Source organism: Myotis myotis, unplaced genomic scaffold (genome assembly GCF_014108235.1).
Source record: "Myotis myotis isolate mMyoMyo1 unplaced genomic scaffold, mMyoMyo1.p scaffold_m19_p_12, whole genome shotgun sequence".
Classification (NCBI taxonomy): domain Eukaryota; kingdom Metazoa; phylum Chordata; class Mammalia; order Chiroptera; family Vespertilionidae; genus Myotis; species Myotis myotis.
Window position 1 is genome coordinate 21,304,494 of NW_023416316.1, and position 72,089 is coordinate 21,376,582.

Sequence of the window (72,089 nt, forward strand, 5' to 3'; positions counted from 1 at the left end):
TGCATTCCCATCAACAGTGCACAGGGTTCCCTTTTCTCCACATCCTCACCAACACCCGTTTGCTGATTTATTGATGGTAGTCATTTTGACAGATGTGAGGTGATGTCTCATTACCATTTTAATTTGCATTTCTTTGATGATTAGTGACACAGAACACACACACACACACACACACACCCACCTACCCACCCTGGGAATAAATTTAACCAGGGAGGTAAAAGACCTGTACTCAAAAAATTATAAGATACTGAAGAAACTGAAGATTCAAATAAATGGAAGGATATGCCATCCTCATTGATAGGAAGAATTAATAACACTAAAATGTCCATATTACCCAAAGCAATCTGTAAATTGAACACAATTTGTATCAAAGTACCACTGGTGTATTTCACAGAACTAGAACAAATAATTCAAAAAAATTTATGGAGCCACAAATAACCTGAATAGCTTCTGCAATTTTGAGAAGGAACAAAGTAGGTTTCACACTACCTGATATCCAACTATACAAGGCCGTAGTAATCAAAACAGCATAGTACTGGCATAAAAAGACGAACATATAGATCAATGGAACAGAATAGAGAGCCCCGATGAAACCCACATCTGTCAATTAACCTTAGACGAAATAAGAGCATACAAGGGAGTAAAATTTTGTCTTTGATTAAGGTTGAAAGATGTGAAAAAAAAACAACACAAAACAATAAATTTACTCAGTATTGATGTAACTGAAAAAAAAAAAAATAAAGTTGAAAGATGTGAAATCAAAACCTGAACTTCGGAGCACAAGTTTAGACAATTTACATAATTTTCATGCCTATAAAAACAAAATAGGAAGTACTGGATAGAATGTATATAATAGGACATCGATTGCTTTAATTCTTTGGAGGAAAAATCTCCAGCATGAGGTCTCTGCTTTTAAATTTTTACCGAGACTTTTACTACCGCGGGTATAAGACAAAATCCTAATAGTGACTTTTCAGGTCAAACATTCTCTTCTAGTCAGTTTGCTAATCCAGTGTGGTACATGAACTAAATACAAATACCATGGTCTGTTCCACGTTTAATTTTTATGATCCTGCTCATTTATTAAGCAAATAATCTTTGAGATGAAGGGATTAATAGGCTATGGTATGGGCTCTAAAAAGACACACTCAGCTATTTATTAGAACTAAGACACATGTTCAGTTACTACTATTATGGAATACTTGGTGCCTTATGCAAGGGGTGGTCACAGAAGGACCCGAAGAGGTGGTGACTTTTGAGTAGATCCTTAAAGGATGGGCACACTGTTGCTAGGAATGGAATAGAGTGACTTTCGCATTGACTGTAGAGACAAAGCTGTGTTCAGAGTGGCCACTGTTGCAGCCTGAGTGGAATATAGGTTCCATAAAGGCAGTTAGTTTAAGATAGAATGGGACTCGACAAAGTGGGAGATTGGAGGGCTTAGAATGCCATTCTGTTCGAACAGGCAGTAATGTGCATTAGGTCCAATGCACAGAATGGAGCAAGAATGAGCTTCAAGTTCGAGAGAACTTTAGAAAATGCTTAGTGGCCATCAAGTAACAAAGCTCATCTTATAAACCACATGCAAAAGATTGTCTTGTAAGGATATGTAAAGCCTCAATTCGTTGAAGACAACACTGGTCCTTAACTGGAGGCAAGAAAAGGACAGCTTCTTACCATTCTGAAGTTTAAGGATTAGTTGCCATACTATCTCACTAGATTGGCATAAAATGATCCACTAGCATGAGCCTTAGAACTAAACTGCAACCTTTTTCTCTACAATGTATTTAAATCTCTCTCTCCTTGCTCCCACCCATGCATGATCAGGGTCTAAGCAAGGCATAATGGGAATGCTATCTTGGCTCCAGGCACAAACCCAAGAGTGTACCTAACTCGGAGCTTGCTATAATGGCTAAGAGTACGGGCTCTTCAGCCAGTCTGAGTTTAAATCCTGCCCAAGTGCCCACTGCCCCAGCCACTTCCTAGTTTCCCATCCAGAGTTGAGAATGTATAGTATTAGATAATTTAATATTCTTTCTTGATACTAAGAACAAAATGAGACAATAGCTTGTTAAAAGTTAGTTGCAATGTGGAATCTGAACCATACCAATGAAGTTCTCATACTCTAACATTAAAACCCATTGGTCTTCACTATACTTAGAATGGCTGTTTCACCCAGGCAGGATTTTCTAACATTGCACATCGGAGGGTGGAAAATACCATTCACCAGGCGATGCAGATCTTCAAAATGTTAACACATTTCATAATACAATATTTAAAAACCCCGTTACTATTACTACCAGTTATGAGAAAAGTTTTTTTTAAAAAAACTGTTTTTATTAGAGAGAATGAGAAAGGGAGAGATAGAAACATGGAGAGAGAAACATCAACAGCGATCGGCTGCCTCCTGCACACCCCCTGCTGGGGATCGAGCACACAACCTGGGCATGTGCCCTGACCGAAAGTCAAACCTGCAACCTCCTGGTGCATGGGCTGATGCTCAACCACTGAGCCACACCGCCAGGGCAAGAAAAGTCTTTTAAGTATTGAGAAGATGTCAAGTTCACAATGATGAATACAAGCTTGCCAAAATTCTAATTTTCACTTGAAAGCTACAATTTTCTTACTTGCAACAGATATGTCAGGTTCTTATGGCAGACTGACTTTGTTCAGTTTTGAGAAATGTCTACCAAATACCATAGACTTAATAACCATATTTGTCTTAGTCTTATGTTCAAGTAAAAATGGTATTCCGTGGGGAAAAATAAAGAAGTGGATACTTCAGACCCCAAGTGACATAATTGCATTTTTGCAAAATACACATCATGATTTGGTATGCAGAAGTGCTTATACATAATTCCCATTTTGTCATTCCAATTATTAAAGCCATGTACTCAGCAGGTGATATAAAAAATAATTTGTACAGTTCCATCAGACACTTTGAAGTGAAACTGCCATTCAAAATATTCGGATACACGACCATGAAAACGGCACAGTTCTACCAGTAGTTTGTGCTGTGATGCCTTTACACGTGTGTGAAGGGTCAGTGTTTGTTTCTGTGTAAATATCTGTCAGTACCATCTGTTGAAAACAACTTGAAAATGGCTTATCTTTTATAGATGATGTTAGATTGAATTTGCTAATATTTTCAGAATTTTTGTTTGCGGACTACAGCCCTATAATTTTGTTTGTAATGTCTTTGTCAAGTTTTTGTATTAGAGTAACACTGGTCTCACAAAACAAGTTGGAGGTATTCCCTCTCCATCTGTTTTCCATAAGACTTTGTGTAACACTGATGTTATTTCTTCCTTGAATGGTAAAATTTACAAGTAAAACCATATAATATTGGAGTTCTCTTTGTGGGAAGATAATTTTCAACTGCATTAACAGATGTGAGGCTATTCAGGTTTTCTATATCCTTGTGCCAGTTTTGGTGAGTTTTATTTTTCTAATAGTTTTTCAATCTTGTCCAAATTATTGAAGTTATTGGCATAAAAATGGTCATGATTTTGTATCCTGTAGGTTAGGATCCAGAGAGGCACCTCTGATTTCATTCCTGATACTAGTGGTTTCTAATCTCTCTGGTTTCCTTGGTCAAATTAGAAATATTCCAATTTTGTTGCTCTTTTGAGAACTAGATGTTGGTTTCATTGATTTTTTTTCTCTCCACTGTTTTTGTTTTACATGTTGCTGATTTCTACCCTTTATTTTATTTCCATTTAATTTGGGTTTACTTTGTTCTTATCTTAAAGATATAGCTTAAAGTAGAACCTTAGACCACTGAATTTGTACCTCATTGTTTTCTAAGAGAAGCATTTAAATCTATCATTTTCTTTCTAGTTTTTTAAAAATTAAAACGATATACCCTGACCATAACAAAATTAAACTAACAATCAGTTAAGAAAAAACTACCTGGAAAACCCCCATTGTAATTGAAAGTTAAATACACTCCAAAGAATTAAAAACATTTCCCAATTCATTACACTGGAACCAAACAAAGGCCGTAAGAAAAAAAAAAAGCCTACAGACCAATGCCACTCATGAAAACATAAGTGTCATGACCAAATTATTAGCAAATTGAATCCAGCAATACATAGAAAGAACTAGACAACAGGAGCAAGTGGGGGTTATTCCTAGGACACAAGGCTGGTTTAATAGTAAAGAAATTAAGCAAGCAAATTCGTAATAGTAACGGGCTATAAAGAAGTTACATGATAAAAAAGAAATAAAGCTGCCCCGACTGAAGCTGACATGACTGTGGGAACCCCACCACGTTGGAAGAGGGATTCTCAAGTTTGTTCTTTTGCATTTGTTGTTAGTGTACTTGAAATGCTAAAACTAAAAAACTGTCTTCAAACGTTTGATATTCTTCCTCTAGATAATTCACATGTTGTACATCCTGCTCATGTAGGTACCCTTTAAATGTGTTACGTAAATACAAATGTTCAGGCTGTCAGGCAGTAGTACCTCATAGATTCTGGAGACCAACTGCCAGCATTGGTATCTTGGCTGTGCCACTGAACTCTGTTATCACTGTGGGCAAGTTTAACTTCTCTGCTCAATTCAGTTTCCTCCATTACATAATCCTGACAACAGTACTGAGTCCACTGGGTCATTAATGGATTAAAAATGAAAATATGTGCATGTGAGAAAAGTGTCTAATGTATAGATAGAGCTCAATAAATATTACTCATATTATTGCGGATATATGAAATAATGTCCCCATCCCACTTAATGTCCTCCCTCTAATCAAAGAATGACAACATTACTTACAAAAATTTAATGTTTGAGGATTTTCATCAAAGAGCAAATGACAAAAATTAGGAAAGCAAACAAATAGATAATTTGTAGCAAAGGAAAGAAAATTAGTACACATGGCAACAATACTCACCCCACGGGTTATTTACACAATACTAGTTAAATAACAATGAAGTGCCATTTTATAACTAGTAAGTTATAAGTATTAAAATTAACAGCCTTGCTGACTAGGCTGTGGCCAACAGGTATACTATATTGTGACAGTGTAAACTGTTTTGGCAAATAATTTGCAATGCATTTGAGAGAAAATAAAAATTTTCTCATGTCTGTTCTATGTGATATTGGGCTTCCTGTAACTCAGCATTTACTAGTACTCCCCTAGCCTCCCACAGTAGTCAGGACTAATTCCAGATTCAATCCTTTTCAAGGTATCCCATAATATCAGTTACCTGAGTGCTATCTGACATCCTCACATATGTATAAAAATGAAGAATGAAAAATATTAAACCCATGACCAAGAAGTATCAGCATATATTAGGGAAAGGAAAAACAAAGGAATTAGAACTGAAATATGAAGGGATGTGGGATCAAAATAATATACCCAAGATCAGATGAGATCATGTCAGAGATTTCAAGATTCAGAGTTTGGAGACACTGGTGATAATATACCTATAGACACTAACAACTATTCTTAGGTTGTTTGTCAGCACAATCTTTTGAACTGGAGAGTAGAAGACACTAAGAAACAATCAAATTTTGAGTTCTTTTGGTTAAACAGATGGATCTAATTTACTTACAAATATCTTAGACTGAAGAAAAAGGTAAATTTTATTTGGTATGTTGGCTTCTACATTCACACCCAACAACAGATTGTTATTGATTAGATTGACAGAAGTATTGGGAGACTTCAGATAAACTTGCACCAGAGAGCAGCAAGCAACATACCTTTCTCCTAAACTCCTACAGAAATATTTATAAATTTTTTAAAAATGTACGCATGTACAGATCAATTACTGAGCATCTAGAAACATGATATTCAAACATCACAAAATGGGAAATAGGTCTTGATTTCTGTCATTTGAGTCTGAATCAGGGATCTAGCATTGTGTTCTCAAGAAACTAACCACAAATAACTCAGAATGTGCCTAACACCTTGCTCTGTGTTCCCGTTGTTGGTCCAGCTCCTTGCTTTTTTATTCTTCCTTACCTAATGACTTTATTAGCAATAGAAAATACATTAATATTATCTTAGGAATTAAACTAAAAGCTGATTATCAGCTATATTTATCCCATAATCTAATTTTACCTGTTTCTTTGTATTTTTGCTTTTACAAACGGAATTTCCCACCAAACAGGTATCTCAGGCTCCCTACTCTACAAGACTTGTGTAAGAAAAATAATTGATGACATGCATAAAATCACAATCACAGTAATTGGGCCATAGTTAAACTAAGAAAAGAGAAATCATATTCATTTATAAGTGATTATATAAGGGAAGAGAAAATATGGATCAAGTAATAAAAAACATTAAATCTTTATATAAACAAATGAGATAAATCCCAGGTTCTTTAAAAGTCTGTTTAAAAAGCAGGTCAAGGTGAAGAAGTAAATTCATACTTTAAACTTCCACATGTGATCACTTGGGTCCTTTTGCCTTGGCCTTGGTTTCCTTTGGGACCTTTCCATTCTGACACTGAGTAAATCTGGCTACTGTAGAAACACCATCCACAAACTTGGTTTTGAAAAGGACGTTTGCATTGTTGAACATACCTTCCTTTAGGGACACCACAATGAACTTAAGGGAAATAAAAAAAAGCATAAAAGATACTTTTTATTATATTCTTAAAGAAGTTTACTTTTTAAAACTAATGAGGTTAAATAATTATTTGGAGATATTTTGATTCTTGAAACTCACACCCTCTAATGTAGGTAGCAACTAGTTATAATATTAGACATCTAAGCTTATTCTAGCTTTTCATATTTGTTTTAAGAATCTCTTAATTTTACCTTGATGGCTTCATTATCCAGGTTTACATTTCCTGCTGCTTGACAGCTTGTTGGTCTTCTGTAGCTGACAACTACTTGTTGTTAGCTCTAAATGCCCTAGTGAAATATTTTAATACTACCAAGGTCTGAAGTTCCTACAGCATTCCCACGAGCTCAAATGGAACATTTATATTTGTATAATTAATAGGTACCAATTCACTGTTGTCTGCAAATAACTGCCATAATGAATAGTCTATGGTAACTATGGTAAGTGAAGACCCGAGTTGTATAATGCATGATCTATAAACCATATTTGGCAGCCCCAGTTCAACACAAACAAACGGTTCTTAACTTAAAGGGGCTGCCTCTACTGTCTAGCCAGGAGAAATAAAGAGTACCCTACCAAGTGCCACATGATGTTCTGATACCTAGGTATATATCTCTGAAACATGTTTGTTCTGACTGCACCTCTGGCAGCTATCTAGAAAAATAATTACATTTAAACCTAAATTAATTCCTAACTAGGAAAATATTAGATTCTCCTTCATGCTACAACAATTGTAATGTCTGACTTTTTCTTTAATAGGAGACCAAACTCAACTCTTTCATTCTAAACCCATCTGAATATTAATAAATATTTAAAGAAATATACAATGCTTTAGTATTCCTCAATTTTAAATATCTTATTAATGGTGACCACTACTAAAGAATAGTTTCAGAAAAACAAATACTAATACTCAGACTTTCTTTATCCTTTTTAAAAATGAAGACATTCTGTCTGGTTCTTACCTGAGAATGTGTGAAATGAGTACGCAGCATCTGCCCAATGTTCTGGGTGTGAGAAAGATCCAGGGCTGCATCGACCTCATCCAGGATGTAAATTGGAGCAGGTTTGAAGAGGAGCATGGACAATATTAATGACAAAGCCACCAATGACCTAAGAAAAGTGTACAGAAAGCTGTCAAAACTTGATTTTTACCACTTTTTACCAAAGAACTGAAGCAAATCTGCTATGCTCTTATTATGATGCCAGAAGCCAGTTCCAGCATGTCATAATTGCAAGAGTTTCATCGAAAGGTTGATGAAACTTGGGGACTCAGCAAGGGCTGAGTCACATATTTTGTCACCTGTTGGAAATGGCTAAAGGCATTTCCCTAAATCCTGAAAAGCAGCAGTTCTCAACCTGTGGGCTACAACCCCTTTGGGGGTCGAACGACCCTTTCACAGGGGTTGCCTAAGACCATCGGAAAACACATATAATACATAGTTTTTGTGATTAATCACTATGCTTTAATTATGTTCAATTTGTAACAATGAGATTGGGGGTCACCACAGTATGAGGAACTGTATTAAAGGGTCACGGCATTAGGAAGGTTGATAACCACTGCAAAAGGGATGACTGCTTGCTGCCAGACAGCTCAGGGTATCTTAATTTACATGTTATTGCCTCCTATTGGCCAAACACCTGAATAGCCGTAGGCAAATTCTTCCAATCTGACAATGGGCTCTGTAAATGAAACCTGACCCTTTGATGTGTATAGCTCTGCCTAGCCTCAGGACAATTTGTGTTAATAAAAAGCATGGGGTCCTGAGAGGAGGAGATCTTAGTTTCTTTAGCTAGGCTCCTCTGACCCCCAAATGCCTTTTAAAATTATGTTTCTTATTAAGGTATACACAGCCCTTCTCCAGATTGCTGAACCCTTCTAGATGCTGGAACAAGAACCCTGGCATTATGAAAAGTACAGATTTTAGCTAAGAGATAGCCACAGAAAAAAAGAACCTTAAGTTTCAAACTTCAACACTTGTATCAAAATGTCTTTCATTTTAAGCCTTTCATTTTTTCCTTTCCCCAGTGAGTTTTATTTTTAGAACAGGTTTACTGGTATATTCTTCTTTCCAAATAATTAGGATATCATATTCGGCACCTATCTTTAAGAAAACATACTAAGTGTTAATAGTTTATTTCCTTCCACAATTGCATTAGATGCCTAGGTAGCAGATGAGTGAGGGCTATGTACACTTGTTAAGTAACAGCTACTGTCTTGGTAACAGTGTAACTCGCTTAGGTGCCCTCTTTCAAACTTGTACTATGTATGCATACATGTGCACACACAAAGTCTATCCATTTTTTATTGGCACATTTGAGTACGTTGAACAGATTATGGCCCATTACTCTAAGTACTTCACAGTGCCAGAGGTTTAAGCAATCCTTATGGGATGGTTAATTCTGTCAACTTTATTGAATCACAGGATGCCCAGATGTCTGGCTAAACATCATTTCTGGATGAAATTAGCATTTGAATGGGAACTCAGTAAAGCAGTCTGCCCACCACAATGTGGGTGGACAGTAGTCAGTCCGCTGAGGGCCTGAATAGTAAAAAGGTAGAGGAAAGAATTCTTCCCTCCCTGCTGATTACTTGAGTTGGGACATGAATATTTCTGCCCTGGCTGCTCCTGGTTCTCAGGTCTTCACACTCAGACTGAAATACCACTGGCTTTCTTGGGTCTCTAGTTTGCAAACAGCAAACGGTGGGACTTCTCAGCCTCTACAATAAAATGAGCCAATTCCTTATAATAAATCTCTCTCTCTCTCTCTCTCTCTCTATATATATATATATATACACTCCTATTTAAAATTTGTTGTGACACCCACTCTTAGATTCTGCAGCTCTTTTAAAGTTCTCTTCTAGCTAACCATTCCCTTTAACTGGTAGCTATTTTCATTCTAATCTGGTATAAAGAACTGTAATAATTTGTATTTTAATACAAAATGTAATTATTCAACATTAGAAAATTACAAGAGAATGTGTAACACACTTTTTCTATAATATCAAATATCTCCTATATGCAGCACTAGAATGAACTGTCACTTTAATGCTTACTGTATTCCAATAGATATTTATTAAGAAACATGTGGGGAAAATGTGCACAAGCAGAGGGGGTCTAGGAGGTGAAATCAAAATGTCTAGCAAAGAAAATGAATGAATGGTACAATAAAAAACAAGTAACAGAGTGAAATGTGCCTCTATGGCAGGTAGCTGAGGTCATTCTAACAACCTAAAATTATTTTCCATTTGCTTCCTCTGTGCCAAATGTTTAAGGCATTGCGTTTTAGAAAAATAAAAAACCCACACCAGGGGTTAAACTACTTTGCTGAATATTGGTACTGTTACAAATAATTTTATCCTCATCTTAATTATGGAAATAATTTTTAGATCCTAATAAAATAAACATGCATTTTATATTATCCTCAAAATATTTTCTAGGACTTTGGCAAAAACAGATGACTAGGATCTAAACTGTGGAATTCAATTTTGGTTGACAGGCAATAGAAAAAAATTATGAATTTTATTAATGAAAAATAGGGCTTGCTATTTTAATAAAAACGACAAAGGATTTCATAAGGAAATTAACAGGTCTTTCTTAGTATTTTCTATGTACATAAGAGTAACATGGCATTCTGGGGCATGTGAGAATAATTCAAGGACTATGGACTATACCTCTTGCGGGAGAAATATTAATAACCAACCATCTTCAATTATGTAAACATTCAATCACAATTTTGTCTTAGGAAGTTTTAATTACTTGGTTCTCTGCAGGTAAGGAGTCAGGCCATATGACCGTATCAATTTCTCCTGGTACTGACTGACTGAATCACCAAGAAAGGCTGGGAGAAACTTCCCTGAACCCCATTCTTTTATGGAGGTCTCACTTTCTCTCAGGTACCGTTTTCCTTTCACCTCAGAACATCCTTAACCTGTACAGTTCTACCGGGATCAAATCCTTACGTTTCCATTTCTCTCATCACATTCTTTTTTTGTAATTTTTGGAAATGGCTAATGTAACTACTTACCTTTCTAATCTGCTAGCTTTATCACCTATCATTTCTAGGTCTGTTTCCACTGATTTTTTCTCTAGGGTATGAATCACATTTTTTCTTAATATCTGTCTAGTAATTTTTATTAGATGCTGCACACTTATTGTGTTGTTCAGAGTCTCAGTTTTGTTGTCTTTCTTTAAAGAGTGTTGGACCTTGTTCTGAGAACCAATTAAGTTACATGCAGCTCAGCTTTATTCTTCAAGGCCTGCAATGACCTTTGCTAAGGTGCATCTATCGTGGCCTTCACTTCAGGGATAATACAGACTTAATGCTAATCCTTGTTTCCTGAATTTAGTGAGACTACTGGGCTTTGTGTGGATTTCTCTCACTGCACCTGCATTCCAGAAATTGCTCCCAGGAAGAAAGCTGGGGTACATATTCTGGACTACTCATTTTCTACTATCTGAAAATAATTGTTTTTCATCTACTTTATCTAGGTTTCGAGTTCATTATTCTTACATTTTTGCCTACCATTTTAACTAAATGTTTTAACTAAAACGTTTTAGTCCAAGCATGTCAAACTCGCAGCTGGCAGGTAGTCTTACATAATAGGCTTCTTAAATTCTATACGCAAAGAGAGTTAAACACTACAAACTGAAATAAGTGGTAGACAATGAGATGATGGGCAATAATAAAATAAGAGTAATTAGTAATTATAATGAACCTAAGGGATTACTCACCTCTGACCACCACTAAGTTCAGTTAGGTTTTCTTTCCAAGTATTTCCTAAGGCAACCTTGAACTCCAGACCATCCAACACGGTTTGCCCCTCTGGTGGTGCAAGCATAGCATTAGCACCAGGCAAAAGAGTAGAAAAAATAGACCCAAAGTCCTTGTTCACCTGGGAAAAAAAGAAGATATTAAAATACGATAGTTTCCTAAAATATCAAATATTGACAGGTGTATATGTAACCCAACAATGCATTTTGCTGTTACTCTAACTAGGGTTGACAAATTATGGCCCATATGACAAATCTAGCAATACCCATTCAATTATGTATTTTCTATGGCTGCAAGCACTAAAACAATGTAGTCTAGTAGTTGCAACAGAGACTATTTGGCGCTCACACACATAAAAAATATTATATGTCCCTTTACAGAAAGTTTATTACCTGTTCTAACTTCCAGAGGGACCTAGAGGCTATACCTCAACTCTACTCTGAAGTTTTGGTAGTTTTGTGAGCTATCATACAGGAATCCTCAGACACATGACTGTACATAATAGGAGATTCAACTTGTGGTTAGAGAAGGAAACATAAAAGAAAATCTCTTTTTGCCATAAAATGTTCTCTTATAAAGCTTGTTTTCTGTTGAATGGTATGGTAAGATGGCCCTGTGGTTATCAGCTAACCTTAAAAGCCTAGGATGAGCAGGGTGGCTCTAGGAGAAAGAGGCCTGAAATCAAACCACCAGACCTGCTCCAAGTGTTGGATGGTTCTCTCTATGCTGCTTCTCATAGCCAACGAAGTTGGGGTGACAAAGGGTGGGCATAGCAGTCAAATTCAAGAGAAAGAGGCTAAAGAAGCTGTTTGGCTTATCTTCATCAAGGCACAGTAGGAGATTACAGAGATTTAGGGCCAATAGGGTAGCTTATAATTGGGTAATTTTTGTGCATACACACTTAATGATTTGAGAATTCGGCCATCTGTTCTCAAAGACATGACTAATAACCTTAGAGAGTTCAGACAAATTTGAGGGTGTATACACTCACACACACGGTCTTGACACCCAGGTTCTCTAGGGAAATCTCCAAATTCAAATAAAGGCAAATATATTTCTCATGAGTATTTTTAGTAATAAGGAAATCTTAGACACAGCAGTGCTCCTGAATGTAGATTTACTAAGATTGCATATTTTAAGAGCAACTATACACATGCTAAATAATAATCTACAGGGAAGTGGAAAAAATGAGAATCCTTGAAATCTTCCAAAGTTGTCATAAAACAAAAATGATAATTGGGATTTTTAAAGTAAAGAGTCCAGTAAAAGAGAATATCAAACTTCCTTGTTTACTGCCCAGTTGTTAAAGAATAAGGGTGATAGTAGTTAGGCATAAAAGGCAGTTTTAACTTGGGTACTAATTTAGAAAAAAAACCACCCCGTTTTTCTACCTTTTGGCTATATGATCTTTGTAGGCTATTGCATTTTTGTAAGCTCTGGTTTCTTCATGTATTAAGTAGGGATAATAACTGCCAAAGTTATGGAATTGTTTTAAGATAATTCATTTAAAATTAACAGTTAATTTTTAATACGTGTTAATAATACTTATTAATTTGTAAGTGGTAAGGAATGTGCAAATCTTACTATGGAAACATTCTTAGAGCTAACATTTGACCTCTGAGTTTGGGCAAGAAGAACAAGGGAGGGTAGAATTGAAGGAGCCCAGGGAGAGCTTTCCAACAATCAGATTCCCGATGAGAAAATAATACTGCTCCAATCTCGAGCAGAGGGTGCGCGGGCAGTATCTGAGGTTTCTTCCAAATATAAGAGCCTGTGATCTCATGGGAAGGAAATAGGACAAATAGTGTCCCCTTTAACAGGGTAATAAAGAATTAGGAAATATTATAATCTAGGAACCAGAGAAGTAGACTAAGAGAGAATGATGGGATGACACACACTTACCTTTGCAAATTGGTAGTCAAGTCCTTTAGGACAAAATGCCTGAGGTCTATGAGGTTTTAATTTAGTATGCGCAATACCTCCTCCAAACACAAACCAGCCATTTCCAATTCAACTTAGAGTATAACCTATTGCCAGTATTCTTCATCTTTGCCTCACATAGAATAAATGATACTAGTTTTGGTTCAAATACCTTTTGCCAAGCAATGTTCAGGGCTTGGTTTTTCTTCTGGTCAAGGTCTTCTATAGTTGCAAGTATTTTGGATTTGTCATTTTCTACAATTCTCTTCTTCTTCATCAAGTCATTATACTAATAAGATAAAAAAAACACATACTTTTTGGAAAAACAAAATTTTCTATTTCTATTCTAGAATTCAGTCAGGAATAAAGAGCTTTCATTATTTTGTATACATTATATTATGTACGCTCTTATTTACCAAAAAGATATAGTGTATTAATAGTTATATTTACTTTCCAATAGTTACATTTACTTTCCTTATAATTGGTATAAATTATATCACCTATATGTAAAATTTAGTTATTATAGATGAGAATTTGTAGGACAAGCACCTAAAATATTTTGACTCCACTAATATTCCCTTTCTAATATTCTAGAAGCCAAGACATAAAGAAAAATATGTCATATGTAAACTCAAAAGTAGCCCTGCATGCTTTCTCTTTAAGGTTAATCTCAGCAGTGACACAAAATTTCACTTCTTCACCATGATATACAAATGCTACATCATCTGGCCTTTATTTATCTCTTTTTGATCTCACACTTTTCCCCAGGCAGGCTGTAGCCATATGGTCTTTCTTCAGGTCCTTGAACATACACCAGGTGTACTGGTTAATAATGGGGATTTTGTAATCACAGAAAACACAAAAATTTTAAGAGAAACATCAAAAGTGCTTTACTCAAAGTAATGTCCATTGCTAGCTCCATATTTCCCCCATCTTTCAGGTAATTTGTGGATACTGTCCCAATAGAACTTTTCTTGTTTCGAGGCAAACCATTCAGAGACCTAATTTTCCACTTCTTCGTATATTTTGAAGTGCTGCTCAGAAAGTGCGTGTGCCATCGATGGGAACAAGTGGTAATCTAAGGAGCAAGGTCTGGTAAATACCTTGTGGGTTAATACTTCCCAGGCAAGGTCTTTTAAGGTGTCTTTAACTGGTTTTGAAGTGTGTGATGGGGGTGTGTCATCATGAAGCAAAATTCTTTGTCGTGTCTTCTGGCACATTCTGGTCATTTTACAATCAAAGCGTGGTTCAAATTGATTATTTGTTGTTGGTAGCCATCAGTATTAACAGTTTCACATCATAATACACCACACCTTCCTGATCCCACCAACCACAGAGCATTGTCTTCTTTCCGAAGCGATTTGGCCTTGCAGTCGATGTTGATGGTTGACCTGGATCAACCCATGATTTTGTGCTTTGGGGATTCTCTAAATAAATCCACTTTTCATCTCCAGTCACAATTCGATGCAAAAAGACTTTCTTTTGTGCCGTTGAAGCACCGTTTTACTGATGACTTTTCGGTTTTCCATTTGTCTTTCATTCAGTTGATGTGGCACCCATTTTCCTTCCTTTAAAATCTTTCCCATTGCTTGTAAACGATCGGAAATTGTTTGCTGAGCAACGTTTAATCTTTCTGCAAGTTGTTTTTGAGTTTGGCACCCATCTTCATCCAATAATGCTTGTAATTGTTGGTCTTCAAACTTTTTCGGTTGACCTGGACATTCTTTGTCTTTCACATCGAAATGATCCCTTTTAAAGCATTTAAACCAGCGTTCACAAGTATCTTGAGATGGAGCATGTTCACCATAAGCTTCCTGAAGTATTCAATAACTTTCAGCAGCACTTTTCTTCAAAATAATGAATTAAAACTTCCCGCAAATGCTTTTTTTGGGCACGAAATTTGACATTTTTAAATGTAAAAATATCTGATGTTAACACCTTCAGAAAATGTGACATAGCAGTTTTAAAGCTTGCTGCCAATACGACAAAATAGCATACATATCAAATCACATATACACTGAGTGGCCAGATTATTATGACCACCCCATCAGTACAATGAAGTGAATTAGTTATGCAAATAATAAAAATAATAAAACCTTGGGAGTATTTGCTTAGGAAGTTTTCAATATTCAGTATTTTTGGAAGTGTTAATGAAGTACTGATGGGGTGGTCATAATAATCTGGCCACTCAGTGTATATCAACATATGTGTAACTCCATCTAGTGAAAAAAGTCTGCATTATTAACCGGTATACCTGGTAAACTCACTGTAACCTGATCTCTCTTCCTGAACATTTTTCCTCTACATCTGACCTAATTGGTGCCTCAAATTTCAGCTCAACATCACATCTTCACTGGCCTTTCCTGGTTAATGGATAAATTTTCTGGAAAAAAATTTGAGGTAGGCTGGCTGCAAAGGGATAATTATACCATGAGTAACAGAACTTCCTAAAAAGCCTCACATTTCAAGGCCCTTAAAAGCTCCAGCCAGTCCTGCTAGCACCTGGATGCTCCTCTTCTTTATGGCCAAACTCCTCAAACCTCTTTCCATGTTTTTATCTTATTCCTTGCATAATTCCATGTAGTAGTTTCTTATGTAGACAGACACATTACACCAACAAAAGGCCATCTGTTGACCAATAATAGAGCTTTCCTCTCTGGAAAGGAGATGGAAGTTGATGAATTCTTTTAAAAAATATTAGACCCAGTAATCATTATCTAATAAAAGCGAACATGTTTCATGATGTTCCGCAGCACAAGTTCAGGCTGACAGTTTACTTCCCCAGTACATTGCAAAGCTTTAATGGAGAAATGAAAACCAGCAGGAACATTTTATAGAAATCACAACATGCACATTATTAGCCTGTTTGTATGTCAACAGTTTTGTGGTGTTGTTATTAAACTCATTAGAGCAAAATTTCTTAAAAGTAATTGAGCTCATCCTAAGTATTATCAGTTTTACAGAGCTCTCATTAACTCCATCATACAAATTCAAATGAAATTTTGTAGAATTAAAGAAGGTATAGGGCATAATATAAAATTACTCTGACTGCTAGTCAAGAATAGGGCTTGCTTTCCCCTCTGGATTTTCCTAGGGACATGGCTGACTATAAATGTTTTGTCAGAGTAGGGGAGATGGATAACATTATAGAGCAACTGAAAGCATTACATAGCAAATGCTGCTGGAATTACAGATTAGGAAAACATTGGTTACATATATAACAGTTTTAATCTCTATTTATATAATGTTTCCAGTATACACTGGAGATTGGTAAGGAGGCAGTATACCTTATTTTTCTTAGCCTCTCAAGGTAAGTGAAACAAATGGTAATAGCAATGTGAAGCATTAACATGATCTGAAAGTATTTTTATTTATACCAAGAATAAGAGTAGAACATATTTATGACAAAAGGGCAAAGCCAGCAGAAAAGTCATTCAAGGTACAACAGAACGTATGAACAAAAGGTATTGCAAAAAGAATGAAATAAGAAAACAAAGAACTGAAAAGGGAGAAAAAGGAAACCAGGGAAAAAGCAAGTACCAAAGACATGAAGCAAAAGTTTGACCCTAATAACCACCTCAGAGGTTATACAAAGCCATTGAGGCTACAATGCTATTCATGTTCTAACATTGCCAGCCATAAGAAAATGACTTACCCGCTCTTCCGCTTCTGTTAGTACATTCATAGCTCTCATGTTGACATTTCTTCCTAGTTTTTCCTTCATTTCTTGCAACTTCTGAAGTCTCTGACCAGCTTCTTTTGGGTTATTAGTTTTGAAATCATAGGCACTATTGGGTAGTCCAAAGAGGTGTTTCTCTGCATTAATCCAGTCATAATCTTTCAACATTTTGGATACCTAGTCACATGATGAGAAGGATCTATCATTGTGTATAAAGCTACATTTAAATATTTACTAATTTTAAATCAAACACTTTGGAGGACAACACCACAATGACTCACTTGAAAAAATGAGGTTTACTGTTGACAGTGAACCAACCTATAATAAGTATGAGTATTTTTACCTGGAAGCCAGGCCCAAGAAATTAGGAAGTTTTTTTTAAAAAATATAATCTATTACTTAAGCATGATAATAAAGCCAACTCACAGAAATTTTTATAATGTATATGTATGTAAAACATTTCCATTGGAATGAAATGTAAATCAGATGAGGCTTCTTAGATTTTACCAAATTCAATCATTGCTTCAAAAAAAAAAAAGACAACAACCACCTGTAGCCCAACTGGTGTGGAATCAGTGGTTGAGTGTCAACACATGAACCAGGAGGTCACAATTCAATTCCCAGTCAGGGGGCATGCAGGAGGCAGCCAATCAATGATTCTCTCTCCCTTTCTCTTTCTATCTGAAATCAATAAAAACATATGGAAAAATGTAGTGTTTAAGGTTAGTTTTGACTAACAGAATAATATTTATCAATTTGTTTCTTTCTTAATTCCCTGGGTATGGTCTCATCTTCATCTCTAGGCTGTCTTCCCTACTGATACATAAACTCTATGAAGGCATTCTGTGTACATGTTGCTCATCCTTTTATCTAGCATCTGATACTAGCTGGTAATAAATATTTGATAAACCATGTATTTCAAAGGATCATTGACTTTTCAGCAGTTCCACTTTCAGGTACCTTTCTTAACCACCTTAACTGTAAATAAAATTCCCTACCAGTCACCAATACTAGCGTTTTTAATGACCAAAAAGGCTAATGGGAAGTCAATACTAATAAAATATTAGGATATTATGATGTGGCTATAAAAAAACTTTTTTAGACAGAACCTAGACACAGAACCTAGAGACAGAAGAACTTCGCTGGAGAGAACATGGCAAAAGATACTGGACAGAAACTGGAGACAGAACCTAGAGACAGAACCTGGATAGAACATGGCAAGAGAACCTGACTAGAACCTGGTGACTGAACCTGGCTGGAGAACCTACAGAACCTGGCAATAGAACCAGGCAAGAGAACCCAACCATGCTGATCCACTGAAAAAAAAAAAAAAAAAAAAAAAGGAAAACATGACTCAAGTATATGTTGTCTACAAGAGACCTACCTCAGAACTAAAGATTCATATATACATATACTGAAAGTATAGAGATGGAAAAATATTTTCCATGCAAATGGGAATAATGGGGCGGGGGCGTGGCAAGACTCATGTAATACTTTAAAGAATAAAGAATTTAAATAAAAAAAAAAAACTTTTTTAAAACCAAGTAATTAACCTAAATATGGCTCTTTCAGGGGGTGGAGAGACTGTTTTGTATACTGTGATCTTTTTGAAGTTAAATCTGTTGTACATTTATGATGCTAAAAAAAATTTAAAGGCACCAAACTGTTACATACTCGTAAGAAAACTCAATAAGTAAATTATTTAGAATAATGGATGCAGCCCATTAACCAAGCAATGAATTTCTCCAAAAGCGTGTATTTTCCTTAGGATACCTAAAACTAAGTGACCAAAAACAAAACAAAAAAACCTGAGATAGCCCAGCCGGTGTGGCTCAGTGGTTGAGTGTTGACCTATGAACCAGGATGTCAGGGTTTGATTCCTGGTCAGGGCACATGCATGGGCTGTTGGTTTGATCCACAGTAGGGGGTATGCAGGGTACAGCCAACCAATGATTCTCTTACTGATGTTCCTATCTCTCTATCCGATATCAATTAAAATACATTAAAAACCAAACAAACCTAAACCCGAGATAATATAAAAAAGACAACTGTTTGGTAAAACGTCAGATTTCAGATGAGGATGCAAAAATTGATTATATTGATCCTTAGAAAGACATCCAGAAGCCAATTAAGTTCAGAAGTTGCCTGTATGTACATTTCTGTGAGTCTTTAAATCCAATGTGAAATAAGGTAAAGAATATGTATTATTACTACCAACACATTAGTAATAGTTCTATGAATACTGGGGAGGAAAAACCAGTCATTTGTATGGGAGACCATTAAATATGTGGTAAAAACACCTTGTAGATTGGTATGAATACCTGGAATTAAATATAAAAACATTTGTGCCATTGGTAAAAATGCACATCGCTGAGCAGTTAACGTAGTTTTAAAGCTTCAAAATTATGTTACACAGTAGTTCTGCCATTTATACTTAGTTCTTCATCCAGAAGTTTATTGGAATATCTCAATAACCCAGAAGCAAAAATATGACTAAGGGTAATAATGAATACAAACATACCTTTGCAGCAGCATCTTCAGCTTCCCGTTTATGTTTGCTGATGTTGTGGTCCAGTTCCTTAATTTTAAGCTGAGACTCATTGTTTTGTTCCTTATGCTTTGCCACTTCTGCATATTTAGCTTTAATTACATTGTCCTGGGCTGTTATCACTTCTTTTTGCTTGGTCATCTCTTCTTGAGCTTTATTTAATGATTCCTGAAACCAATAATTAGACGATATATAGCAAGGATATAGGAGATATTTTTAGTTCACTAAAAGATCATCTAACAGCCTTCTGGGTAAGATAGCAATGTGACTACAGGCAGTAGTCACATACCCTCTATATATTATATCCCATTAAAATGACTAATAAAACTTATACATAGAAAACTGCGATTTCCACTAGGAAAAAAAAGAGATGAGATGCAGTGATTATGCTGGAGGCAACAAAGTTTTTGCTGAATATAATGTAGTTAGCATTAATTGGGGCCAGGAGAGACTATTGGAATCTGACCAGTGAGATTTCTCGAAAAAGTAGCAATTCTGGGTAGTTAATAAGGTAATCTGATAAACTCCCAAATGACACTTATCAGGAGGAGCAAAAAACAAGGGTAGAAATAAGGTAGGCTGGGATCTGTTCATTTTCCCTTCTGTAGATGTAAGCCACATTACCTTTATCAGTAACAACGGAAGGTCACTGTTTGGTTCTAGAACAGGGGTCAAAACAGGGAAATGGAAGAAAAAGGAACTTTTTTGAAGAACTAGATCTGTGGCACAAAGGAAAACTTCCTGGTCTGACTTCTATCCCCCAACCTCAAAGTGGTCATTACACCTGGAATTTAGTCTACCACCAATGCTTCTCCGTAGATCTTAACTCACACAAATACCTACAGACAAAAAAACCTAGGTCAACTTGTATTTGGGTGATGGAAAACAAATAGGACAACCTGCTCTCTAAAAGACTCAGGAAGAACAACCTGATTAAAAGTGAATGTAATAATTTTTTTAAGCATGCTCATAAGGAAACAATGTAATTTTGAACAATAAAGAATACTTGACATTATGATTAGGTTACTGAATATGCCCAAAATGCTTTTGCAGAAGGAAGATAAATCATGGCATTTATCTAAACCAGCGTGCCCATAGTATTTTTTTTTTAAAATATATTTTATTGATTTTTTACAGAGAAGAAGGAAGAGGGATAGAGAGCTAGAAACATCGATGAGAGAGATCGATCAGCTGCCTCCTGCACGCCCCCTACTGGGGATGTGCCCGCAACCAAGGTACATGCCCTTGACGGGAATCGAACCTGGGACCCTTCAGTCTGCAGGCCGGCCGACGCTCTATCCACTGAGCCAAACCGGTTCGGCAACTCATAGTATTTTTAAAACAAGCAATACCTGACCTTTTTCCCTTAGATTGTTAAATAAAAAAATGACAATAGCCAACACAACAATAGCCGTCTGTTGTATATCAATACAAATTTTACCCATTTTTTGGTCAGATCTGCAAAAAATATACATACTTTTTGGTGTGCCACAGAATTTTAGTAATTCATTTATTTGTGCCATGAGATGAAAAAGGTCGAAAATCGCTGATCTAAAAAGACCCAAAGACATTTTAGCTTTTTAAAAGGTTTAAAAAAATAATAAAAATACTCTGGTGATATTAACCAAAGGAAAACAGACAAGTTTATGCTGAATCTAACTAATGCTGTATCTGACAAAAACATGTTTATGAAGAAGACTGCCTAAACATTAAATCAGTCACACCTGCAGTGCAATGCTTAATCTTTTAAATAATCGTTTTTATAATGGTAGGGAAAAACAGGAAATCTGTCACTTAAGGTTGAGCAGAAACAAAATTTTAGTGTTATTTGTTTTAAGCTAATTAGTTTTAGGCAGTTTTTTTTCTTAACTCCCTAGAATGTCCTTGACACCTCTTACCAGCAAAGGAAAACAATTTAGAATGTAAAGTCTGAAAGAACAACCTTTAAAAACTAAGTGACCCATTTTATAGTTTTCCATAAAGAGAAATGGATACCCTCTTTATAGAAAGAGGTACATGCTTTGACTTTATTTAGATGAAGGAAGGAGTGTCTAATTTTTAAAAATTCTACACCATGATATTCATGAAAGACAGAAAATATGAAGGAATGAGATTAAAAGATGAATCAAAGGAAACAATGTTTTAAAAAAATTTCCTTTGGAGACATAATAGAAACTATAGAAAACTTAATTATAAACTACAAAGCTGAGAAGCATTTCTATCCCTTATAAACAACAACAAAAAACGAATTTAAACAGGAACAGAATCAAGAGGAAAGACCTACTTTTCAAAATACAGGATAATACAATAATTAAAAGTCGTTTCAAGGGGAAGATGTAGAAGTAGAAGCAAGGCAAAAACATTCTTTTACCACAATGTAGGTAAATGAATGGAACTCCTGTTAAGCTGTGTACATTTTGTTAACATGAAAATCAATAACATACTATTTACAAAAACAGTACTGATAGCAACATGACAGAAAACTTCATTTCTTATATCACAAAAATGAAAGTACATACACTGAACAGCGTGGTTACTAGTTAATGCATAATTAAAAGTTGCTAAGAGAATAAGTTAAAAGTTCTCATCACATGAAAAATATAACTGTGTGGTGACAGATGTTGACTAGACTTACTTTGATGATCATTTTGCAATATATACAAATATTAATCATTATATTCTACACCTGAAACTAATGTCAATTATAACTTATTAACATAAAACAACAGAATTCAAAGTCAAAATCACAAAAAGGGACAAGAGGGTATCCAATATTCAGGAGGGGCAATCTCTAATAATAAAGACATACCCTAAGAAACCCCCTTGACTCCAAATCCACTGCCTGCTTCTGCTATCATGAAGTCTCCCTCGCCAGCTACAATATTATGCCTCATCAGGAAAGGATGCTGTGCGGACACTGTGTAGAACAGGGGTGGGCAAACTTTTTGACTCGAGGGCCACAATGGGTTCTTAAACTGGACCGCAGGTCCGGAACAAAAGCATGGATGGAGTGTTTGTGTGAACTAATATAAATTCAAAGTAAACATCATTACATAAAAGGATACGTTCTTTTTTTTTTTTTTAGTTTTATTCATTTCAAACGGGCCGGATCCGGCCCCGGGCCGTAGTTTGCCCACGGCTGGTGTAGAAGGAAGGGGCTTTACTGTCTGGTGTGCTTTTCTCAAGGACAAGCTTCATGGCAGTGAGGGGGCTTCTCAGCATGTTCACAGGCTAGGCGCCTCCCCACAGCCAGTCTCCCCTGGCATCACAGAAAGCTATTTCTTAGCAAGCGCCGCCCACACAGCACTTTCCTACAGAGGGCTTTCCCTGGCTCTCCAAACCTCACCAGTGGGCCACAGTCAGGTCTTCTCCAACTACATCTGGTTCTCAGCCCTGCAGTGGAATGGGGCTCTTTCCAGATTTATTTCGTCCATGGGGACACTGCTTCAGCCCTACAGGTAATAGCTGTTCCCTTATCTGCTGTTCCTATTTTCAGAGTTCTCTAAACCCCTTAGTGATCCCACATCATTCCAAATTCCTATTACTGTTAATAATGTTCTTAATTTAAAAGTTACCCATTCAAATTACTGTGTAGTTTTTGTTATCTGAATAAACCTGGACTAAAATAATTAGTAACATTATTTCAGGACTCTTTCTGGATCAGTAGTTATTTTTGAGTGAAGAGATTGAGACCTCTAAAGTTAATTAAATGTCTTCTAGCCAATGTTATATAAGTAGATTAATATTTGCAATTTCTTCAATATGGTAAATAAACCTTACCTTACTTTTAGCCACCTCAGCTGCCATCACTTCAATCTGACCTTCATAGGATTTGATGGCTTCATTTACAGCTTCAAGCTGTTGTTCACAGGATGCATGCTCTCTCTTGAGCTCTTCTAGTTCCAGAGTGATAGCTTCAACTTCCTATAAGAAACACAGGGCATTAACTACTGAAAAGTAAATACTACATATCAACAAAATTAGTAAGACTCTCATGCAAGTAAGACCAACAGCTTAATTGCTTAACTACCTAAACAGTGATGGCGAACCTATGACATGCGTGTCAGAGGTGACACGCAAACTCATTTTCTTGGTTGATTTTTCTTTGTTAAATGGCATTTAAATATATAAAATAAATATCAAAAATATGTCTTTGTTTTACTATGGTTGCAAATATCAAAAAACTTCTATATGTGACACGGCACCAGAGTTAAGTTAGGGTTTTTCAAAATGCTGACACACCGAGCTCAAAAGGTTCGCCATCACTGACCTAAAACATATCTAAACTGCTTCACCAGAAGAAGGGAGGGAAAATAAAATTTACTCTCCTATACTTAAATATTGCACATACATTTGTCATTTTTTTACCAGTTCAAGGAACTTTGCATGAACTATTTTCCTTTTACTCCTATAGGGGAAAACAATATCGAATCCTACATAACAGATACATTAAGTACAGGTAAAGGCCTTTTCTAAACAATGTAAAAAAACTAGTTTCTCTATTTTCTTCTTTCCTATTATAGCCTTTCTTATCATTAGAAAATAATTTATGCAGCTATTTAATGACAAAAGCATGAGTTAAAAAAATAACTATGAAGAAAAGTAAAATTTTATGGAACAGTGATTCAGAACATAGACACTGGAGTCAGAAAAAAAATCTAGGTTTAATTCCCAGCTTTGGTACTATCCAAAAGATATAATCAAATATCACCAACCTACAATCGAATGGCATTCCATAAATACAGCATGCTTTGTCCTACATCATTCTTTCACAGTATACATTCACATAAATGATCAACAAAATAAATACTGAATCTGATATGACATAACAAAATATATTTCCTAAAAAAGTACTCTTTGTTTTTAAATTCTGTGATGAATACTGAAAAATAAGGCCAACTGCTGGTGCTCTACCACCTTTAGCTCTGTGTTGATGTTAAAAGATTGGTTCTATTTCAACAAAGGTTATTACCTGTTGTTTTTCTTTCATTTTCTTGCTGGAAGCATCCGCTTTTGTTTTGGCACAATCAAGTTTTTTCTGAGCATCTTTCAGCTCTTTCTCTCTTTCAGCTTCTGCATTTTTCATTTTATTCTCTAATACTTCATATTTTTCTTCTGCTTTTCTTTGAATTTCTTTGGTGTTTTTTAAGGTCTCCTCACTTTCCTCTGTTTAATAAAGTAGGCAAATGTGGCTAACTGAGGTACTTCAACTATTAACAGTTATAGATAATGGCTTACAAATTCAACTTTTAATAGAAAAAATGGTCTGGAAAGTTAGAGGCTAGAAGTTAAAAAACAAAACAAAACAAAACTATTCCAACCTTATTCTAGAAATGGTATGTTGAAACACAGATCCTGCATAAGAGCCATACTTGAACTATCTGGAGATCTATAATGAAATTATTTCCAATCATATGAAATTAATAAACCCTAACCTATAACTTATATTAAAAAGATGGTCTATGCCGAAGCCGGTTTGGCTCAGTGGATAGAGCGTCGGCCTGCGGACTGAAAGGTCCCAGGTTCGATTCCGGTCGAGGGCATGTACCTGGGTTGCAGGCACATCCCCAGTGGGAGATGTGCAGAAGGCAGCTGATCGATGTTTCTCTCTCATCGATGTTTCTAACTCTCTATCTCTCTCCCTTCCTCTCTGTAAAAAATCAATAAAATATAAAAAAATAAATAAATAAATAAAAATAAAAAAATAAAAAGATGGTCTATGATCTTTTTAATATCTGTGTGCTTCCTAAAACCAGAACAGAGAGAATAACTATAATATTTTTCCTTTATTATAATGGCCAGAAAGCTTAGACTTAATTCTATAAACAAGCTTACTTTGTGTTCATTGCTCACTTATTTTGATTCAAGAGAAATACTGTGAAAACATGTCTAGGATAAGCATAGTAAAAATATTGTCTCTAAATTTAAGAAGAAAGAATAAAGTAAGATAGAATGAGTATGTTACTCTCACAAATTACACACTGATAGAACCTGGAAAATTTTAAAAGTCTGAACAGGAATGGATTTGGAGAAATGAGGACTTTCATATGCCACTAGTGCAAATGTGTACTTCTACAAATGGGCAGAATTTGGCAATATAGTAATCATAACATGTAATAATTAAAATAAGTTTTAAAGATAATTCAAATAACTACATAATAAAGATAAGCTCTAAATACCTCAAGTATGGTTATCAGAAACACATTAGGTACAGTTCCTCATCTTACCAATGGTTTTTTTAAGAGCATCTAATTCTTCTTGTTGCTTGTGATATGAACTTTGCTGGAGCTTGGTTTGTAATAAATCTGCCTCCTCGGTTTTCATCTCCCACTGCTGTTTTAGTTTGCGATACCTTAGAAAAAGAGATGTTTGTACCAAATGAACATAATTTTTCTGATGTTTGAGACATGCATCCAAACTACAGGCTTTTCCCTAAAATAAACTCACATACTAAATATAAACAATATAAGATACCACTGGTTACAAGAATAGTTTTGAGGCATCAATTAAATTCAAGGTTGATTTGGTCATTGGAGGTTAACAACTCGAAATGACCAAGACCGATAATTATTTACAGCAATACTTCTATTTTTAGAAAACAATAAAAATCATCTTTGAATGAAATAGGGCTTCCTTAAAAATAACCCTTCCTACTAATCCTTACCGAAAGGAAAAACTCCACAAAAAAAACCAACACACCAGATTAATACTATACACTGAGTGGCCAGATTATTATGACTACCCCATCAGTACAATGAAGTGAATTAGTTATGCAAATAATAATAATAAAACCTTGAGAGTATTTGCTTAAGAAGTTTTCAATATTCAGTATTTTTGGAAGTGTCAATGAAGTACGGATGGGGTGGTCACAATAATTTGGCCACTCAGTGCATATTTACACACAAATTTAAAATTTTTTAAAATTTGATTATCTAGTAATCTCCATTTTCAAATGTTAAAAAAAAAATGTTCCCTACATTTTCTAACGAGACATAGTTTAAAAGTGCACAGCACAGAGTAAACATTTGCAATTCATTTTCCTTGCAAACCCTGTGATCTACCCCAGTTCTGGCTATTTAGTTATTTCTTTAGAAAGTATGTAGCTAATTCAGCTACAGTTAAATTTCAAGTAATTAGAAAAATCATGAAATTTGAGGAAAAAGTATAAAACAAATACTTCTATGTGTATCTAGCCTCAAACTGCTTGACATCAATTAAAAAAAAAAAAAAAGGCTATGTTCCTGATATGGTCTATGAAAGAATAGCTTTACTTGACCCTTCCATTCTCATATTTTTCAAAATCTACTTCGTTTCCTTAACCCCAATGCTACAAATCTATAGGACAATTCTGCAAATGATCCAATACTGCTGAACAAAGTTAACAGTTCTAAGCCAAATGTGAGCACAAACTCACTGCCATGCCAGAGCTTCCACACAGAGCTCAGGAAAATCTTGTTGCATTTTTCTCACAGAAAAAGTTCAGTCACTTTATGGTTAATTTATGTTACTGAAGGTAAAATGCAGGCTAAACATGTATATGATGTTTGAAAGTGGGCATTCTGATATACTGTATCTTGGAATGACCATGTTGACTGATTATAACAATTTCTTCAATATACATAGTATCCTAAATATCTTGTTACCATTCTAAGCTTTGATAATTTTAAATGAATGCTACAAATTTCATTTCTAAGTTTATGTAGATCTTTAAAAAACCTTTATTCAGCGTTATGAATTCTAAATAAAATGTTTGATTTTAATTTTATCTCAGTTGCCAATTGCCAGCTTCAGAGGGACTGGAAAAAAATTACACTTTCATATAATGTACTTTGTAAGTTGTAGTGTTTATACTACTGAAGCCTTTCAAAGCAAGTAAGGACTCTTCTCCAGAATAACCACACGTGGAGTTCACTCCATCATTCAACAGCCACCTTCTAAGCGATGCTTTCCCTGAACACCAAATATGTAATTTCAGCACCTGTTTGCCCTGGACAACTCAATATCTCCTTTCCTGTTGTCCTTTTTTCTCCTTAGAACTTAGCATTTCTCTAACACACTTTACCCATTTAACCTTCTTTAGTGTTTGTTTCTATATATATATATATATATATATATATATATATATATATATATATATATACATACACACACACATACATATATATATACACATACATACATACACACACACACACACGATGAAGGAAGAGATTTATCTGTTTGATTCATCACTATATTCCAGCTCCAATAAGGGTATTTGGCACATAGGAAGAGGCACTCAAAAGTGAGTAATGTTAAGTTACAAAAAGAGGTTACATTAAACACCATGATCCCAATTTTGAAAATATTATAACATGCATATACCTTGTACCATACATAAACAGAAGTAATATTGAAAGGTTAACATACATACCTATAATCTACACCGACAGAAGAAACATGTAAGGACACTTTAATTTTAGCAGTGACTTTCTGACATGAACTTACTTCCTCCGTACGCAACCTAATAATTTTCAATAGCTATAGTTCAGCCATAATGCTGCTAAAGTCAGTGCAGACACCTGATCAATGCTAAACTGTATCATTTCATTCAAATCAAGGACCAAGTATCTGCTATCAACCTCCAGAGTACATCTCAAAGGGAAAGGAGAATATTTGGTTAATTTTTCCTTCTGTTTAATTAATTTCTTATAACAAAGACATTTTTTTATTAGAAAACCTGCATAACAAACAATTTATTCAACTAAAAAAAAAAAACCAAGGACAGTCTGAAAAAAAGACAAAGTTGCATTTCTTCAAATAAAGGTATATTTTCTTTCCTTTTCTACCATGCAAAATCTTTGACCAAAAAGAATATATATAAATATATGTAGCTTAATTCAATAGGTCTTACTTTTCAGCAGTGTTTTTAAGACCTGCTAATTCCTCTTCTAGAGCCTGTAGTTCATTCTCCTTGATTCTCAGCTTATCTTGGACATCTTTGAGCTCCTGAAACTTGGTTAAAATTGAAGCCGCCTGGGATCGAGCACCTGATAGAAATTGAAATTGTACAATAAGTTATCACATACTTAGTAAATAAGAAGTTTTCTAAGAGAATTATACTTGAAATGATTCCATATGCAATCCTTTAGAATGAGCTTATGAAATTATAGAATTTACTTCATTTAAAGCTTACAACATACATACTTAGTAAGTACTTCTAATAAGATGTGGTGGATTATTTGTTCAAGCTAATCACTGTCCCTGCCTACTCATAAAGATCGGGGTTAGGCATGTAATTTGATTTGGTCAACAAAATGGTAAATGTGCCTCTTCTGAAAGTGGGCCTTAAATGACAGCACCTAAATCACCACATTTTCCCCCTCGCCCATTTCTCCTTCAGCCTGGGTTCCAGAATGAGATTAGCATGGGGCAGAGACAACTGACCTACAGTTATTGTAGCATAATCATGAAAACAAAACAAACAAAAAAACACTTGTAAGCCACTGAGATTTGGGGGCTGTTTGTTATACCATAACCTTGTCCGGGCTCTGATATAGCAGAGAGAATTGGTTTCACTTTATAAACAACTGTATTTGTCTGGCATTGACAGGCTGAGGTTATATTGGCAAGAAAACTCTGTAAGTTTGATAAAATACAAAGGTTAATTAGCAATGCCATTATGAGCATTTTGTTAATATGATATGGGGTTACACATTTGCCATCCCTTTGGAAGGAATTTTAAGAACATACAAATCAATGAAATCTAGTTTCTTCTATTTTAGATATTTAAAAATATTTGGTCTGTCTTCCCATTGTAACTACTAGTCATCTTATTGTGTACCAGGGAATTTGATCATCGGATTCATTTTGTTGACTCTTGTCTTCTTGGCCTAGAAAGAAATTGTTATCTAATATGTAAGAGGTGTTACCTCTTGGTTTGGCTAAAAGCACGAACTCTAATTATTAGAGTTCAAATTCTGAGTTTTGCCACTTATCAGTAAGTTATTTAACAACTCTGTACCTTACTTTCTACAATTGTATATGAGAGATGATTGTGATATGCTTACCTCATAGCTGCTATAAGGATTAAAAGAGTTAATTATTTAAAGCCCTTAGAATATGCTTTTATAGCGTGATAGAGATGTTCTCTACCTGCATTTTCCAGTTACCCATTAATTAACCATTTATGGTTACTGAGCCCTGAGAATGTGACTTGTGCGAGTGAGGAAATTAATTTTAATTGATTATTTAAATTTAAAGAGCCACATGTGGCTAACAGTTCCTATTTTGGACAGCACAATCTTACAACACTGCCTAGTACACAGTAAGTATTATTCAGTGTTTGATATTATGAGATCACTTGATACAGATCTGTAAACTCAATGTGGTAAACATTAAAACAAGAAGCATATGGTCATTATCTAAGAATTCCTTTCTTAAAGCATTAAAAAAAGTACCATCTCCAGGGCAAATTTAATTTTATTTTGACAGGAGCAGTGGCATATACACAAAGTAGAAGTTAACATGTTTGATGAAGGAGAAATGAGTGGTTAAGCTACAAATATACTGGGGGGGAAAAAGACTTCATTTCCCAGTGACTAGAATATTCTGATAGGGCAAAAAGCAAAAGAAAATAAACAGTAATAGTTTTACTTGAGATGAATAAAAAAAGCTAGGATTGATGCTTAGACTAGAGCTCATTGAGGACTATGACATCATGTAATCTCTCAATATTATTAAATACCTGTCATGTGGTAGGTATTCAAAGGAGAACCCAATTTCTAGACTAGTAATAAAACTCTGGATTAAGTCATTCCAACCCTACTATTTTCTGTTAAAGATAATAAAAGGTCCCACCCTATTTACCACATAGAATTATGAGGACAAATGATATAATACCTACCTCCACTCAGTGTCCCGTGAGGATCAAATACCTCACCTCCTCGAGTTACAGTTCTAGTCATTATCCTTTTATCAAAGGCTACTTTTTTTGCATTATCCATATTGTCACAAACAAATGTTGTTCCAAAGACAAATTCCATTGCTTTCTGAAGTTCCGGTTTGTATTCAACCAGGGAAAGAGCCACATGAACATTGTTAGGGCCAACCTGTGGGGAAAACAGATGTGTACTTACTACTCCTTTCCTTTCAAAATTATTTTATAAAATAGTAAGAATTGCTACAATAGAAATTTAGGTAATACTTATCTAGCAAAATAATTCCTTTAGAACTTTCTAAAATGCTATGGAAATCTCAAGAGTTTCATTTAGGAAAAATTTTTTTTTCCCAAATTTAAACCCTGAAAGACCTATTGAGAGTTTCCAGCAAGGAGGGGCCGCTATGAAGTTTCTAAATCCACACTGGACTATTCGAACAGACTTTCTTAATTAAAGTATAGCAATGCTGGACCAACGTTTTGACATAAAATGTTTTGTTTCAATTATTAGTAATATGGTGGTTCCACAGTGAATGCTTTTTCATTTAAATTAAATATGCTAGGGCAGCCACCGAAATAAAAACACAATAATTGAGTAAAAAAATTTTTTTAAATCCCTGTCCTTTATTTTGATACAAGTGTGTCTTGTCAGACTTTATTTACAGTGTCCATCTCTGCCCGTCTTTTAGAACAACTAAGCATTCTTTATGAAGCTTAGCAGCAGCAGAAGTCAAAATAAAGGAGGCTCTATGTAACACATATTCAGAATTGTACCGTGACGTAGCAGCTACATTAAACACATCTGGCTAAAGGATTTAGCTGTATTTTTACTGTTACTTGAAATCCCAATTTACTTCTGACACTGGAACTGGACCTAAGGTTGAAATAACTTTCAAAGCCTTCAAAGTAAAGGAAGTACTAACCCAAAATACCACCTTTCGATTACTATGCACTCATCTCCATCCCCTGACAGTGTATAGATCAACACAATTGTACTTTGAAGTAATTTTAATTGAAGACTTCTCAAAATTTCAGCAAATATACTGAATATCCATTTAATATCTTAATTACAAATGCACTGCGAGGTTTCAGTCTTTTCAACTCCTGCACTTGAAATAACTACTCAATAAGCTGATTCTGCTGCTGAATGTTATACAGTCGTTAATAGCCATTTAAATGAACTTTCTTATCCTCATCTGCTATTTTACTAGTAGTCATACCAGGGGTAGGAGTTAGCTACTACTTCTCAACAGCTGACTGAATATCTCTGCCATGTGTTTTGTATATCCACAGATTGAAAGGCACTTAGAAGAACTCTAACAGAGAAGCATCTCTGCAAGATCAACAGACACCTTCCATATACGGTCTTGCTGTGGACAGTTTACATGTGCCTAGCATGAAAAAAACTGAAGAATTCTGGTATTAATAAACTGTAATTCTAATTATTCAGAAAACAGAAATTCAATACAATCAAGAGCCACTTAATGATGGGGATATGTTCTAAGAATGCATTGTTTGGCGATTTCTTTATTGTGCAAACATCATAGGCAGCAGTCGCCAACCGGTGGCGACCACTGTCATAGAGTGTACTTAACACAAACCTAGATGGTTGAGCCTACTACACAACTAGCCTATTGATCTGTAGGGGAGGAAAAACAGTTTTCCCTTCACTTTTCTGGTTCTTGGCCGAGACATCCCTATGAAACAAAAGTTTAATAACATATATACCTCCTGTTTACATGGAAGAGACCTGGAAACTGACTCCTCAAAACAGCTGAAGCCAGCATTTTTACCATCTTACCTTAAATACCATCTTCAGTGCAAGGCAAAAGATGTTGGGGTGGGGAGAGTAAGTTACCAGAAAAAGCACAGTAAACAAAGGTAAGTTTGCTATGTAGATTTAATTCCTTGTCTTCTACACTGATATGAGTTTCTAGAGGTAAGGTGTCACTCCCCTCTTCACCCTTACAAATGAAAATATCTTTTACAAAGGGTAACTTCTACTTTCTTAACAACCCTAAAATATTTTTATACCAAATAGACTATTTAAGAGTAACAAATTGTTGCCCTACAGCTTCTAGGCTGCAAACCTGTTCAGCATGTTACTGTATGAAATACTGTAGGCAACTGTAACACAAGGGGTTAGGTACTTGTGTAATATGTGCTATGACATTACTAAGGCTAGGACTTCACTAATCCTTAAAAATTTTTGAGCTCCATTATAATCTTATAGGAACAAGGCCTTATGTAGGGTCCTTTTTTAATGGGGAGAGTACTGTTTTTACTATCACCTGATAGTTATGTAACTTGACTTAAGGGTTAAAGAGATTCTAATACTACAACTTTGAAACACCAACTATATTTTTTTATCTTAATTTTTAAATCATGGTAGCAAAAAAATTTTGCAGTTCTGCATATGATTAAGTCCCCCAAAATTAATGTTCTCTAATTTTAAAAATAGAGATAAAACATGTAAGACTTACAAGATTCTGAGCGACCCTCAGGGTTTCTGGAGCAATACATGTGGCTGAAATTTTATTGAGTGGAATTATAGTGTATCGACGCTTCAATTCCCCCTTTTCTAGTAGCTTTTTTCCAGTAACCTAAAACACAGTGCATGTGAAATAAAAATACATGTATATTATTAATGATAACAGAAAACATTTGAATGGAGAGTGCACATTTAGGAATCCATAATCAAATAAATATTTAGTGCCTACTATCCTGAACAATTAAAAGTCTAAGGCTGATAATATACATTCTGGATTCCTGAGTGAGCTTGAGACTTCCTCTGAAATACAGCTAAATCCTATATAATAAAGAGCTAATATGCTCATTACACTGAACAGCAGAATGACCCGAGGCTGCTGGGGCTGCGAGGGCCAAGCCCCTTGCACTATTTTCGTGCATTGGGCCTCTAATCAAATATAATAATATAGTAAAAATGTCATTAACTGAAAAGTTTTAACTTGTAAAAATAAGCAACTTTGGAAGAAGCTTACAACACCAAAGAAGTACCCAAATCTTCTAGCAGCATATCATTATCAAGCTGAACAGCAATTACAAATTTCCTTTATTAAAATCAATTTACCTCTGTGTCTACTACAACATTGTAGAGTCGTTCCCCAGCCACCAATTCTAAAGCTGTGGTTGCAGAAGTATCTTTCACACTAATCAAAGAAGCTACAAGTCCTTTCACACAATTTCTATTCCAGTTCTTCTCTGGATCCCTAAAATGGAAAAGTTGACAAAAGTCAATCTTAGATAAGAAAATAGAAAAAAATTATATATGTATAGTAATACTCAGGAGCTCTTTTCGACAACACATTAAACTGACAGAAGAATCATATAGATTTAACAAAACAAAAACTTGAAAATGTCCCAGATGACTACCCAGCTATTGTTTCAATGTAACAAAAATAACTTTGACTTTCTAATCTTTGTAATACATAATTACCATAGCATTCTATGAAAAAAATCCCATGAGGAAAGCAAACTGTAAAATGTTAATATAGATATTTATCATTAATGATAGAAAACCTTTAAAGAAACTTTGGATTGAGATTAAATTCCTCTCATTTTGGTTTTAAGATAGGTGGCATTCACAGCCATTAAATCTCACAAGAATTTCCCCTGCCCACACCTGAAACACTGCAATTAACGTAAAGCAGTTCACAATAATTTTCATACAAAAATCTTAATGTTCATGAAATTTTAAGACTGCCTTCCAGCCAAAATAAAAAGAGATCTTGGTTATTACTATGTTAAAATTCAAGATTTAAATCTCATACCTGTAGGCAAATTGAAGATTGGGAAATCTGGCCAAGAGAGCTTCATATGTTTCTTTCAATCTACTGATATCACGTGACAGCTGCCTGCGCTTTTCCAGAAGGCTTTCCTCCTTGTTTTCTAAACAGTAAATCATAAGTAAATTAAAACCAAGTCTTAAAATAAATATTCTGTTTTAAGGAAAATATTTGTAACCTCTATTTCCAAAGCATTTCTAGAAGCAAAATACAAATTTATGATAAGTATTAAATAAAAAGCATGCTTAACATTCAAATTTCTATTGTGTTAAGTAGACATTTCTGACAATACAATTTCTATTCCAAAAAATAACAAATGAATTGAATGCCTACTGAAGTAGAAATATACAAATGACATTTCTGAGTTTAAGTGTCAGGTCAGAGTGATTGGAGCAGGAAATTCTTGGTGAATCTTCAAAAATTTTAAGCACTATGTTGTAGTTAGATATTTTTGAGACTATATTTGTAAACATTTCTTATACTAATACTCATTAATAGGATAAAAATTTTTCCTACTTGCTATTTTTTTAAGTTAGTTTCACCAACCACCACTATCTCCTAATGATTTAATAGTATGTCTTTAAAGGCAAACCTTCATAATTTAGCTTTTTTATTTCGGCTTCAAGTTTTTCTTTAAGCTTCTTCACAGCCTCTAAAGCTTCTTGATCCTTCCTGTAGCCACTATCCATCTTCTTAACTTCAGCTTGTTTAGTCTTTAATTCTTGTTGGGCATGCTTCAATTTCATCTGAGCCTGCAAAGAAAAATGTAACAGACCATCTGAGGCAGATAGTTCAGATTGGTTTAAGAGAATCAGCCTTGAAAATGCAACTGTTGGCCACTTGGATTAGTATCCCAACAGATCAATCATTTCCCAACATTTTCTCCTCAAAAAAACTACTCAGAGTAAAAACTAATATGTTTAACATAAACCATAAAATAACTTGCAATTTAAATCCATATTTTTAATAATTATAAAATATGAAATGAATTAGTTCAAATTATATCAAAGAATACTTGTCATTAGCTGGTTAAATTAAGAACACAACAGAAAGCTAAAAATCCTAACTCTAGTTCTCTTCCTTTCCACTTAGACAACACTCACAAATATACATTAGTACAATCTAACAAGAGAAGCTATACTGGGCAATGAGAAATAACATTACATAGAAAAAGGGAAACTAAATTGACAGCAATTTAAATGCTAGTTTATATAATTGAGCACTAGTCCTTAAAACCATGAAGTAGTATTCTAAGCTCTATATGGGTATATCCTCCCTCTAAAACTGAATAACGATGGGCTTGTCCCAATACAAATAAGTTTATAGGAAAACCGAGAGGGTTTCAAAGTTTTTTGGCTATTGATTTTTAACAAATATTTTGTGATCATCTTTGTTGAATAAAAAAGTGGCAAATAGGTGATAGAAAAACTTTAATTGGATTAATATACAATACACACACATGTCCGTATATATTTTCAGAGCTGAGTCTTCCATTACAAACAAAGAATGTGTATATATACATTTTTTCTTTCTGCTATCAAAAGTCTTATATTCACAGGACTTTAAGAGTTGTACAACTATCTAAACATTTGAAAACCATTCTAATAGACTGACAAGCCTTTGAAAATTATGAAATCAGAGTAGGAAAACCAAAGACTAGAATGGGGGTAGGTGGGAAGTGGAGATACTTCCAAAGAGTATGTTGTCAAGTTTTAGAACCAAGGTTTTAAGAACTAGATGTGTTGGGCATAGAAATGGAGAGGATACTTTTCTGTTCCTGTTAAATCTTAGTACTTCAAGTTAATGATGCCAATAAATACAGCAAAAAAATATATATAATTGACTTACCGCAAATATTCCATATAGTGCTGGAAACAAAATAAAGCCTTTATTACACTAACAATTTCAATTAACCTATAAAGGCATTTTAGGTTTTAAAGCATCTTTAAACTATCAATATTTAGCAATCCACATATTAGAATTTCATTACAGTAAATGCTATAAAGTGGCAGAATAAAATAAACAAGATCCTTGACATTGATCTGACTATTTTTTAACAAAGCATAAATGTGAAGCATCTTCTCGAAAACAAAAAAAGTAATCACATAGTGCTTAATGTCTATATTTACCTGTTTGGCTTCTGTCTGAGCTTTACTTATGTCATTTTTACAGGCCATCATTTGACCAGCAAGAGTTGCTTCTGCTCCATCTTCGTTACTGGACAGGCCAGCGGAAACAGCATTAAAGTGCTGTTGTGCAGCAGCCAAAGCTTCAGCGTCTTTATTACTTGCTTCTTGAAGGGTGTTCAGCCCATCTGTTATCTTTTTAACCTCTTTTTCCTTTGCTGCTAAAGTTTTAGAATCCTTTAGGAAGAGTTTCAGATTGAAAAGTGTTATATTTTAGGAGAAACATCTATTTTCTAATACATATGTATACTTATGTCATCAAATTTCACTGCAATTTGAAGGTGGGCATGGTTACAAGGAAAATAATGTCACCTTAAATAAAATAATTTAAACATTTTATTCTCATTTTGAAATTCGCTCTATTTTTAGGATAAATGTGCTGCCTTTTTTTTTTTTTTTTTAATGAAAGGTAGGCTTCTTGTCTCCCAGGCCAGATCCTTTTCTTTTTTTTTAAATGTATTTTATTGATTTTTTACAGAGAGGAAGAGAGATGGAGCGGGATAGAGAGTTAGAAACATCGATGAGAGAGAAACATTGATCAGCTGCCTCCTGCACACCCACTACTGGGGATGTAAATATGTGCTTCTTATCTTTCTAGAAATACTTTCATATGTTATAGTCAAATCTGAGAGATAATGCGCTGACATAATTGCAAATTTAAACCACTTGAAGAAACTAAAAATCAGTTTCTAAATCTAAATAATTATAATAGCCATCCTACACCAATTTTAAAAGTAGAGATTTTAGGATTAAGAACATGTATATAAAAATATTTTTAGGCCCTGGCCTGGTAGTTCAGTTGGCTAAAACGTCATCCCAGTACACCAAAGGTTGTAGGTTTGATCCAAGGTCATGGTATATACAAGAATCATCCAATAAATGCATAAATAAATGGAATAACAAAACGATGTTTAGCTCTCTCCCTCTCTTTAAAAATCAATTAAATTTTTTTAAGATTATTTTTATAAACTATTAAGGGCCATAAAATTTAAGCATTAAATAATTGTAGGGATAGCATTACTTAACACCTTTTTATGCAAGATACCAGCCCTAAAAAATATGTATATCTATACTGTTTATATGAAAGTGACCAGAAATCAGAAATTTTGGCCCACCTGTTTAATTCATGATTGAATAAATATTTACCAGATGTTTACTATGTACCAAACAAAACTATGTATTGTTTTAGACTCCTCAGGAAGCCTATATGTTAGGGTGGAAGACATAGTAAGCAAACAAAGCAAAGCAAAGGGATGGAAGGTGATGGGGGGGGGGAGCTATTATTTTAAGAAGAATGACAAGAGGTCTTTTTGTGGTAACATTTGAGCAGAAGCCTAAATGAAATAAAAGGAGTGGCCATGCTATACTAGGAGGAATTGTAATTGGAGCAATGAGCAAGTGGTAAGAAGGAGCCAGGGGTTAGACCATATAGTATTGTAAACCATGGTAAAGACTTGGATTTAATTATACTTGTAACTTTGAAACCACTAAAGGTTTTAAGTACAAGAATGATGTGATCTAATTTGTATTTTAGCTTTTGTACAGATCAGACTATAGAGCAGGAGGGGCAACTAGTAAGGACACTATTGCAGTATCCCTCATGGGAGGTGATGGCTTATACCAGGTTAGCAGTGATGGAGGTGATGAAAAGTGCCTGTATTCCGGATATACTTTTAAAGCCAACAGAATTTGCTGATGGATTAGATGTAGGATTTGAGAGAAAAGGAGAAATCCAGGAGGACCCTATGATTTCTGGACAGAACCGTTAGGTTGCCAGTGGTGTCCTTTACCGGTATGAGAAAAATTCAATAATATAGGCAGGTTTGGGTAGGCGGAGTAAATTTAAGAATTTTATTTTGGATATGTTAAGTTTTAGACTTTGTTAGCCACCCATGCAAAACTATTAAGAAGCTAGACTAATGAGTCTAGAATTTATCTAGCTTCCCTGAGTTTAGAATTCAGGGAAAGAGTCAATAATTTGGGACATGCCAACATATGTACTTGGATTTGTATTTCTAACCTGGATTCAACATCTCTATTTAGATGTCTAACAGGGACCACAAGCCCATCAAATTCATACTATACTTCTTCCTATTCTCCACTCAGCTTATGGTAATCCTAGGTCCAACTGTCAAAACCTAGAATTTTCCTTCACTCCTTCCTTTTATATTTAACAGCCAATCTCCAGGTCATTCTGGTTGGACCTACCCTTAAGATGCGCATAAAATGTCACAACTTTCTCAGTACACTCCATTTCTACTGCGTTTTTCCAAGGGCTAACACCTGGACAAGCTACTTCCCTCATCCTTTAGTTTGTTCTCAAAACAAGGAGACTTCTGGTCAAGATGGTGGAGCAGGTAAACAATGTGCCCATGTAACAACTAAATTATAGAACAACCATCGAGAACTACCTGAAGACAAGCTCAACAGGTCCTATGATATAAAGCAGCCATGCTGAGAATGGTAGGACAGAGAAACAGAATAGGCAGGTTCCAAGTGCTGGCAATTAAGAATCAGGAGGCCTATCTCAGCTTCATCACACTCCCCAGCCCAGGGCTCCACTGCCAGGAAGAGGAGTCCCCATAACAACTGGATGTGAAAACCAATGGGCATTGTGTATAATAGAAACAGAGGGGTACTGGAGTCCTACCCACTGCAGGTCTTAGAGGGCCTGGACACAGACTCACTCACAGTCTCACTAGCTCTGAGCCCAACACAGCAGCTCAAAAAGCCAAAGAGACACAGGAAGAACTAACTTCAGGGCAAGGGCTGGAGGGCAAGGGCCAGGACAGTTCTCTCCCAGAGGAAAGTGCTGACAGGTGCTACTGTTCCTATATTGAGTGCCCCCCGCCACCCCCTAGTGTAGGTAGGCACCAAATCTGAGCTCTTCATTCATCTAACACCATTCACCCTAGTAATTCCCTGAGACCCCAGTGCACCCAACTCACCCACCTAGCAGAACCTCTTCCAGCAGCTCCTAGACAGAAGGAACCTGCCTAAGCTTGAGTTGTGGACTTCCCTAAAATCTTCCAAAAGTACACAAATTCCAAATAAGACTTGGTGTGCTCGGCACCTGTTGTTTAACTACTCCAACAAACACAAAGTGGTGACCAGTCTCTCAACTTGTTTAACTCCCATCAGATGGCCCCAAGCCTGGCATAAGCAGTGGCCAGAAGTGGCTTGGAACATAGCCTCAACTGACAAAAATCCGGCACAATTGGCAGCAAACCTGAGCTCCCAATGTGGTGTCCACCAAAGGGTGCCAAACCCAACACCAGAGGAAGTCAGCTATACACAAGGGGATATAACTCTTGTAAACATACACACACCCAACATAGAAGCACCTAAATATATAAAGCAAGTATTGATGAACATAAAGGGAGACAACAACAGTAATACAGTAACAGTGGGAACTTTAATACCCCATTCACATCAATGCATAGATCATCCAGACAGAAAATCAATATGGAAAAATGGCCTTAAATGACACATTAGATCAGATTGATTTAATTCTTTTAGAACGTCTGATCCAAGAGCAGCAGAATATACATTCTTTTTAAGTGAATATGAAACACTTTCTAGGATAGATCACATATTAGTACACAAAACCAGTCTTAATAAATTTAAAAGACAAATCATAAAAAGCATTTTTTCTGACCACATGGTATGAAATCAGAAATAAAAAAAAAAATTGAAAAACAAACACATGGAGGCTAAATAACATGCTCTAAACAATAAATGTGTTAACAAGATCAAGGAAGAAATCTAGGTACCTTAAAACAAATGAAAATGAAAACACAATGAACCAAAATTTATGGGACATAGCCAAAGCACATAGGGAAAGCCACATCAATACAAGCCTACCTCAAGAAATAAACATCTCTAACGAACAATCTAACCTTACAACTAAAGAAATCAGAAAAAGCATTAAACAAAGCCCAAAGTGAGAAGGAAGGAAATAATAAATATCACAGTGGAAATAAACAAAGTAGAGTCTTAAAAAAATTAATGAAACCAAGAATTGCTTCTGTAAAAAGATAAAAATTGATAAACCTTTAGGCAGACTCCTCAAGAAAAAAAGAGAACCCAAATTAATAAATTCACAAATGAAAGTGACAACTGACACCACAGAAATACAAAGAATTAAAAGTAAGTACCACAACAGTTATTTGCAAACAAATTGGACATTCTCTTTCTCGAAGAAATGAAATTTCTAAACAGATCTGTAAATATTAATGAACTTGAATCGGTAATTTAAAAAATTCCCAATAAACGTAAGTCCTGGGTTAAATGGCTTCACAGGTGGATTCTACAGCACATTCAAAGATTTGATACCTATCCTCCTCAAAATATTCCAAAAAGTTTAAGTTGAGGGAAAGCTTTCAAACTCCTTTTATGAGACCAGTATTAGTATAGGTATATACTAATACCAGACAAAAACACTTCCAAAAAAAACAAAATTATAAGCCAATCTCTCTGATGAACTTAGGTGCAAAAATCCTTAACAAAATATTACCAAACCAAATTCAGCAATACTTTAAAAAGATCATACAACATAATCAAGTGGAATTTATTCCTGAAACAAGGTTGGTATACCACATGACTAACGTGATATACCACATAAACAAAATGAAGTTTAAAAATCAAATGATCACATCAACAGATACAGCAAAAGCATTTGACATAATCCAACATCTATTTAAAAACTCTCAGCAATGTGGGGGTAGGGGCACCATACCTCAACATTACAAAGGCCACATAAGAAGCCCACAGCTAAATCATACTCCATGGTGAAAATGTGAAAGTTTTCCGTCCAAGATAAGGAATAAAACAAGGGTGCCCACTCTTTCACCACTTCTATTCAATACTAAAGGCCTGGTGCATGAAATTCGTGCATGGGAGAGGTCCCCTCAGCCCAGCCGGTGTCCTCTCGCAATCCAGGACCCCTCGTGGATGTCCAACTGCTGGGGTAGGCCCGATCCCTGCAGTTGGACATCTGGCAGTGGGACATCACTCTGCAACCTGGGACTGCTTGCTCCTAACCGCTTGCCTGCCTGCCTGCTCAGTGCACGTCATAGCGACCAGTCATTCCGGTTGTTCCGTCATAATGATCACTTAAGACTTTTATATATATACTAGAGGCCCGGTGCACAAAAATTTGTGCACTTGGGGGGGAGGGGGGCCCCTCAGCCCAGCCTGGGACCCCAGGGAGATAACGACCTGCTGGCTTAGGCCTGCTCCCGGTTGGCAGAGGGCAGGCCCAATCCCTAGGAGCAGCCCCTGGTCGGGCTCAGAGCAGGGCTGACTGGGGAGTTGGGGCACCACCCCCTGTCATGCACAGAGCAGGGCGGATCGGGAGGTTGTGATGCCACCCTCAGTCACGCTCAGGGTAGGGCCAATTGGGGGGTTGCGGGAGGTTGTGATGCCACCCTCAGTCACGCTCAGGGTAGGGCCGATGGGGGGTTGGGGCACCGCCCCGTCACACTCAAGGCAGGGTCGATGGGAGGTTGCTGCGCCACCCCCTGTCACGCACAGAGCAGGGCCAATCAGGGGGTTGGGGCGCTGCCCTGTCACGCACAGAGCAGGGCCCATCAGGGGGGTTAGGGCTCTGTACCCTGTCATGCACAGAGCAGGGCCAATCGGGGCTGGGGAGCTCCCCCTGTCACGCACAGAGCAGGGCCGATCAGGGGGTTGAGGAGCTCCCCCCTGTCACTCAGAGAGTAGGGCCGATAGGGGAGTTGGGGCACCGCCCCCTGTCACACACAGAGCAGGGCGGATCAGGGGGGTGGGGCGCCGCCCTCTATCACCCACAGAGGAGGGCCGATCAGGGGGCTGGGGCGCTGCCACTGTCACACTCAGGGCAGGGCCGATGGGGAGGTTATGGCTCTACCCCATCACACACAGAGCAGAGCCCGTGGGGTGGGGGTTGGGGCACCGCCCTCTATCACCCACAGAGCAGGGTCTATCAGGGGGTTGGGGCGCCACCACTCTCACACTCAGGGCAGGGCCGATGGGGAGGTTATGGCTCTACCCCATCACACACAGAGCAGGGCCGATCAGGGGGTTGGGGCGCTGCCCCCTGTCACACACAGAGCAGGGCCGATCAGGGGGCTGAGGCGCCGCACCGTCACACACAGAGCCGCAGGGCGATCAGGGGGTTGGGGAGCTCCCCCTATCAGGCACAGAGCAGGGCTGATCGGGGGGGGGGGGGGGGGGGGTTGGGGCGCCTTCCCCTGTCACGAACAGAGCAGGGTGGATAGGGAGGTTGTGGCGCCGCCCCCTGTCACACACAGAGCCGCAGGGCGATCAGGGGGTTTGGGCGCTGCTCCGTCACACTGATCCCGGTGCTGGGAGGCATATTACCCTTTTACTATATAGGATAGAGGCCTGGTGCATGGGTGGGGCTGGCTGGTTTGCCCTGAAGGGTGTCCTGGATCAGGGTGGGGATCCTGCTTGGGTGCCTGGCCAGTCTGGGTGAGGGGATGATGGCAGTTTGCAGCTGGTCACACACCCTTCAGGGTGGGGGTTCCCACTGGGGTGCCTGGCCAGTCTGGGTGAGGGACTGAGGGCTGTTTTCAGGCTGGTGAGTGACTGAAGCTCCCAACCGCTCCTTTTTTTCTGTTGTTTTTTTTTTATTCTGGGCCAGCTTTAGCTTTAAGGCTTGGCTCCAGCTCTTAGGCCACCGCTGCTGAAAGCAGGTTTCTGGCCTTTGTTTACCTTCTGTATTTGAAACAATGTTGCAATCCTGCTGGCTGAAGCCCGGCGACTAAAGCAGGTTTCTGGGGTTTTGTTTAGCTTCTATATTTGTAACATAGTTGTTTAGAGTTGCAGCTCAGAGGCCGGCAGCAGCAGGCGGGAAACGTTGGAGTCCTCCGTCACTGAAGCAAGCAAGCCTCATGTTCGCTTTAAGCTGCCTGGCAGCTGGCCGCCATCTTGGCTGGCAGTTAATTTGCATATTGCCCTGATTAACCAATGGGAAGGGTAGTGGTCGTATGCTAATTACCATGTTTCTCTTTTATTAGATAGGATATAGAGTATTGGAAGCCCTAGCCAGATCAATTAGTCAAGAAAAAGAAATAAAAAGCATCCAAATTAGAAAGGAAGAAGTTAAACGGTCATTATTTGCAGATGACACGATACTATAGAGAACCCTAAAGATTCCACCGAAAAACTATTCAAATAATAAATTAATTCAGTACAATAGCAGATACAAAATTAATATTCAGAAATTGATTGTATTTTGATACACCATAATGAACTACCAGAGAAATGAAGAACACAATCCCATTTACAATTATGTAAAAAAAAACCACAAAACAACCCTGGACTAAATTTAACCAAGTAAATAAATGGATCTGTAGTCAGAAAACTATGACACTGAAGAAATAAAAGAAAAAGAAAAAAGTAGACAGATAAATGGAAGTATATACTGTGCTCATGGAACATCATTAAAATGACTTATTACTGAAAACAATCTACAGATTCAGTGCAAGCCCTATGAAAATTCCAATGGCATTTTAAACAAAACTAAAACAAATAATCCTAAAATTATGTGGAACCACAAAAGGTACCAAATAGCCAAAGCAATCTGGAGAAAGAACAAAGTTAAAGGTATCAAGCCACCTGATATGAAACTACTAGGTGTACTGGTTAATAATGCGTATTTTTTTTCAAAGATGGAGTTACACATGTTGATATATATGCGATGTGATATGTATGCTATTTTGTTGTATTGACAGCAACCTTCAAAACTTCCTGTCAAATTTGCTGAAGTTGTTAACATCATAGATATTTTTACGATTAAAAATGTTGAATTTCGTGCCAAAAAAGAGCATTTGCGAGTTTTAATTCATTACTTTATTTTGAAGAAAAGTGCTGCTGAATACTTTGGGAAGCTTATGGTGAACATGCTCCATCTCAAGATACTTGTGAACACCGGTTTAAATGCTTTAAAAGTGATGATTTTGATGTGAAAGACAAAGAATGTCCAGGTCAACCGAAAAAGTTTGAAGACCAACAATTACAAGCATTGGATTAAGATGCATGTCAAACTCAAAAACAACTTGCAGAAAGATTAAGTGTTGCTCAGCAAACAATTTCTGATCATTTACAAGCAATGGGAAAGATTTTAAAGGAAGGAAAATGGGTGCCACATCAACTGAATGAAAGACAAATGGAAAACCGAAAAGTCATCAGTAAAACGGTGCTTCAACGGCACAAAAGAAAGTCTTTTTGCATCGAATTGTGACTGGAGATGAAAAGTGGATTTATTTAGAGAATCCCCAAAGCACAAAATCATGGGTTGATCCAGGTCAACTAGCAACATCGACTGCAAGGCCAAATCGCTTCGGAAAGAAGACAATGCTCTGTGGTTGGTGGGATCAGAAAGGTGTGGTGTATTATGAGTTTCTAAAACCAGATCAAACCATTAATACTGATGGCTACTGACAACAAATAATCAATTTGAACCATGCTTTGATTGTAAAACAAACAGAATGTGCCAGAAGACACAGCAAAGTAATTTTGCTTCATGGTAACGCACCATCACAGACCTCAAAACCAGTTAAAATTAGACCACTTTCTTATACCAGGTACAAGAACAAACTCAAAATCGATGCAAGACTTAAATGTAAGACCCAAGACTTAAAAGAAAACGTAGGCAGAAAACTATTTGACATCAATCTTAGCAATATATTTTTTTAAATCTATTTCTTCTCAGGAAAGAGAAACAGATGAAATAAATAGAATTACATTCTATTTAAAAAGTTTTTCAACAGCAAAGGAAACCATCAACAAAACGAAAAGACAACCCTATTCAATGGAAGAACATATCTGCCAATGATACCTCTGATCTCATGGTAGGAGTTAATAAATATCCAAAATTTATAAAGAGCTCAATATCGAAAACACAAACAATCCAATTAGGAAATGGGCAGAGGACCTGAATAGACACTTCTCCAGAGGACATACAGATTGTCAATAGACATGAAAAAGCTGCTCAATGTCACTAGTCATCAAAGAAATGCAAATTAAAACCGGAGTTATCAGCTCACACCTGGGCTATCATCAATAAATCAACACACAAATGTTGGGCAAGGATGTGAAGAAAAGGGAACCCTTGTGCACTGTTGGCAGCATCGTAAATTGGTGCAGCTACTATGAAAAACAGTATAAAGGGTCCCCCCAAAAATTAAAAAGATAACTAACATGACACAGCAATACCACTGCTGGGTATTTATCCAAAGAAACCCAAAACACCCATTTGAAAAGATATACACCCCTACATTCACTGCAGCATTATTAACAATAGCCAAGATATGAAAGCAACTCAAGTTTCCCTTGAGAGATGAATGGCTCAAGATGTGGTACATATATATAATGGAGTATTATTCAACCATAAAGAGAATGAGATCTTGCCATTTGCTACAACATGGATGGACCTAGAGGGTATTATGCTAAGTGAAATCAAGTTATATAAATGTCTAATATCTATGTTGTACACCTGAAACAAATATAATATTGTATGTCAACAACTGTAATTTAAAAATTAAAAAACACAATACAAGCAGTCCAACTAAAATAAGAAACATCATGTTTCTGCTCAACCAACTCCAGTGGCTTCCCATGTCATTGGAAATATAGGTCAAAGTCCTTCACACTGCCTTGTAAAACTACATGTGAAACTACATCCTATTATCTTTCCGCATTCCTACTACTTAGCGCTAACCAACAACACTGATGTTCTTGTTAGGCCCTGGGGAAATTCCTGTTTTTCTGCCTGGACCATCTTTCCCCACAGCCTCCAAATTTATCTACATGGTTCTCTGACATCCTTTGGGTCTTTAATGAACTATCACACTATGAGACCTTCAATGGCTACCCAACTTAAAAGCCCAAATTGCACCCCTCTCTCATATACTCCCAATCCTCTCCCCTGCTTTGTTTTCTATCCACATCAGTTATCACTATATAACATGCTATATACCTCATTTATTTATTTTCTTTATCATTTTCCTCACTAGAATGAAGACACAGAAGGCATTGCCCATTTTTGTCACCTAGTCCTTTGCTACACACCCAACCCAAACACGTACACTTGATCCATAGCAGACACTCAGTAAATATAAATAGAATGTATACTACTAGTGACATAAAAATTAAGCTTATTTGCTTACCTCAATCATATTTTTTTCCAGTTCTTTGCGTTTGTTTTCTTCGCCTGTCAGATTTTTCTTCTTGAGATCAAAGGCACTTTGAGATTTAGTATTAACTCGCTGAGCTTCTGCAAGAGCATCTTCTAAAGATCGGAGTACACCTCCAATTTCCTGTAATCAAATATATACAATTAAATCAAAATACTTAAAATTTGTTCATGTCATCATTTTCTTATATGATTTGTACATAAGTTACTTTCTAAAAGATTAGACTGACAATGCCCAGTGAATCCTAAATAATCATTGTACATAATTTAGCATTTGCTCAGGCTATATTATGTATTTGTACATGTATGTCTAACCTTATCTTTTCTTTTTTCCAACTCCTCTATTTCATGATTAAGCACTTTTATTTTTTTATCATTCTCAGACAATTCCTCTTGAAGCTTTTGAACTTTATCCTGCATTTCTTTTAAGTCCTCAGCTGAGCGTTCTTTGGTATCTTCAGCAAGCAAAAACTGATAAGCAATATATAAACGACTCAAATGTTCTATTTCCCTCATTACTTTTTGATACTCCAAGTAGGAAGATCTTTCCTGAAAGAGAAATCAGCAATAAAGCACAATTCAGAATTCGTATTTTTAAACAAATTTGGAAAGAATCAAACTGCAGCAACATGTATAAAATTTCCCATGACATGACAGATTTTGTCTTAGACTAAGTAATCATGGATTATAAATTTTAGGAAACCTGAAATAATATCAGAACTCTGCCTTTTTGGATAACATTACACCAAGTCTAGTGAATCCTATGTGGCTATTTCTTTTAATACATAATCAGGCAGTTGGAATTAACATAGAAATATGAATATATAGATGCATAGACTGGGGTTCATGAGTCTAAAAATACAACATTTACAACTATCAATAATACAGCATTAATATATTTTTCTAGTCTAATCATCCCTCTTTATTTACCAAGGATTGATTCCAGGACCCCCTGTGGATACAAAAATCTGCAGATACTTAAGTACCTTATATAAAACTAGAGGCCTGGTGCACGAAATTCGTGCACGGGGCGGTGGGGAGAAGGCAGGGGTCCCTCAGCCCAGCCTGCACCCTTTCGCAATTGGGACCCTTCGGGGGTGTCCTACTGGCAACTGGACATCCCTCTCTCAATCTGGGACGCTGCATGCACAAGTACCCATACTATTCATACAGATAAAAGGCATCTTGCTGTTGTATGGGCAGCTACATTTTTTTTGCCCTGATTATAAAAAGTAGTACATAACATGATCCTTCAAAGGCAGTAGTACCAGTTTCCCCATCTTATGGGTGGAAAAACTGAAGCAGAGAGAAGTTAAGTAAATGGCTTTGTCACATAGTTATAAGTGTCAGAATCAGGGCTGACCATAAAATGTGCAAGCCAGAGTCCATGCATGTCATCGCTGCATCATCCTGTTTTTTCAGTGTTAGAGTAGGATTGCCAGGTTGTAATTTTTAAATCCAAGAGACTGTTCCCAATATATAGGGTAGGGTCCCTAGGCCTGGCCAGTGGTCAGGGCTGATCTGTGGGGCGACCACAGGGGCAATCTGGGGGCCCCGACTGGGGGCAGTTCCTGCATTGAGTGTCTGCCCGTTGGTGGTCAGTGCGCGTCATAGCAACCGGTTGTTCCGCCGTTTGGTCAATTTGTATATTAGGGTTTTATTATTTGGATGGCATAATACAAAGCACTCCTATTACCTAAATGCCTACCCAACATTCATTCATGTAATTATTCTAAGCACTTACACAATACTAAGCCTGATTCCCATAAGGACCATCTGGGGCACACAAAGTAACTATTAAATTTCCTAATATGCAGACAAAGAAACCAATTCAGAATAAATGACCTTTTCATGTTGTCAGATTTAGAAAGAATTTGGCAAAATCAGGTGTGAAACCTAGGTTTAAACTGTAATCTAGTGTGTTCCACTAAATCATGCACACGGGGTACCTTCAAGATCACGATGTTTCAGTTTTTCAAGTGACACTTATTCTACTATATGGATTCAGAAGAACTTTGAGAATTTCAAATGTTAATAAGAATTTAATAAATTCTTAAATGCCTAACTTTAAAAATGTGCTATATATGTACCTTCCCTGAAACATTGATTATGGCGTCAGAAATTGCAAAGATAGAGAAAACTTAATTACCTGGTTCAATACCTTTCATTTCCCCAAATGCTTTCAAAGTAGTAATTGTAGTGATGGCCCTTATATCCTAGAAGTTACTAAGAGTTCTGTATCTTTAAGAAATGCTGTTCTGTGCAATTCTAATTATCCAAAAAAATCTAGAGTTCTCTTCAAAGTATTAAATTTTGGCATATCATTATCTAAGATTATCCAAAATCATTATGACTTAATAGATATAAAGTTCATGTTATCTAGAGTGGAAGGCTGAGTATGGGGTACCAACTCTAATTCTTTATCTCATCCCAGAAAATAATCCCTAAGACAGTGATGGCGAACCTTTTGAGCTCGGTGTGTCAGCATTTTGAAAAACCCTAACTTAACTCTGGTGTCGTGTCACTTATAGAAATTTTTTGATATTTGCAACCATAGTAAAACAAAGATTTATATTTTTGATATTTATTTTATATATTTAAATGCCATTTAACAAAGAAAAATCAACCAAAAAAATGAGGTGACACACGTGTCATAGGTTCGCCATCACTGCCCTAAGATGTAGTACATATTTCATCCCTATGTATATGATCTTGGATACATCACAAACTGTGAGAGATTCTAGCTTGCTGTCCTCACATATACATATATACACATACCTCTTTTAATTTCTGAATGGTTGGAGTAATTTCTTCTTCAAGTATCTGAAAAATTAAATAAAATTTTTCAGTATGTAAACTATCATTTAAAACATTTAAAAAAGGAGTCGTACAGAAGACTGGAAAACTGAAACAAGGGAGGGGATTTTCATCTTTAGAGCAGAGAAACTTTAAATGCAAAATGACTCTCTTCTCTAAAACTGTTTTATATAAATTTAATTACCGTCTTAATTTCTTTCAGCTTAGCCTCCTTTTTTTCTATAGTTTTTTGGGCAGCTATTTTTTTGTATTCATACATCCTGGTTCCAGCTGCTTCTTCTATCATGGACAAAATCTAGAAAGAGAATTTTATTGTTTTAAGAATCTAAGACAATAAATCTCATTGAAATTTACATTAATTATATCACTTAAAGCCTTGACCACACTAAGAGCTTATCAAAATAATGGCCCAAATGGATGATAAAAGATAAGTGCATAAAAATGTACATGTTAGCCATAACCTTCACATTCCAGAAACATTTCTGGCTGTCACTCCAATTCTAACATCAAACCTTATGCTATACCAGAGTACATTTCTTTTAAATTTAAAAGCCAGTAATTCCTCACTCCTCTTTTCCTTCAAATATAAGCCTAAAAAAAGTAAAGGCTAACACCATTCAGCTTTCATTTTACAAGTTTCTACTTAAAATTGTCCCAAGTAAGACTTGAGCCATTTTGTGCCTAGAAGGATGAAGCATGGCATAGCATCTGCATCCCAGGCATGGCACATGCTTCAAGAACTTGGGCAAATAACATAATTTTCTCTGTGCCTCAGTTTCTTCATCCAGAGAGTACTGGTAATATCTCAGAGCACTGCTAATATAATTCATGTGAAAGGCACTCTTAAAAAGGCAAATATTAATCAATTATAATTGTATAAGAAGTGAAATTTTTCCAGCACTCAGTTTTCAGAAGCTTCTACTCAGGACCAATCCCTATCTCAAGAGGATTGTTCCTCTGGAACTCGCTTTGAGTTCTATGTATTTGGCAGTTTTCAAATTAGAAGTTTTTCCTTAAGATGTTATCTAAAGGAAATAAACATGCCCCACATTCAAATTAGAAAGGTATTATCAATTATCAGTCTTATTAGCGCTTCTCAATAACTAATGAGCCTGTGTTCTCTAAAAAACATTCATTCCTTCATACCAACTCTTCTCAAGGGGGCGCCAAGAGAAAATATGCCCTAAGTAATCCATTATAGGCAATGAATTAATTTCACTCAAATCTTTTTCTGTAGGATTTTTCTATAGGGTTTAACTCTGATATGAAACACCGGTTGAGGAAAATTGCTTTACACATTCAAAATTTATTTTAATATTGGGCACATAAAACTCCTAGAAGAAAGCATAGGTCGTTAGCTCCTTGACATCCTTGCCATCATTATGATGTCAGAAGCTGCAAAAATTACAGAGAAAACTTAATTATTTGCTTCAATACCTTTCATTTCCCCAAATGCCTTGAAATTAGTAATTGTAGTGATGGACCCTGGTATCCTACAAGTTACTCACTCTACCAACAATAGTTACTAAGAGTACTGTAACTTAGCAATGACTTTTTGGATTTGACACCAAAAGCAAGTACAAAAAAAGCAAAAATTAACAAGTGGGACTACATCAAACTATAAAAAACTTCTGCACAGCATAGGGCACCATCAACAACATGAAAAGACAACCTACGGGAGAAAATACTTATTAATCATGTACCTGAAGAGGTGTTAATATTCAAATACACCAAGAACTCAATAGAAAAACACACAAATAATCCAATTCTAGATGGGCAGAAAATGTGCGAATATTTTCCCACAGAAGACAGATGGCCAATAGGTAGATGAAAAGGTGCTCAACATTACTAGTCATAAGGAAAATGCAAATCATAACTACAATAATATGTAATCTCATACCTGTTAGGATGGCTATTATAAAAAAGACAAGAAATAAAAAGTACTGGCAAGTACATGGGAGAAAGGGAAAATCTTGTGCACTGTTCATGGGATTGTATATTGGTGCAGTCACTGTGGAAAAACTTCCCAGTTTGGAAGTTTCTCAAAAAATTAAAAATAGAACTACCACATGACGCAGCAATTCCATTTTGGGGTATTTATGCAAAGGAAAAACACTAACTTGGAAAGATATTTGCACCACCATGTCCAATGCAGCATTTACAACAGCCAAGACATTGAAACACTTAAGTGTCCACTGATAAATTAAACAGTGAGGTACACAGGCATACCTCACTGTATTGCACTTCACGGATGTCCTACTTCTTACCAATTGAAGGCAAGACCTTTCACCAGATGATTTGCTTTATTGCAGTGGTCTGGAACTAAACCCACAATAACTCTGAGGTATGCCTGTATATATGATGGAATGTAATTCATCAATTTAAAAAAAGGAAATTTTGCTGTTTGTGACAACATGGACGGACCTTGAGGGCATTATGCTAAACAAAGTTCAGAGAGAGAAAGACAAATACTGTATTATCTCACTTATATTCTTTCTAAAAAGAAAACAAAAACCAAACTCATAAAGAGAACAGATTGGTGGTTGCCAGAGGTAGGGGACTGGAGATGGGTGAAATATGTGGTCAAAAGGTATAAACTTCTAGTTATAACATTTATAAATCATGAGGATACAATGTATAGCATGGTGACTTTAGTTAATACTGTATTTGAAAGTTGCTAAAAGAATAAACTTTAAAAGTTCTCATCACAAGGAAAAATTATAAGTGTGTGGTGATGCTAAATATACTATAATGATCATTTTGCAATATATACATATTGAATCATTATGTTGTGCACCTGAAATTAACATCAATTATATTTCAATCAATAGTTTTTAAAATCTGTTTAACATGGTCTCACACCTTTTGTTATAAATCCTTGGGTTAGGATTATTGACTCCAATTTATGGATTAAAAAACTAAGGCTCAGATGGTTATGTTATAAAATTAAAATAAAATATTGGGCAAATGTTGAAAAAAAAACTACTTTCTTTACTAATCATTCGTACATAAATGTTTTCAAGAATAATGGAAGAAAGCATACTAAAAATTGATTATCTAGAAGATTAAAACAATATATAATTATTACTATTTTTACTGTCCATTAAGTAGTTCTCTTACCTCTGGAGGTTTCATATTCAATACTTTTGTGATTCGGCCCTGTAAATAAAATGGTAAACTTACCATAATGATAACAAGTTAAACGCATATATGTTTATCTGCACTGAAGCTACTGTATCCTAATACATCAATCTTCTGGGAGTTCTTTTTTCTGTATCAGGAGTGGGGAATGTCCAGCCTGTGGACTGTATAATATGCCCGTGAAATCATTTGGTCTGGTCCTGCCAAGGCATTAGGGGTGAGTTAAATGTTTGGCCAAATATAGCAGGCTAATTTTTTTAAGCTGACAATTTTGTATGGCCCAGGAATGATGTTATAAATATCCAAATGGCCCTTGACAGAAAAAAGGTTCCCCACTCCTGTTTTGCACACAATAAAAGATGTTTCTTTTATTTGAGACTGAAGGTATCTTATAATTCTAGAGTGATACAAATTACAGAAGTTAATAAATGATAGATACAAAGTTAACTCTGCTCAGATTTCTGCAACAGTTAATACAAATGATATAGAATTTGCCAATTTCAAAACAGGCATATCAATAAACTTTTAGCATAATTATTGAATATTTCCTGGTCTTTTTGAAAGACAGCCATCCAAAATAATTTCTAGAAATAGACTGCATACTTCTAGGCCAAGGGTAGGAAACTTTTTTTCTACCAAGGGCATTTGGATATTTATAACATCATTTTCGGGCCATACAAAATTATCAACTTAATATTTAGTCTGCTATATTTAGTTAAACATTTAATTAACTCATCACTAATACCTTGGCAGGGCCAGACCAAATTTCCAGGGCCTTATATAGCCTGCAGGCTGTTTTAGGCATTAAATAGAATAGTAAAATGTTTTCTTTCAATGCTAGAAAAATCACCAAAATCATTCAGAGACAAAAAAAAAGAAAAGAAAAGAAAAGAAAAAGACCTGCTATTCAACTCTCAAGAGAATATTACTTAAGATTTAGTTTCATTTGAAGTAAATTTTCAGTTTTGAGGCTGTGATGTATTGAAAATAATTTTATTTTGGTATCATCAGGATCCTGCCATTGATCTTGCCTTAACTTTCTAAAGGATAGCTGGATGGTTCAAGTGAGGTAATATAAAGGCAAGATAACATTAATTTTTATTTTTCATTTGGATAAGTCTTGTAAGAAGAAAATTATTTAAAATTTAATATATATTTAAAATAAAATACTTTAATCCAATATTTTTAAATGAAATACTAAGACAACATTTAAAAATTTTTTAGAGTGAGCATGTATTGTTCTTCTAGTAAGTAACCAAGTAAATCAAGGAAAATTACTTCTAGATGTTCTTCAAAATTCAAATGTATACAACACTTTAGAACACATCAGTACAAATAACTTAAAACCCCATTTCTTAACAGGTGCCCAAAGACCAATAGAATAAAAAAATGGAAAAGTCTAAAAAGAAGCACTTTCCCTTTTGTATAACTTAAAACAATAAAAAAAGTCAAAACCATTGTGAAAGAGATAAAAGCATAACAAATAGAATACCTGCATGATGAGAAAGTGAGGGTTGTTAACGTTAAGGCCAACAGAACAAAAGAGATCCTGTACTCTGGTATTGTTTGCATTTACTCCATTGATTAAATATTTATTTCTGCCACCAATGACCACCTAAAAAGAAAAGTATTTTTAAAGATATAAACACACACACCTTGAACTAAGATAATAAACTCCCAAATATATTATCATGCATTTGTTTGTTTTGTCCAACTGATAAATAAAACCAATCCTGAGCAAAACCACTCTGCAGGAAATGTGACATGGTCGAGAAAACATGAGGTTGAATCAGAACAATTGCTTTCTAATCCAGAGACTTTTACTAACAAGTTATGTAACCACTTACAAATCTCCTAATGTCCCTACACTGGACTGGGTCTCTAGGTCACTTCTTGCTTTGTTTCCAACGTATTTTTTAAAAATATATTTTATTGATTTTTTACAGAGAGGAAGGAAGAGGGATAGAGAGTTAGAAACATTGATGAGAGAGAAACATCAATCAGCTGCCTCCTGCACATCTCCTACTGGGAATGTGCCTGCAACCAAGGTACATGCTCTTGACTGGAATCGAACCTGGGAGCTTTCAGTCTGCAGGCCAATGCTCTATCCACTGAGCCAAACTGGTCAGGGCTCCAACATATTTTTATCCCTGATCATCCTCTTCCTGCAATTTTTCCATTCAGCGTTTAACCCCTCTTCCTCCACCTTTTTGTTCCCAAAGAAACCAAAATCAGATATGAAAAAACTAAAGATAAGCAGTTTGATATCAATCCTTAAAAGATTGTAAAGGGGATTAATAAAGACATGACTTGTGAATACTTGCAAGAAAAGGAGTAAAATGGAGTTCCGGCATGGGTTCATTAAGAACTTACATCAGACACCAGTTTGTTTATATTCTACTATAGCACTCACATTGTCATTTATTGGGTATGACTGTCTCACTCATATTTTGAGGTCCTTAAAGATAAGATCTATTTCTCATTCTTAATTCTCCCTGTTATTTCCCAATGCATTCAAGAATGCCCAGCATACATCAAGCACTTGATAAATACTGAGTAAAGTTAATTTTTCTTTTCCTGACAGGATTATTAGGTTGATAGAACATATATTAATATACTTGAATTACAGACCTAGTACATCCATACTAGTAATTTAATGAAGTCTTTGCAATAAGCTACAGACATATGGACCACATGAGGACAGGGACTTTAGACAGATTAGTTGCAGACTTAGTGAAAATTCCTAAAGAGTGATTATTTGATATATGCTTAATGACATAGAACAGGATTCTGTCACATCATAGTCAATGCTTTTTTAATTTGTTTTTAAACCAGAGACTTTCATTAAAACAGAGAGGGATATGTGTAAGTTACATACACTAAGGTGGAGAATAAATGGGAGTCAGAACTTTTAAAAACAAAACTTTGACAAACTAAAAACATCTATATAATAAAAGCCCAGCAACTGAAACGGCGGAATGACCATGGCCCCTCATCCTGGCTGGCTACACCCCAGCGAGTGGTTAGGTCTGATCAGGCAGGCACGCGAGCAGTTAGGGGAGATCAGGCAGGCAGGCAGAGTTCTTAGGGGCAATCAGGCAGGCAGAGGTGGTTAGGGGCGATCAGGCAGGCAGAGGCAGTTAGGGGTGATCAGGCAGGCAGAGTGCTTAGGAGCGATCAGGCAGGCGAGTGGATAGGGGGCCAGCAATCCTGGATTGGGCCTAAACCAGCAGTCGAACATCCCCCAAGGGGTCCCGAATTTTGAGAGGTTGCAGGCCAGGCTGAAGGACTCCCCCACCGCCCTGCATGAATTTCGTGCACCGAGCCTCTAGTTGACTATAAGAAAAAAGACTTTTAAGGGGAAATATAAGGTCCTGCATCAGTTTCACAAACCTGCTTGCATACAGAAATGGCAATAACATAGCACACATGAAAAAAATTAGTGCAATTTTAAGTAAATCAGATATGAATTCATAAGGTATTATTAACTCTCCAGGGTCATAACATTTAGACATACAGAACACTTAAATATTGCTCTTTGTACCCTCAATAGAAGTTGGATTAATATATAAAACTTTAAGACAGCAATTATGCTCATTATATTGTTCAAGCTCTAGCTGGACCTGTCCAAAACCAGAATGGGTTACCGTAGAAGACGGTAAGATCTCAAGTACTGTTATGACTTCCAGCACAGACAGAGAGGATTCAGCTATGGTTCAAGACTGAAGCATGGCTGAGTGCTTATAATAATAGATGACTTTTCAAATTCCTGTCAATCCTGATGGTAAATGGTAAGATTTGCATGGTCAGATTTTAACATGAGGAAGACATTTTTAAGGAATCGAGTCAGTATTCAATGCATAGATTTCTCACATACAACACTCCTCTCCCCAGTAAAGTCCTATCACCAAAACACAGAGCAGACATGAAAGTTCATAGGTATCCAAATATTTCTTAGCTACTTACCTGCCTTGTTACTGTAATTTCATCATGAACTTCAAATCCTAAAGGACTTTGCTTTTTATCAGAATTGTCAAAGGTGATTGAGACTGAGGCTTTAGTAATACCAGCCTGCCCATTTTTGTAAACTAAATCTTGTAAATTAGAAGCCCGAACCTAAAATTAAAAAAAAAAAAAGTTTATCAATTACAAAACCCCATATTGCACAAAATGGCACTAAAAAATGGGTTTCCTGATATTTGGAAAACCACCCTTGTAGTATTATCCATCGAGTAACCAAGGACAGGCAGTGGGGCCAGGAAAATAGCAGCAACCTCAATGAGTCCATCTTTCCGTAGGAATTTTTCAACTTTAAATTTAATTGTTTTCTACTCATTTCTTAACAAAAGTTCATTTAAGGTACTCAAGGGTATACAGATCTAAGAATTTCACTATTCATCCAATCCCATTAGCAGACCCTGAAAAGGCATTTTAACCTTGGAGGCGGGGTGGGAGAAGGGGGCACAGAATACAGACTCTGGAATGGGCCTAACTGCCTTAAAGTAAGAATACCTGAGTTTGAGTGTTGCTCCAAATAACATAAGAGAATGAACCTTATGCAACCCACCTAAGTTTCTGGTTTCTCAACTTAAAAAACTGAGTAATAATCCCTACCTTTAAAGGGCTGCAGTGAGACAGAATTCCCATAAAGTAAAAAAATGCAACTATTGGCAATAGTTTCCGAGTTCAGTGAGGATTCCCCAAACTTAAATTCACATACATCAGAAAGTTTACACTTTACCTGAGACAGATTGGAGATGCCCAGCAAAAAACAAATGGAGTCCAATATGTTGGATTTCCCACTGCCATTTAAACCCGTGATAGCGTTGAAGAGGGGGTCAAAACCATTGACTTCAGTCCTCTGGGCATAGGACTTGAATCCTTCGAGAATGATGGACTTAATGTGCATTTTTACGACTGACTTGGACAGGTAAGCCTTTGCTAGGAATCCAATGGGCCGCAAAGGAAGTTCTGTACGAACAGAAACAACAACACACACGCGGGATGAAAACCTGGAACCCTATGCGGCGCATGCCAGACTCGCACAGAATGACAGCTCAGAGAAATAGAGCAGCAGCCTGCCAACCCAACCTACTTCGCCGGGTGCAAAGATCTCCTTCTCCAACTTAAAAACATGCAGGAGTTGGTCCTTACCTGGAGACTAATTAACCCATTAATTCAACCTGGAGGTCGGCTACTCTTCCAGGCTCACCTTCCACCGTTATAATACCCGGCCAACAGACCCTACAGGTTATTTCCCATGCCGGTCATTCCCTCTGCCCCGACGCTCCTCGCCCACCCCGGCGTGGCTCCCTCCTTTACCACTCGCGTCCCTGCCCACACGTCACCTTACTGCAGGTCCCTGCTGACTTCTCTATAGAAATCCACTTTGTAGCACCCCTACCCGTGCCCCTACTCTGCTTTCTTTTCCCTTCATTGAACTTAGAGGCGACACTAAACAGTATCTATTTACTCGTCTACCCAACCTGTCATCACCCAAGTTCCTAAAGGATCTTCGCCTCCCCCCCCCACCCCCACCCCCGCGCTGGGTGCTCCCATAAGCCTGACTCCAGGGCGTGCGCGCGGAGTGGGGAGCATCCATAAATACTGATTAAACACACGAATCCCACATATCCTCCAGTCTCCTGCTTCCACTCAGGCTGTTCCCTCGCCTCACCAGGCCTGTCAACACTCCCCCGCCACACTCCACGGCTGGAGAGGAACTGGCCATTCTGCCGGGAACCCTGTAGGGCTAATTTTAGCCCGAGGTCCCTCCTTGCTGCTCTCCCCGCTCCCGGCCCCGCGGCCCCCACCTGCTGCAGGAATGCCAGGCTAGGCCCCACCGGCCGCGCGCCCGCCCGCCCGCCTCGCAGCTGGTCCGGCCGCCTGCGCTCGAGGCCCCCACACGCGCTTCCTGCTCACGAGGGCGGAGAACGGGCCAACCTGGCCCGACTTCGGGCGCTAGAAACCGGCTCCCACCATGGCAGATGCAGCACTCGCCCCGGGTCCGCGTCCCTGCCGGAAATATTTATACCTTTGAATTTCGGCGCGAGCGAAGGACCCCACCTCCTCCGCTTAGTCCATTGGCTGATGCCTAGGAGATGCCTGACTCGGAGGGTTCCATTTTTCCCTCCCACCGAACAATCAAAGTGACGGGAAGATAGGAAAAAAGGTGGCGACAACGTTGGCTCCGGGGCTGCGACGGCGCGGGCCTGCGGGCTAGAGGAGCGGGTGGCATGTGCGGAGGCCGGCGTCAGGCACACCCCGGGCAGCCCCACCTCAGCCTCCGGGCCTCGCGCTCCGCGGGACCCGCCCCGTCTCGGGTGCCGCCTGGCCACCGCCGCGCCCCGGAGGCCCCGCCCCCGCCCCCGCTTGGGTGTGGCGGGCTCGGTGGTACCTACAGCTCCCGCCTGAGAGCGACAGGGGCCGGAGGCTGGGACCAGGTTGGTTCCGATTCCCCAGAACGGGAAGCTGAATTTGGGCTGAGAAGGCGCCGGCCTCTGACACCTCTGTGTCGCATTCTGGCTCTGCCCCTCGCCGACCCGGGTTCTGGCGGCCTTTCCCTCTGGGGTTTCCGGTCCGACGGGACGGGACCGGGCGATTCTATTCAACCGAGAAATTGTGTGGACGGATGGCAGGTGCGGGACGAATAGGTGTTCCCTCCTTACCCTGCCAAGCTGCTTAATCATAAGCCATGGCCAACTAACATTTCAGAGGATTCTTTTTGGAAACATGCTGACGACAGCTAACTTTTTTTTTTTTTTTTTTGAGCTCCGGGTCCCAAGGGTTTCTAAAAGCCCCGTAGCCACCCTTTGAAATCGGTGATACTGCTCTCGTTTTACACAGGAGCAAACTGGGTTACAGAGTTAAGCAACGTTTTCCGAGTGGTAAGTGGAGAAGCTGGGGCTCGTCCCCACCCAGTCTGGCAGCGCGCGCTCTTAAGTATCTCATAGTCCCTTTCATCCGGGAACCCAGTGCCACTGGAACCATGTGCGTGGCTTTCTCCTTTAAAAAACATCAGCGCCCCCCCACCCGCTCCCCATGTGACTGGCTGAGTGTGAGCCTATGAACCAGGAGGTCAGGGTGACTCCCATCAGGGCACAGGCCCGGGGTGCAGGCTCCCAGCAGCCACGCTTGTTTCTCATCATTGATGTTTCTATGTCCCCTCCTGTCTCTGAAATCGGTTACACACACACACACACAGGCCGTTTCCCTGGAGTGCGGCACATTGATACCAATGAGTTATGAGGGCGAAAGGGGCCCCATGCGAACCTAACTCGGGGAAGGCCCGCGTGGAGGCCTTGCAAACGCAGACCTGAAGTCACCACAAAGGATGGCCTGGAGTCAAAACCTTTAATTAAAAAGCAGTTGACAGTGGGTAGTGTGTCCCAGGCCAGTATCTTCCCTGACAATCAACTTGGACCTTTACTGAGCCGATCGCCTGCCTGCAGGAGGTCAGGGGAACCTGCAACTTCCCTTTTCTGGACGCTCGGGCACAACAAATGGCGCCAGGGCGAGAACACAGGTTCCCTCCCGTTACTGTTACCTGTGAGTTGTTGGCTGTTAACGGCCCGCACCCGCCTACGTAAAAGAAGCACCAATGTAAAAGAAGCACGTGTCGATCGTTTTTCTTTGTATCCAGTCCCAGAGGCCTCCCCCCACCCCTTTGCGCTCTCCCCCTCCCTGTTCTAACACCGGTAGATTTCAGGTAACCTACTCCAGTCTCAACCTTTGCTGGTAATTTACAGAAACGACCGTTCTCGGAGCATTATCCCAAAACGCTGAGATTCTGCTTCCTGGCAATTGTCCACAGTTTGGCTCAAATAAACCCACAAAAATTCTCTACAGGTTGTAATGTTTTCTTACGTTAACACTTCGGAAGAGCGTGGTTTGAGAGCGCGCTGTGGTGCTAGATCCCGAGAAATAGGAAGCCGGTGAGGAGGGTATAGTTAGGCCATCCGTGGAGAGTTCCTCTCTGGCCGGGGAATGGCTTTGCAGTATTTGACACCAGTCTTACATACACTACCAAATTCTCCGAGAGTAAAAGAATGTGTGTGTGTGTCTGGAGGTCAGGGGGGTTGTTTAAGAAAGAATTCATTTATTTACTCTTATATCTCACCTCCTCCTGTAATGTCAACCATTACAGCCCTAAAACCAATTTCGTTAAGCAGTTATTTTTGTCGACCTTAATTCCTGCATCCCCTTCACTCCATAGCTATTCACTTGTATTGACTCTATTTAATCTTTTTTTAAAATATATATTTCTTTATTGATTTCAGAGAGGAAGGGAGAAGGAGAGAGAGAAACATCAATGATGAGAGAGAATCATTGATCGGCTGCCTCCTGCACGCCCCCTACTGGGGATGGAGCCAGCAACCCAGGCATGTGCCCTTGGTCGGAATCGAACCTGGGACACTTCAGGCAGTTCTATTTAATCTTTATTTACTTTCAACTGTATCCCCTTCATTTCATCACTGTGAATAAAGAATTTTAATTTGCCAACAAACTGTAATGTGAATTTTGTTAAATTGTGAAATAATCCTTATTGGGTGAAATTATAAGTGTAAGACAGATATAAGCCTTTGCACTTATTTAATAGATTAATAACTAGCTGATATGTTTAAGATAAAAGGAAAAAACAAATGTATACAAATGCACTTTTGCCAAATAAAGGCTTCTGGGTAGTTACAAGAATATACACATCTCATTAACTCCCACTAAAAGTATTTATTAAAATGAAAAATGCTTATGAAGGGAGAGAGCTGTATCAATTTTAGAGCTTGCCAGAAATACTAAGGAACTGTTAGTACAGATGGCTTGAAGAAATCACTAATGGGTGAAGTATAACTGCCTCCGGAGATCACAGGAAAGTGGGGAAGACCAAGGCACTGATACACCCCCCAGATTTGGAGAGGAAAGAACTGTTAAGTAAAAGTAGACTACTGGGTAGGTGTATAAATAGAGCACTATTCTTTTATCACCATTGATCAAAAGCTTTTGAAAGCTTCAACTGTGGCAGGCCAGAGGAATCTTAGTTCTTACTGTAAAGGTATCATTAAAGTTATAAAGTGGCACCTAGGAAAAGGTTTGGTCTCCTCCTCCAGGGCACTGGGCGGGACCCTCTTTCCCACATGCACTTTCCGAACTTTGGAATCCGAAAGTAGCTTTTTAAGGGACCTGGGTGAATCCTCTCTCCTGAACTTAGAAGGAAAAATGGAAGAACTTTACTGTAGAAATAAAGAAAGGCTGATTTGTTTTGTTGAGGTTAATTTTGGCTTCAAGGGATGAATTGATAATGACAGGAAGTTCATACTTTAAAATTGTATTGAGTAGCAGCACATTTAGAATACAAGTACAGCCTGTCTGACCAACTTGGAAAGATATGCAGCTGAGCATAATTTAAAAGGAGGATTAGAAAAGGAGGTGATTATATTCACTCAGTTATGGGGTCTGGTTAGACCCATTCATTTTCATTTCAATGGCGATATTGTCAATACTACATGTTTTGTTTGGTTCTTTGAGAAATGCACCTGTTCTTTCATTTCTATTACTAGAGGTCTGGTGCACGGGATTTGTGCACTGGTGGGGGCATGGCCTTCGGGGATTGGCCCTCTGTGGGAGCACCACTCATCCCGGTCAGCTGAGCAGCTGTGGACCCGCCCTCTGAGCTGCTGTTCCTGGAGCAGCCGCTCATCCTGGTCAGCCCAATGGCATTCCCACTGTGGGAGCGCGCTGACCACCAGGGGGCAGCTTCTGCACTGAGCATCTGCCCCCTGGTGGTCAGTGCACATCATAGTGACTGGTCAACCAGTCATTCTGGTTGTTCTGCCATTTGGTCGCTGGGCTTTTATTATATAGGATTTTGCATCTTTAATCAAATTAAATATCTACTTTATCTTCCCTTTCAGGTTCTTCTATTCCAACTTTTGAGTTCCTAACTCTACTGTTTACAACATTTGCTGAATCTTTACTCATATCAATTTATTTCCTCCCATGGTGCTGTTCTGGGATGGGGTAGTCTTGTTTATGGGAGTCTCTTATGCCCTAAGTTGTAAATGAGTCCCTACAGAGCAGTGATGTATTTGCTTCTTCCAGAGTTATTGGGTCTTAAAGATCTCGGAGCATTGGTAAATTATTACTTCTGTTTGTGGTTCCTGAATTATGCAGATATTGTAAACATATCAGTTGCAAGCCTGAGAATTTCCTGTTTATTCTTGTTTTCTGTTATTGATCTTGGTATGTAGTTAACATAATAATAATAATTATATTTTACTAAGTATATCTCTTGAGTTTTAAAAGGAACTTGCCTGTTGGGGAACACACAAGACTTGGTTGGAAAGTTTCTAAGGAAGACATTCTGATAAAAGGGAAGTGTGTGGAAGGCCGCCTGCCCTGTTTAATGGAATTCCAACTTAGGGGAGACTTAGGGGAGTGTCGAGGGCAGAGCCCCTAATTATTCCTTGACTTTTGCAAACAAGTCTATGCATGTGTAGACCCCGGTGTTTACTGGAATCCTTATGCTTAATCCCTGTATGCTCTTGCCTAGAGGACACTGTAAACACATGCGTCCTCCCAAGGTTACCCTACTGATTGCATCTAAAGATAAAAATTCCAGTAAAAGCCCAAGGAGGCAGGCAATCAAGGCTGCCTAGCTGCCATAGCTGGGCCGTACCTTCGCCTTCTCTTTCACAGTGAAACTGTGTTGGAATAATATGTTCATTCATTGGTCAGGGGCTGCTGGTCAGCCCTGGACTCATCAGTCAACTGTGTTGGAGAAGGTCTTCTCATTTATTTTTTATGAAAAACATCAGTGATCTTTGTTTTACTCCTGCCAAGCCTTTCTTTCAGAATCCCACAGTTCACATTCAAAGCAGCTTTTAAAAAAGAATTCTGCTATCAGCTCTTAAAATATTTTTATTCACTACTTATAAAATCCAGTTTCTTCTTTTCTCATATTTGTTCTTTCAGTTTTCCCATATTTCCTTGGCTTTTATCACCTCCATGCTGGTTCATAGCCAAAGTCACTCATCTCATCTCTCTTCCTCTTTGTCACATCTCTTCCCTTATAGGGTTGATTACTGGCTTCTCTTTCTCAACTGGTCTTCTCATTTCATTGTTCTCCCTGTCATCATTGTTGCTTATTATCTTTTATTTAAAATCCTTACATATCTGCTTGATCTTCCTATTGGTTTCCTTTATTACCAACTCAGTTTTTACTAAACCCAAAAAGACTTCAGATTTTTTTTCACAAGCTCTGCCTCTTCTGTACATCATTCTGCAGTCCTTTACAGTCATTGTCTTCAAATTCTAACTTAAATTCCTATTTCAACAATACTTATTAACCACCTGTTTCTGCCCCTCTAAAGCTCTAACCTACAAATATCTGTTTCTATATCAGAAATATGTTATCTCATCACTGTGTAAACCCTTCGTGAAAATTACTTACAGAACTTTAATTCTAACATTTTTAAGGTGACATGCTTGGTCTTTGACAATTTATTCTCAACCTATTTCCCCAGACTCATCTTCTGTTTTGTTGTTGTTTACTACTGTGTACCAAGCACCTACCAATGACAAAAATAATGTTAGCTAATTGTTAATGAATAGATGGGAGATAGGCATTTATAGAATGCCTACCTTATGCTAAAGAGTGTGTTAGGTGTTGGAATACCAAGATAAGTAAAATATGGGCCTGTCTAAAAGGAGTCTATAGTTAAGTAGAGATAACACATATAAAGACATAACCAGAGCAAGAGAAGAATGAAAGGTATTATAAATAGAGATGCTTGCACAGGCAAGGATATAGAAGATAAACACAATATATGAGGCAAGAAGGAGCAAGATTTAGTGTAGGAGAAGCTTAGAAGCCAGACTATGGAGCACTTTATGTGTCATCTTAAAGGACTTTTTGTCATTCCTAAATGTTGATGTTCTCTTCTCCATCTCTGTGTCTTTGCACGTGCTGAACTTGAAATGATCATCCCCTCTTCCTATTTCCCCACCATGTGTATTCCTATATTTCAAACCCTGAATTATTTGCAACCTGGTCTATAATCCCTTAATCCTTTATCCAGATTTTTCTTCTGACCTCTATTCCTTTGTGACATACCTTAGTATGTAGCACATAGTATACAATAAATATTTGTTGAATATGAATACATTTAGGGGGCTTATTTGATGCTTTCTGATAAAGGTGAAGGCAATGAATAGGTTACAAAAAGAAAGCACTGCTCATAGGGAGTGAATTCTTAGTGGAGAAGCAATGGCCCACTAGTAATAAATGCTATAACAGGCTAAAAGGTAGATTTGTAAATGTTTATAAAAAACGGATGGATGTAGTGTAGGTAGAAATGCTGGGCCAAGGGAACAGGAGGAAAAGTTCTTAATAGTGGTGGCATCTTCTTTTTAATACAAAGAAATATTGCCAGCAATGCTGCTTGTACAACTAATTGGGAGTAATTCTTATTTTGTATATATTTTTTATTAGTTAATGGGATCTAGGAGTGTAATAACCTGGTGAGAATTTCTCTGCAAATGGCAATCAAATTAGTCTTATTCATGAAGCTCATAAATAAGCTATAATTTAGCATTTTATGTCTAGGGAAAATAAGACTATGGTCGCGCTGTTTAAGAGGATAAGGGAGTTTACCAGAGCACTGGGGGATTTGTGGCAGATTTATGATAAAGATGCATTCTAACTGGAACCTTAATTGTGATTTAAATTACAGGTCAAGCTGTGCGATGTATTTCTTTTTAGGAGAAATCTTTGGTGAGACAGAGTGTGCTTGTTTAAAGGAGAAACAGCAAATGAGAAAACAGATTGCATTTTCAGTTTTTCTTTTAACATTTCAAGCTCCTTTTAGCCAAACTGCCCCTGAGCTCCTGATGATGGCTGATGTGGAATTTCTTTGTTTTATTTCTTTGTGTTATTCTCACCCTCTGTTCCAGAGCAGTTATTTCACTTGACAGCAACAAAAAGATGTAAGCAGCATATCTGCCAGCAAACTAATATGGAAACTGGAGATAAGGTATGCTCCACCTTCCTAGAGTCATGGTATCTAGGCTGACTCACATAAAATCAGTAAACCCCGCAACTGGAAGAGCCCTTAAAGAATTACAGCTACTCATTCTCCAATTGGGAAATTAAGGCTTCTAGAGATTTTCCTAAATTTATTCTTTATCTCAAGTAAATTAAGGAAGGTCTAATAAGGTAGTAAAATATATGTATGAGTATTTTTAATTTAAAGTATAAAGAAATTGCTTCCCTATAAAATAAAAATTAAAATAATTAGATAGTCAGAGCTTGACACTGTAGGGAGGATTCCTACTTGGAAAAGAACAGTTAGACCTGACAGCCAGGCTCTTACTCTGACATTTGCCTTGCCCTGGGGGAAATCCCTTACAAATACCACTACATCCACCAAGCAGGATTCAGCCATGAATGGGGAATGGGGTCAGGGGTGGGAATGGGAACAGAAGGCCTGAGAAGGTATTGAAATGGTCTGCTCTCCCTTTAAGGCTCTGAAACAAGGCCAAATAGAGAAGGAAACATTTAAACGATCCTTTATGAAAGCTTTAAGAACAATAATGGAAGAATAATCCATAGAATATGGTAAAAAGAGAGAAGAAGCTAGCTTACAAGACACTGTAGCAACAAGGTACTTTGGGACTCATAGGCATTTAAATCCACTTCTTGATTTCCACCCCCCTCCCAACACCCCGCCATTTAGACCCTTCTATTTGTATTCTAAAATTTTTCCCATAGTGCTACAAATCTTATGTGGTTAGGATAAGTTTTTGTGAACTAAAAGCTGATGTCACTGTGCCTTGAAATCAGGAGCCAAGCTTTTTGGTATTCTGTACACTATCCTTCAAGTTAATGATGATTTATGGTGATAATTATAATAAATTACACCTCTAATGCCTCTTATAGCTTATAAAGCAAGTTTACATATACTATTAAAGTTATTTCCACAATATGCTCATGAGATTGGTTCAGGAAGTTTTAATAAAATTATTTTCATGCCATACATAGAGAAATTGAGGTTGAAAAAGTTAAAATAATTTAATTATATTTGCAGTTATTTATAGGAGCGAACAAACCACCCTAAAACAGTGGCTTGCAATAATAGCACTCGTTTATTTTGCTCACCTGAGGGTTAGCTAGGCTCAGCTTGTGGTCTCTCATGAGTTGCAAATGCGTGATGGCGGGGGCTGAGGTCACTCAGAGGCTTCACTCACACGTGCGTGCGATGTCTGGGCTAGGAAGAAGACTCCCAACATCTGGTGTGACAACAGTTGGGGCTCCTCAAGCATAGCTCTCTCTCTCTGGTCTCCCTACACGGTCTTTGTACATTGGATGTGCTACCACCCTCCCCCAAGGGTGTGAACTTGGAAAACATGGTTCTCTGCAGCCAAAGCAATCCCTGAAGGTGGTCACAGCTGAAGACTGGCTGCTAAAATGACTCCCAGAAGCTTGAAACAATAAGTTCTTCATTAAAAAGCAATGACCTCACTTTGGCTTTGAATCCAGTACCCTCCCATTATACTGCACTACTATATCTCCACTAATATAACATCACTATTCTGTAGACATTAATAGATGTTAATTGTAAATTAAGTTATACAATGAAAACGAATCATCACATCGGGACATTGTTAAACAATCACATAGCACTTTTGCATGTATATCTATCACCGAAGCATGCCATACCTTACAAATTTGTAGGTATCAATATGATCATATCAACATTGCTCAAATCTTTCTGGTTCCACACTCCCACATGCTCCCCCAAACAATTCTGGCTCCTTTCCTTTCAGAGTAACCATCCTTAAATATTTGTGGGAACAGCCCTAGGTAGGATTTATGGACTATGAATCGGCCCAGCCTTTATTTATGCTCCAGGCTGCACTACCAATGCCCCTACTCCTAATCCCATGCTAGTTACAGTGGAGATTCATTATTGTGCTTCAACCTATCCACCAAGATCCAGGCTCTTATACCCAACTGCTTAATCAATATTTCTGCTAATATCAAGTCAGCATCTTAAAATTTACTTGTCCAAAACCAAACACTTGATTTTGCCCACCGAAACCCCTATGCTTCCACATTTCTCTAAAACCTGGAAGTCATCTGGGTGTGAATACTTGAAATTACATTACTTATTTGCTCATCTACTTATTTATTTTCTGTCTCCTTTTCCTAAAGTTTAGCTCCCTGAGAACAGAAAGAGAAGTTGCTTTGTTCCCCAGTATGTATCTAGCACCGACAAAAACTTAGGGCCATGACTTAGAGTAGGTGTTAAACAAATAGATGATGAATTAATTTGTGAAGAAGTTAATTTCTTTTAACCAACTCCACAGCCACTGGCCTCAACAATTCTAAAGAAGAAGACATCTCTGCTCTAAGCAGAGATAGTTCTCACTGTCCTTAGATCAGTCTGTTTCTACCACTGCTATTTATTAAACCAGCCACTCTCAAGATCTGCTGATGTCACAGCCGGGGTTGCTAGTCTGACAGGGATTTCCCAGCTGCTGGCCTCCAAAACCGCTTTGCCCTTATTTTAATGATGCTCTATCCAGGGCCTCGGATAGCATGAAGCAACATCACTGCTGCCAATATGCAAATATCTCTGCACTTGTGAAGTGTGTTATGTTCATTTGTAAACAGAATTATTCCAAAGCACTAGTTTAGGTCCCAAATCATTACTGAGCTTAGTGAAATAGACCTTGCAATGGACACACAGCCTCTTTTATTCTCCCTGGACCTATACACAACCATAATTGGAAAAATGTAACACCAAAAGGGGCCAGTTTCTTTTCCTTCTAATTCCTTTCATTCTTCAAGAAAATTCTCTTGCAGAATCCCCATTGTCCCTGACTACCGTCTGGCTCCAGTTTATCCAAGTCCATCCTTCTTTCCCTCCTTTTCTCTCTTTCTCCTTTCCTATCTACCGTAACAAATATTCCCAGAGCACCTGTTCTGCTAAGTACTGAGGAAACAAAGATGAATTAGGCAGAGTCTGTAATCCCAAGGTACAGACATATACTTGGAAGGTACAAAAAATTGTTTCAGGTTTATGACAAATATATGTTCAAGTTTCAATGGGTCCTAAAGATGGTAGAAGTCAATTATTAGTGAGTATTTAATAAAGCCTTAATTCAGAAGGAGAAACAAGTTGTGTCTGGAGATACAGTTAGGTTCTTTTTTTCCCTTAGGCTTTTGATGGAGTAGAAGAAGCAAAAAGACAAAAGGGAATCCAGGCAGTTGGAGCATCATAGGGAAAACACAGAGGGGTGCCCCAACTTGTGACATACTGTAATGTATTAAATCAGTCTAAGTTGCACACCCAAAGATTTGTCTTTGTCTTCAATTAAAAAAATGTATTATGGGTTCAGCTATAAATAATTCATATGGGAGAAAAGGCATCCCTTTGTTTCTTTTTGAAAGATTTTCTGATAATAAAAGTATTCTAACTCATAGTGGGAATTCAAAAAATATAGAAAAGTATATGATACCATTTGGGCATATTTTATCCTATTTAAATATATGTTTGTGTTTTATATACTGGTATATATTCCTAATACTAATACACAATTTTAAATATATAACTAAGGTGATATTTTATATACCTTGTTACTTTTTTCTGACCTGTAACGCACATATGAATTAATTGTTCAAGACCAAGGTTATTTGGGCCTGTGATCTAAATGCTTCTACTGAACTGGCTGGCGGTTTTCAGGACATGACTAGTTTTTGTGAGTGGCCCAGCAGGATGCCATTTCCTAAGATAAAATTATGCCCAACACAGCTCAGGTTTCTGATTGATCTGATAGATCTCTCAGAGAGGAAGGGAGGAGAGAGATAGAAACATCAATGATGAGAAAGAATCAATGATTGGCTTCCTCCTGTACACCCACTACTGGGGATGGAGCCCACAACCTGGGCATCTGCCCTTGAACCGGAATCAAACCTGGGACCCTTCAGTCCACAGGCTGATGTTGATAGATCTCTTTTTAACAAATGAGAAACACACAGGCATCGTTAATAGAGTTTTAAATGTATAACTATGTATGTGTACAGAACAGAATACAGGTAAATTGTAAAAATATCTGTCTTATTATAATGACGCACAATACATGTTTTCACTTGTTTAGACAGAATAATAGCTGTGCTTTATCAAGCATGGGTTATTGGCAGATACTGTACTCTGTTTTCTCATGTGTTACATCTAATCCTCAAAACTATCCCTGTATTTATAGATGGGAAACTGAAGATCAGGGAAATTAAGTATTATTGCCCAAGGTCACATATCTAATAAATGCTCAAATTGAGATCAAAACCAAGAGTACTGTGGTAATTATTATGGCATTAAATACATACCACAATTTATCTGTTCTCCTATTAATGAATCAGCTTCTATAGATGCCAAAACAAGGGAACAGGTCATAGACAATAATATTTTAATAGTAGTTATCTCTGGTAGGATTTTGTAGCTGAGTTTTACTTTATTCTCTACTAGTACAATTAGAAAAAGTTAGGATGATAGGGGCTCTGCCACTTGCTAGCAGGTTGACACTGGGCAAATACCTCTTTACATTTAATTTTCCACCTTTGACTTATCTGAAATTGACAGTGTTCAGCCAACATTTTGAGGGCCCCTTCCTGCTCTGAAATTCTGTGACTGTTAAGACTTGTCAGGGGATGGAATATTGTATGCAGAGGACCTATGCAATATTGAGACTAAAGTTTATGTTTATATAACATTATTTCTAGAAATACATTACAAAACCCAATTTTGTCTAGCAAATACCAATAAAACTCAGAGGAAAAACCAGAGAAACTAAAGGGAAGAATCACTTGGGAAGAATGGCTTAGTAGAAAGAACATTTTACTAAGAAGCAGGACTGAGTTACATTTCACGGTTTGCTACTTACTGGCTGTGTTGAGAAAATGCTTTCCCTCTCTGATTCCCAGTTACATCTCCTGTAGTAAATGAGGCAACAGGGAATTGAAGAGGTTAATGTATTGTTATGTCAGGCAAACCTGGTGCTACATGGAAGATCAGAGACATAGTAGTAGGCAAAATAGGCTTATTACCTTCTGGGGAATGGAGGGAGGGCAAACATTGCTGGCTTCTGGACTGTAATACAACACATAGCACAGGTGTCTGATTCCAAAGACAGGATGAGCTTTCTTGGAGAACGTGGGGGTGGAGAGGGGAGGATGCTTACCTACTGATTCCCATGCTACAGAAGACCTAGAGCCTTGCCCTGTGAGATCTGTATGCTTATTTGCAGGGAATTCACATGGATACAGTCAGCCTTTAAATAATCAAACATTCCTTATATCCTCAACATTCCTGATTCTTCCTCCCACAAAATAAACCGCTTCCTTGGGCAACCCATGGTGGTAGAACTAATATGGTTCCTCCCCACAGTGAAATTATAATCCATGGTCTTAATGAGCAAAGCCTGGCTGTTGCCATAATTGATTACTACATTGAGGTCTGAGTAAAGAGGAAAAAGGAATCACAGGACATTGTACAGGTCATTCTATGATATTAAGAAAGCAGATAATTTATTTTAGAAAGGACATGTGGAGAAAGGAAACTCTCATACAGTGAATGAATTGTGAATTGGTAATACCTAGTGAAGTTGAAGGTGTATATTTCCTAAAACTCAGCAGCTTCTTTTCTAGCAGAGAAACTCTTCCATGTGTAAAAAAGGAGACGTGGCCAAGACATTATGACAGCATTGTTTGAGAAAGGGAAGAATTGGAAATAATTGAAGTGTCCATCAACTGGTGGATAAATAAATTGTGTGATATAGTCAGGAAATGGAATGTTACAAAAATAATACAGCCAAGATAAACCAACAGAGCAGCAGGTAGAATGATATGGATGAAGCTCACAAACGTAATCTTAAATAAAACAAAGCAATTTGAAAAGTAATATCATTCATTGTTAAAAATTCTGCAGAATCATAATATATATTGTTTAGAGGTAAATACAAATGTAGAACTATTAGAAAACCTAACCATAAATGACAAGCATTGAATTAATGATAGCAGGTTACCTCTGAGAGGGAGTGAAGACAGTAGAAATATGAAAGATTTTAGAAAGAACCTCAATTATAACTACAGCCCATATGGACTAATGTGAGAGTATAATAAAACCAGGTGCTAAGCACGTAATTTTTATTCTATTGTCCCAAAGTTTTGTTTGAGCTTTATGAACTACTTAATAATTGTGAAACTCTAATTTAAAAAGCTTAAATGTTACATATAGTACATTCAAGCTTTTTTTTTTCATATAAACTATTGCCCGTGCCTGGCCAGTGTTGCTTAGTGGTTGAGCATTGACCTATGAACCAGGAGGTCACTGCTCAATTCCCAGTCAGGGCACATGCCTGGGTTTCAAACTTGACCCCAAGCAGGAGACATGCAGGAGGCAGCCAATCGATGATTCTCTCTCATCCTTCATGTTTCTATCTCTCTCTCCCTCTTATTTAAAAAGTCATTCTCACTG

The 72,089-nt window shown here is 37.4% G+C and overlaps 1 protein-coding gene across 3 annotated transcripts; it reads right to left on the reverse strand.

Annotated features, from left to right (window-relative positions):
- Positions 1–4,765: 4,765 nt before the first annotated feature.
- Positions 4,766–58,510, reverse strand: SMC2 (structural maintenance of chromosomes 2). Of its 3 annotated transcripts, XM_036330162.1 has the most exons (25): positions 58,374–58,510; positions 57,302–57,531; positions 56,527–56,676; positions 54,053–54,175; positions 52,540–52,578; positions 49,604–49,714; positions 49,381–49,425; positions 46,918–47,151; positions 46,577–46,726; positions 36,345–36,578; positions 34,808–34,967; positions 34,201–34,318; positions 33,501–33,639; positions 32,893–33,012; positions 30,377–30,581; positions 28,385–28,520; positions 25,719–25,843; positions 24,464–24,657; positions 23,272–23,415; positions 19,465–19,659; positions 16,920–17,120; positions 13,437–13,553; positions 11,305–11,465; positions 7,534–7,681; positions 4,766–6,553 (listed from the first exon to the last, which is right to left on the reverse strand). In XM_036330162.1, exons 2-25 carry the CDS (start codon positions 57,467–57,469, stop codon positions 6,395–6,397), a joined length of 3,576 nt encoding a protein of 1,191 aa, XP_036186055.1. In that variant the 5' UTR covers positions 57,470–57,531; positions 58,374–58,510; the 3' UTR covers positions 4,766–6,394. The 3 variants fall into 3 exon arrangements, with proteins under 3 accessions (XP_036186055.1, XP_036186056.1, XP_036186057.1); XM_036330163.1 differs by lacking the exon at positions 52,540–52,578; XM_036330164.1 differs by lacking the exons at positions 52,540–52,578; positions 56,527–56,676; positions 57,302–57,531; positions 58,374–58,510 and adding an exon at positions 52,603–52,760 and having other exon boundaries at positions 54,053–54,177.
- Between the last annotated feature and the right edge of the window lie 13,579 nt (positions 58,511–72,089).

What these genes read in the sequence shown, in the direction of transcription:
- SMC2 (XM_036330162.1), bottom strand. Translation starts at nt 57,469, where the DNA reads ATGCACATTAAGTCCATCATTCTCGAAGGATTCAAGTCCTATGCCCAG. An exon ending in TGCTCTTAAAAAAACCATTG is followed by an intron (nt 24,658 to 25,718) that starts GTAAGATGAGGA and finishes TTTATTAAACAG; the next exon opens with AGGAAAGTGAGGAGACCTTA. An exon ending in CTGAGGTGGCTAAAAGTAAG is followed by an intron (nt 19,660 to 23,271) that starts GTAAGGTTTATT and finishes TATTGGTTTCAG; the next exon opens with GAATCATTAAATAAAGCTCA.